Below are 72089 nucleotides of genomic sequence, written 5' to 3' on the forward strand. Positions count from 1 at the left end.
CTCCCATTGTTAGGATTGTTTCTGTTGTAGTTTTGGGATTTTTTTTTTCCTAGACAGCCAAATTGAAAGTATCTCTAGGTAAACATGTCCTTATTTATCCTGGACATATTTCTCCCATTGATTTCAGTGTGCTTGATTTCTATGCATTTATAATTGAGGCTAGATTATTTGAAGTTCTTGATGTGATATTTCATGTTTCCTATTTTGAATTATTTCCCTAAGCAGAGTATGTTTCTGCATATGGCTTGAGTGATTCCAATGAAAATACTGCAGTGGCGTGTCTTTCTCAGAGTATGGAGAAATATCCTACAATACCAAACCCCCTTCCTGTTATACAAAAGACACAAATTTGCGCTAAACAGTTTCCAAACAGGTATATTATTTTACTTTGGGTTTTAATATGAGGAATATGCAAATGTTATTTCTCAGATTGCACTGCAAAGAATAATTTACAGAATCATAAATGCCATTTCATTTCCAAATTATCCCTGTTTGGATAGTTTGACACCACCAAAATACTTTACAAAGAATGGGTATGAACAGCTCCTATGAAGCATGGATGAATAACGATCCCATTATCGTATTATTTGTATTTCTGATGTTAATTGTGACAGTCCTTAGTAATTAGAGTGGAATAAGGGTTAGCACCTGGAGTCACTATAATTGTTGTCAAGATGCTATTCCTGAGTAAAATACTTTCTTAAATACTCAGATTGTTACCCATATTCCAGGAGTTGGTCCTAATGCTTGATTTTTTAAAAGAAAAAAAGTAAAAAATGTGGTAAAATACAAATAATGCATAGGCCATAAAGGGCCTCAGTTTAAGGCTTTTACTCTTACCAAGTTTCCAGTAAATTGTACCCAAAGCAGTTCATGTTAAGCTATTAAAATAACATCTGAACAGTCTGTGATAAAACATTCAATAAACTAAAGTAGGATAGCAGTTCAAAAACTACCTGGCTAAGGCAACAATAAAGCTAATTTGCAATATTCATTATTGTCTAGTCAGTAGTTTACTGTTGGATAAATCAAAGGGAAAGAAGGAAGTGGGACACTGATAAGTCATCATTGTCAATTTCTTAAGTGTTTCAGCTGCTATAATAGTCTTTATTGTTATTTTCATCATTTTAGCTCTGATAGTAATGAAGATTCCAGATTGCCACCTTTATATTTGCTTTTTGAAGGCTACTACAAAAGCAGGTAAGGCTTCATTTCTTATTGAAAGGAATTAGTTTTACTGTAATATTATGTTCCTTATCTGAGCAAATTGTAGGCCACATATATTACCGACATACCTATTTTATAGCCCCAGAATATCACTGGTATGGGTGAGGATAATTTTTTGTCCCTTTTTAGGAGGAGGCAGTTGCTTTTTGGAGCAACTGGATGAATTCAGAGAACTGAAAAGATCTGTTCTTATCCTTAACATTTTCACTCTTCTTTGTTCCTCAAATGGGTCAGTTGCAAGCCTGCAAAGCTTAAGATCAAGAGGTGTAGTGGTTAAGCACCAAGCTAAACAACAGTTTGGCCAAAAGGCCAGCTGGGGACCTTGGGCCAGTCATTCTCTCTCAGTCCTAAGAGGCAGGCAATGGGAAACTACTTCTGAAACACCTTGCCAAGAAAATTTCAGGGACTTTGTCAGGACTCGGAGCTGACATAAAGGCATAGAAAAATCAATTGAAGTAGACAGTCTGTTTCTGGTATATATTGTTCTAAAAGCCAATATAAGGGGTAGTTTGTACACTTGGAATCAGATCATTTAAAAAATTAAAAACATAATCATTCTTTTCCATGGGCCCCAATGGAGTTGGTTTATTATTTTTTTTAAAAACCTATCATTTTAAATATATAAAAGGTATTTTATAGGTCATTGTACAGAACAAGAAATATGTAAGAACTGTTACCTAGACAAAGAAGCTGAGTAACAGAACAAAATAACAGAGTTGGATGGGACCTTAGAGGTCTTCTAGTCCAACCCCTGCTCAAAACAGGAAACCCTATGCCATTTCAGACAAATTGTTCTCTAATCCCTTCTTAAAAAACCTCCAATGTTGGAGTATCCACAACTTCTGAAGACTGAAAAGTTCTTAAGTCCTGCAAGATAATATTCATAAGCAGCTCAGGCAAGCATTTCTCTGGATCTTTGAGGTATAAAGAGGAGAGGTAAAGCATAATCTGACTTGCAAGATTCTCTTATTTTAACCAATCTAAATAAAGTATAGTACTGGTCTTCCTATAGAATTCATTTTCTGGTCTGATCTAATTAAATAGTTATTTTTTTATTTTATTTTAATCCCATTTATATCCCGCCCTTCTCCGAAGACTCAGGGCGGCTTACAATCTAAGCACAAATCAAATGTGCTTAGCAATAGCCTTCATTCTATGTATATGCCTGCTTATTAGGGCTTTCGCCCCCCCAAGCGGCATTATTACAAAGTCAGCTTATTGCCCCCAACAATCTGGGTCCTCAATTTACCTACCTCAGAAGGATGGAAGGCTGAGTCAACCTTGAGCCTGGTGGGATGCGAACCTGCAATAATTGCAGGCAGCTGGTGTTACTTAAGGAGGCATTAGCCCACTGCTCCACCAAGGCTCTTATGAGCCTTCTACTTTAAAAATGGCTCATATTATTTTATGTTATGGTAAATTGAAATTTATTATTTTAGTTTTCTTTCATGTATTGCAGTTAGTGATAAGCACATAATAAATAAAACTTATTACTACTACTGTAACCATTGAAGTCAGCATTTTTTAAACTATGGTCCAAAGACTCTGGAGGGTCCACAAAACTACTTGCCAGATATTGAAGATATTTGCAAAAAATTAAAACATTATTCTCATTTTTAGTTAAAAATAGTGTTTTTAATAAAAACGTGTTAATATCTGTTGAGTTTAACGTTGGTATTTTTACATGATTCAATAAACAAATGTTCTACAAATGCATGTTTTTTTAAATAAAACCATTGCAGCCAAACTTCTAGATATGAAAATATTTTGTTGAGAAAATATAGAAAACAAGTGGAAGACAAGTACATAAATAGGATTTCAAAACATGTCAATAGTCAGTTTAATTGAGCTATATTGCTACTTTTTCCTAAGCTCTTGGATTTCAGCATATGTTCAAGGTTCATTTAGTGTTGGAGAGAAAAAACTGTTGCTATCAAATTAAATAAAATGTATTTCAGATGTCATGGTCTGGCCAGTGGTGTGCTGGTAATGAACCAGCTTTCAAATAAATAAATGAATAGAAATCCAATGCCTCTGGGTTTCACCAACATTGCTGGCTCCACCGCTGCTACTATTCCTTGCCACTGGCCACAAAACAACTTACCTATTTAGCAATTCTGTCTATTGGTTCAAAAGTTCCAGAAAATTTAATGATCGGCAGTTGAACCCACCTTTCTAATAACTGTGGTTGGAAGATAAAAGTGCATCTTGGTATTCATCAGTTGTGTAATTGTACATTAAAGATTACACGAGAGTGGTACTTTGAAATAGCTCATTACGACTTATCCAATAGATGGCAGCACCTAACCGTGGCTAATGTAATTAAATTAGAGGTAATTAACTAATCAAGATCAAATTTGATTAGTATTTGGATGGAAAACCACCAGGAAATTCCAGAGCTGTAGATTAGACTGGAAAATGAAAACAAAAACAGAAGAAAGCAATGGCAAACTGGACTATTTGCCAAGAAAACTATATGGACTTGCCTATATAGTTATCAGAAATCTAGGTTACCTTATGGAAATCATCTCCAAAGACAAAATCTTATCTATTCAAGCTTCCCAGCATAGAGTTCCTTTACCAAATATTTTAGTTGGTATTTATTGTGCAATACCAAATATTAGGGAGATGGTCACAATTGAATTCAGAATAGCTTAAAGTGTCAGATATGGTAAAGAATAAATTTTATGTAATTGAATATGCTCATAATACAGTTTTCTCAAATACTTGGCTTGGTGCTTCTAGATATATTTCATTTCAATTTTCCTTAATCTTAGCCAGCATTGCCAGTTGCTTATGCACTCTGGGGGCCTTAGTTCAAATATTTAGATTAGTGTTTTCTCAACCTTAACAAGCATAAGCTACTGGCTGGGGAATTCTAGGAGTTCAAGTTCGCACATCTTAATGTTGCAAAGGTTGAGAACCACTGACTAGAAGATACAGGGCCATAGGCACTTTCCACATAACAAATTGTGAAAAATAAGTGATTAAAACAGATTTAATACATTCACGCCTGTGATCTATTATCATTCTTTGTAGGGGAGACATTGCTATGGAAAGCCCAAACAAAAAAGAGGTGCCTCGGATATCAGCACCTCTGAAGAACTCTGAACCACACGGTCAAGCTGGAGAGTTGGGTGTTGTGAGGTAAGGTGATTTGAAAAGGCAAATATAGCTAACTGTCTAGCAGGGGTGTTGAACTGCCGGCCGGCGGGCCGGTTTCATCATACCGAAGCCATGCCCACCCCATTGCCGACAATGCAAAAAGAGTCACAATACGTCACGACACATCACATAATGTGGCGAGTTTGACACATGTGCTCTAGTGTAATGCTGTAAGTTATTTTTTTTTACTGGGCTATTACTTAAATGCTCTCTTTTAATGTGGTTGAGATATAGTATAGTACCATAGCTGCTTGGTTTCAACAATTCAGTTTTCACGTTTCCCTTGTTATAAATTTAGGAGTTATTCTAATGATATAAATAAAAGCTTAAGATTTAAAAAAAATCTTAAAACTCCTTTACATACTTGACTGATTATATCTGATAATCTTTTGGAATACACTGCGCTGCATCTGAATAAAAATCACAAACATTCTTCATACAAACAAAGAACTGAGTAAATGTTACACTCTGATCTGGGAGTAAATCCCACTGACCAGGAAGCACTGAATGACTGGGATAGTGAGTCTTTTTCCTAAATTTAAATTTTGAGCTCCTGAAATAAAAGCAAGAATGGCAATGTAATCAATAAATGTCAAAGAAAATATTCTATCTAATGAAGTAAAAATACTAGTCAGCAATATTAAACCTTCAAAATAGTTTGTAGTATGTCAGCATTTGACTTTAAGAATACAGTACCATTTAAAATGTGGATGGTGATGGGTACTGAATCATGAGAAATATTTCTGTATACGACTAAATCAATATTTTAATTTCCTTGCACACCTCTGACTTCATACAGATAATTACTGGTAATTAAAATATGCTATTCAATACGTTCTTGCACATTTATAGGTTGAAAAAACACAATCGGTGTTCCAGATTGGCTTCATTTCCAGGAAGGCCCAAGTACAGGACTGGTAAAAGAGGCATTTCCTACTTCTGCCTTTATTTTAAAAAATAAAGCAAATTAGTATTCACTATATTTAATTGTATCACTGGTTCTTTTATATATACCCAAATCAGTGGGCTGCAAAATCCAAGAGGGCCAACAGAACCACAGATCCCTTGGCAACACACAAAGGCTAGTACTCACTGCTCACTATTCCATTTCCTACTTATACACTTCTACAAGGCTTGAAAGGGACAATAGCAGCACAGGTGTTAGCCATTCTGCAGGCAACCTGTCCTCTCACACATTGTGAAGTCTTCTTACTCTTTTTACATTCACTATTAAATATTACTCTCTAAAATATGGGCCAGGAATGGAATCCAGAATCGTTTCCCCTATACTGTAAAGTGTAGATCCTTTGGGAGAAAACATTCTGATGATCAAAGTAGGCTCATAGACATAGCTGTGCAGGGGTTAAGCACTGGTAAACCATTTCTCTATTGTGGCCAAAAGAATTGGAACATATAACTGGAATCTTCAGTTGACTATGACCCAAAGATTGTATTTCCACATGGTTTTTAGCCATGTATCATTAAATAAAAACAGTAGGCAATCAAGTAAAATCTTTTTTCTTCTCTTAGATTACCAATTTGCTGATCCTGTCAATGGAGCCCCATCTCAGTTCCTTCAGAGGCTTGCTGATTTAGCTGCTCTTGAATGCACAACAATTCATGAAGAGAGAACCATAAAAATAAGGAAGACCAAGAAACAAGAGGCATAGACCTCTATCATGCAAGGAGCAGGCTCCTTTGCAATTAGATGTTTGTTTGATTTCCTTTAACATATAGTGTTGATCAGTGAATCAAAGAAAAAAATGCTTAATAAATATTTTATCAATTATATATTGTCATTGTTCAAATCAATGTGGGTTGTTTAAAAACTGCTGTTACTCAAAATGGAGGTAAAAACCCAGCTTTCAACCTCTCATCTTTCAACCTTCTCTAACCTGCTACAAAGCGTTTTAAGATTTCAGACTCCCAGCAAGCATAACCATGACCTAGCCATACTATGCAAACCTAGTCATTGTGATTAGTAAGTTGTTTTTCATCTAAGTATGCAAATAAGTTTGTTTTATTTTGATTCTTGGAGACTGCCTACTGTTTCAGAAATATTTTGCCACTACCTCCTCTTCCTAGGGTTGAGTGATTGGCCAAGGTCAACTAGCCAGCTTTGTGTTTAAAGTGGAACTTAATATTCTGGCTTCTAACTTTATGCCCCAATCACTACAGCAAACTGATTTTCTCTATTAAATTATGACATTTTGGATAGCAAGATGGGCAGCACAGAAATATAATAAAACTATCTACATAGACCTTGCCTGCAATAATGCAAAGATCATAAACCTAATAATAAACCAGAATATGCTGAATACAAGAGGAATAGGAAATACTGATTGTCCATTTCCTGCAATTATTAGCTGCTTCAGATCTTTCAATCCTGGACGTATTTCTAAAGTTGTAGGCATTTTCTCCTTTCCCCACTATTCCATTGCTAATGGCTGCATTCATGCACACCATGGTTAAGCTTGCTAAGGCAGCCTCGGGATAGATATCATAATCTGCAATGTGGTTTAATTCTATTTTACCATGTTGTCTGAAATCAGCCATTTGTTTATTCAACAAGCCACTTAATATATGAATAGACCCATTGTGCTTACTTCATTAAGAATGCTAGGGTTTAAACTGACTAGTTAGCAACTCAAAAGTAACTATAGATTAGCACATTTATGAAAGCATAGCACCCAGGAATGGGCAATTGATTTTCCCAAAGGGCCCCATGAGAAATCATTGTGGACTACCAAACCAACAGGCTGAATTTAATTGTGCACAATTGTGGCATTACAATTATTTACTTATTTACATTTTATTTCTAATGTCTAATTTACCTCATGGGAGCCAGACAGGGACAGCCAAGGGGCTGGTATGCAGTCAATTTCATTTTAGTGTTCTGTATTTAAACACTTAATACAAAAGAAGAGACACTCCTTTCCATGCTCCAGTATGGAACTTTTTCCTTCTCTCATGTCCAAGTATTGGGGGGGAAATCCCGGTATTATTCTTAATACTTAATAGCCCAATGATTGACAAGCAGCTTAATCAGAATTTAATTATTATAGTATACCATGTTTTACTTTACTTTGACACAAGCTCCAGTTCTCTTTGTAGGCAACGCCATCTGGACGCCAAAAAGAAAAATAGCTAGATGCCAAACCCTGATTTAATTAGAAAAGAACTTCCTGACTAAAAAGGTGTACAGTGAGAAATTATTTATGGTACTACTATAGAGGCTATTCAGCAAAGTCAACCAAATAATATAAAGCATGTATGTTTTCCTTCCAGTAACTACATTACAGTTCCATTAGCTTATCCCACTGGTTTATTGAAAGAAACAGGACTAGGTATATGTGTTGGAAATGCACAGGCCATGAACGAGATCAATGACCATGTTATTTAACATAATGGCACACTACTTAGCTAAAACTCTTACTTTGGCAAAACAGATGTCAACTGTTAGATAATATAAGTCGTCACCTGTCTTTATGCACTGTACAGATACACCTTGTATCTGTACATTGAAGTTGTCTTACGACTCTTAGGTTATTTTATTAACTTTCACTTCATTATTGTACTATCTAATCATATTTAGTGGAATCAGAATATTCAGAAGCATTTCATATATCAGTAAAAGAATTTAACAGTGGAAGCAGTTTTCATAGTTCTCTTTATTAACAATGTGTAGAGCAGTCATCTTCTGAGCCTCTAGAAGAGAAGAGACATTAACACTTAAAAAGCAGAAAACAAATCACAATTCACTGAGAAAAAAAATGAATACAGGTAATGTATTAAAATTTCTGCAAATCACCAATGTACTATACTGCATTTACTTCCCTATTTCTGAATCAAGGACCAGAGAGGACCTTTTGAGTGGTACCTTCAGGGTTACATTCTACAAACCAGATGACAACTAAGAGCCTTGGTGGAGCAGTGGGCTAATGCCTCCTTAAGTAACACCAGCTGCCTGCAATTAGTGCAGGTTCGCGTCCCACCAGGCTCAAGGTTGACTCAGCCTTCCATCCTTCCACGGTAGGTAAAATGAGGACCCAGATTGTTGGGGGCAATAAGCTGACTTTGTAATAATGCCGCTTGGGGTGTGTGTGAAAGCCCTAATAAGCAGGCATATACATAGAATGAAGGCTACTGCTAAGCTTGTAAGCCGCCCTGAGTCTTCGGAGAAGGGCGGGATATAAATAGAATTAAAATAAAATAAATAAAATAAAACTAGATGAAGGATTGGCTACAGCCAGCACAAAAGCTAAATTTTATTTAAAATAAAATTAGAATACACTTGAGTGTAACTAAAAGTTTAATAATTTTATCTTATGCCTCAATAAAAATTTAATAAATTCTTCCCTCCCTTACAGTCCCATTTTTCACAAAGCATATATATACACAACTTGCATATTCTACACACCTATGAGACTGAGATAGCTGTTTGATATTAAACTGTTCTTTAACTTCTTTTAAGCAGAAAGACAATATTTAAAACACATTAAGGGAAAACAACCAATTCCTTTTCTGGTATTTAAAATGTACAATTCACAACATAACAATAATAAAAAAATGAAGGAATCAAAATTTGTATGTTGGAAATGTAATTAACTGTATCATACCATTAATTCATCCTCCTAATCATCCTGTTAATCTGGTCCTCTCTGTTTCCTGCATCACCACCTTCTACAAAATGAGTTGTTTTCTTCTTCATTCCACCCCTCGGAGAAGATAGCTTGAATGGCCAGAGAAAGTTGTTTGCAGCTTTGAAGTTTTTGCCAACAGTATAGATTTCATGGATCAAGTCTTCCATGCAAATAATGCCATATTTTTCTGAAAATTAAAATGAACATCAGAAAATATTCAGCCTGCAAAATGCTCTCACTTGCTCATGAAAGGCATATGTTAAACAAGCTGAGTCTGATTATTTCTACCATGGTCAAAATATTTCAACTTTTCCATTGTGGCAGGTTCAGACATAAAACAGTTAAAAGGAAATCTGTCAATCAAATCTACACTATCAGTAAAAGTGGGGTCCTGAGAACAAATGGAAGAACCAAGCAAAATAGGAACATTCCTGTCTCTGGTGGCCTTTAAAGAAGAAAGAATGTTCTGTTTTGCTTTTGTTGTGCCTTCTCCCTAATGGTAAGAGCAAAATAGTTTTCTTCCAGACAGCAAGAAGCCAAGCAAGCAAATCCCCAAAAGCTGTAACTGGGGAACCACAAAAAATACAGTACAGGTACTCAATTTACGACCACAATTGAGCCCAAAATTTATCTTGCTGAGACAGTTGTTAAGTGAATCACTGCAGCTGTTAAGTTTAATAACACAGTTGTTAAGTGAATCTGGCTTCCCCATTGACTCTGCTTGTCAGAAAGTCGCGAAAGGGGATCACATCACCCCAGGATACTGCAACCGTCCTAAATATAAGTCAGTTGCCAAGGTCTGAATTTTGATAATGTGACCATGGGGATGCTGCAACCACTGTAAGTGGAAAACAGTCATAAATCACCTTTTTGAAAGGATTGTGGATTTCCTTCACGGGGTAATCTAAAATGTTGGAAATTTGTTTGCCTTTGGTTTCTTATCTCAACTATTCCTTCCATTCATGGTATGCCTGTATGGATTCGATTGGAACTCAATCTGAGAAATTTCTTCTTCAAATGAACTGTCCCAATTCTTTTTTTCTCCTATTATTTAAGTCTAGTTTTGAGACTTTAATATACAGAGCAAAATGTTTAAATTGGCACACTTTTCTGGAAGGACTTAAAACTGCAATTCTACTTTTGAATCTCCCTGTGAGGTTGCAGCAGAAGTGCTTTAACCAGAAATCTAGAGACCCCGGTGTGGATGACAGGGAGCCCAGTTCACCACAGACCTGCCAGTGCATATGCAACTACACATACCAATATTTCAAGCCCAGCATGAAATATATCTTATCGATTATTTCAATCAGACCTATGCTATTTGAAGGATATAGCCTTTGCTTGCTCTTATATAAAAGTCCTGTACTCACTACAACAAAAAACAAGCCAGAGTCCCCAGGTGAACCAACATTCTAAGCACTTGACCCTTCGACAAACCATCTGCTCAGTACTTTTCTGACTATTTATATAACAAGGTCCTTCCATTCAGAGAACTTTAAAGTAGTGAAACATTAAATGCCCCAAGTATAAACAGTATAAAAAGTATACTGTAAAGCACACTCACTTAACTCAGAGCATTTCAAACGCATCTTACACGTTCATCAAAAAGATGTAAGATTCAAATTCAAAACATTTTGCATACAATAATTTATTCTGATTTAACATACATACATACACATATAAAATATGACATCTGTGATCTTGCAGCTTTTAAATACAAATATACCCAAATTATTGTTTGGATTAAAAAGGTATTTATAATTAAATATGTACTATTTTAAATCCTGCTGTATTAGAAAAGGCATATTTTAAACTTCTGGAATTGTTAACCTTTACTGTTATTCTACCTTTAATTTGATAAATTTCAAAGCTCAATGGGACTAATATTTATCAGTAGGTTTTCAAAACATAATTCTTGTAAGCATTATAAAAATTGTATTACTTAAAGGTTACAAGATGTTATATGAAACTAGATTTTAACATTGTCAGAAAATATAATTCCTAGTATTGAACTTTTCCAATGAAGTTAGATGTTTATAGGTTGAAACATTTTGACCTGATATAAATACTTTAAAACAAGATGATCTTGACATTCCAAAATCTTATTCTAGCTATTTTGAACATTATGTTGCTGTGTTCCTTATACTCCTATTTCACGAAACAATAAGTTACCAAGATTTGAAAAGACAGCTCAATATGAGCAACTATAAATTATACTGCAGAAGGATTGGGTGAATTTTTAAAAGAAAAGTAGTCTCTGCATATGCACACAAACACCCCAAAATACAACAGAGATTAAACATTCAAACCAGCACACCATGTTGTGTAGAGAAGTTATAATATGTAACTCAAAAGAAAATATACCTCAGGTTTACAGGTGTAGCTAAAATTCAAAACCATCATTATTTAAGCAGCAATGCGAAGTAAAATGTACTTACTCAGGCATTTCTTAATCAGAGCGTTGTCAGTCAAAGCTATACGCTGCTTGTTGATCTTCCCATAACCACGCTTATAGATCAGCTCGTGCACAGACTTTAAGTTGGGATATCTAGAAGATAAGAAATTGCTTTAGTGTAATTACAGACAGAACTTTATTTTGATCATTGACCAATAAAAATACAACCATTAAAATGAACACAAAATCATATTTTGCATATATTTGGTACTTACTCTTCTTACACACTAAATCCATTTGGGAAACAACATTATTAAAAAGTCTGCAGGTTGAAGCTTTTGAAAATGACATTTCCCCCAGTGCACTGAAATTAAAGGTATTGAGGAAAACCTTACATGAAATAATATTTGCTCAGAAAATTTAGACTGAAAAATGGAAAGGTCTGGGGGAGGAGGGGGACCCGTAATTGTTTTATATACTAATTATTTTTTTAAAAAAGTTCCTACTGAAAGCATGAAAAACAAGGTAGTTTCTAACTTTAAAGTGGCACATATAAACCATTAAGAATATAGGCACATAGCTATTAAAATATATTTAAATACCTGCTTGCCAATTATTTTCTAACAAAGTATCTTATTCACAGGCAGATTAAGAGGTTCCAGACTTCTATAGTCTGTGGTTATCACTGTCTATGTGTCAAACTCTTATTTTAAATCATAGCAAGGGCATTATGAACATCCACTTCTGTAGTCATTAAGGAATGAGCAGGCACACAAAAAGAAATTATACTCTATTTATGCTGGACCAAAACCATCATGGCAAGTTTCTGTAGCATTCTGTAGCATAAGAATGAGATACTATTTGTTGGTAATGCCACCAGTTTCTTGATTAAAAAAAGTTTTTTTCATCTTATAACACTTGTAGCAAGTATACGATCATGCTTCCTATAACCATATTTAGCAAACACCAGTCTTATACAGGCTGGTATAATAAAACCTGGGCTGTTTGAGGGCTGGGTTGCAAAATGTCTTCTAGATCAAAGACTGTACTTGGTCTCCCAATGGCAAATCAGCAAAGATACTACTGAAAAGTGAATGTGAGTACTAAAAAAAAGTAATTTCATTATTTTAATAAACATCTCCTTTAAAAAAAAATCAGACAAACAGCAATCACTAAACTTGATTCAACTTACCCCCAAGCAATGTAAGGTTCAACGATCCTCAGCATGTTAATGGATGCCTTGTTGAGTTTCACGAAAGTCCCATTAAAAATCTGCCGCAGACGAAGGAGCTGCAGTACCTTACGAACCTTGGGACTAACACCATTAATTCTAAACAGCAAAACAGAAACTCTTTTTAGCATATACATTCAAATGTACTTGCCCACTAATAAACTTGCATAGTATAAATTTATATATACCGTATATACTTGAGTATAAGCCGAATTTTTCAGCCCACTTTTTGGGCTGAAAAATTCCACTTCGGCTTATACTCCAGTCAACAAAAAAAACTTACCGAGGACTTGTGCGCGGCCGAGGCTTTGGTGCTTCCGGGATCGCGCGCACCTCTCCCAAGCCACCGCCGTCCGGAGACCTGCCGAAGTTTGGGGAGGTGCCCAAACCTCCCCAAACGTCGGCAGGTGTCCGTTCCTCCGCGCCCTGCCTGCCTGCTTCTTTCCGCTGTGGAAAGAAGCAGGCAGGCAGGGCGCGGAGGAACGGAGACCCGGCGACGTTTGGGGAGGTTTGGGGAGGCGCCCAAACCTCCCCAAACGTCGGCAGGTGTCCGTTCCTCCGCACCCTGCCTGCCTGCTTCTTTCCGCTGTGGAAAGAAGCAGGCAGGCAGGGCGCAGAGGAACGGAGACCCGGCGACGTTTGGGGAGGTTTGGGGAGGCGCCCAAACCTCCCCAAACGTCGGCAGGTCTCCGTTCCTCCGCGCCCTGCCTGCCTGCTTCTTTCCGCTGCGGAAAGAAGCAGGCAGGCAGGGCGCAGAGGTCCGGAGACCTGCCGACGTTTGGGGAGGTTTGGGGAGGTGCGCGCGCACCTCCCCAAACTTCGGCAGGTCTCCGGACGGCGGCGGCTTGGGAGAGGTGCGCGCGATCCTGGAAGCACCGAAGCAAGTCCTCGGTAAGCTCCGGGCGGTCACTTGCTTCGCGTCCCCTGAGGGAAGGGGGGGCGACTGGAGCGGGCGTGTTTCCTCGCCTGCTGGGCGCCGCGATTTGCCCGGGGAACGCGCGGGCCCCGAATGGCAGCGTGGAGCGAGGAAGCTGACAGCCAGGGCTTCCCCGAGAGCCGCGGCCACACAGGGTATTCCTGTGTATTCAGGCTTGCAAAATGGCGGATCGAGCCTCTGCTGGCGGCAGAGGCTTGCAGAACGGCGGATCGGCTTATACTCGAGTCAACAACTTTTTCCAGTTTTTGGGGGTGAAATTGGGGGTCTCGGCTTATACTCGAGTCGGCTTATACTCAAGTATATACGGTAATTGTTGCCCTACGTTAGTAATCTGTTCTTTAATTGATGTCTACAAGTCCATCTATTTCTTAGGAACACCAATATGCTTGTTTTTTCAACATTCCAGCCTACCTAAACGTATGACACTTTTTAGTGGTCTCTCATTTACTAGGTCCAATCCTGCTTAGCTTTTATGGTATCAATCAAGGTAGGCAAATGCTGTCATCTAGCTAGGAACTATGCAAAATTCTCTTCTACAAAATTTAAATACCTATACCCTAAAAATGCATTTTTTGATTAATCTAAACTAAGAAGCAATTGGAAATTAATTATGAAGGTATACAGATGATCAAACATAGCATACACTGATTACTTGACTATTGGTTGACAACTACAGGCACTAATTCATAGTTTGTAGAAAAATTAGACTAATCTCAGATCTGTCTTAAGAAATGCAAACATGTAGTTATCTACAGAATTCACTGATCTGTGCATGGAAACTTTCAGAGAATTATGAAACGTTTCATTCGCACTCTGGACAACACTTCCAAAGGCAGTTTCATGGTCTCCAGAAATAAATCCTAAGAACCAGAAACTGTTTTGAGATATCCTGAAAAAGGGGAGCTATTTCAGGTCTGATTACCCATAGAACACTTCAAACTGCTTCCAGTTTGGAGGATTTAGATCCAGCACCTGCAGAACTACCCTCTCAACAGCTTGGCTCAGAGGACACTTGGCAGGGTCTAGAGGGGGAACAGAAATTTCCAGAATTCTAAAGAAATTTCTATTTCTGCATCAGTGAGTTTTTCACATCCCTACTGACATATTATTCTATATCCTCTATACTTCTGCATGTGACACTCATTTTGTACCTAACATTTGTTAATTTACAATTTTTCACTAACAATCAGTAATACACCATCACTTTGTATGCAAGAAGTTGAATTTCCATTTTTAGCTTAAGTTAGAACAGGAAAAAAAATCTTACTTGACACCTTTCAGGCCAGTGTCAAAAATGATCTGACTCAGTGACTTCACAGAATAATCAGTACAATACTGGGATATTTAAAGCATTAAATTCTACTTTAAAACTGTCTTTAAAGCGTGTGTAAATTGAATACTGGGCAAGGTAAATGTGATAAAACAATCACAATCTCCTTAATAGGAAAATTTGATATCTAAATAAAACTGTCCAATTAGTATTGGTTAGAATTAACTGTTTAATAGTGGTTTTGTTTACCTTACCCTCTTATCCTGATTACAAATGCCAATTTGGGTTCAGCAGGTACATAGTAATTGCCAGCTTTGCGAGCCATACGTCCCATGCGAATCTCACGACGGTACATCTGCCTGTATTCTTTATGATAGGTCTGGGCTCTTTTATAAATGAGTTTTCGTTCCTCCTTTCGCAACTGCAATGAGAACATTATATTGAGAAATTTATTTTTTACTCCCCCCAGATCATCAGAGTGGCCAGTTATCCCCCATTTAATCTCACAACTACGTTGTCAGGTAAAATTAGATATCAAACCAAATAAATATGAATTTCAATTTACTCTAGTCATAACACTGCAACTGATTTTTTTTTACTCCACTTCAAAGACAACATAGTCCCAAGACAGAAAATTCATTTAAAAAAATATTTTCCTCATTTCTAATCAACTTGTGCTGACTCTCAATTTTTTAAAGTCATTTCAAAGTGAATGCTTACTTTCTTTTTAATCTTTAGCTTCTTTACCTTTTTCTTGCAGGGAAGGGCAAGTTCCCAAATTTTGGTAGATTCATGCTAAAGCAGGATAACAGAATTGGAAAAATCCTTGGAGCCCAACCCCCTGGCCAAGCATTATATATAAATGTAAATACCATTATATATAAATGTAAAGCAGATGAGGACAGACAAGGATTTTCAATGAGAGAACAGTGAAAGCAAGAACTATTTTAGCAAAGTACAGTTTAGGAATGGCTGCAAAACCCTGAGAAGTATAAAGTTTTCTAGCATATAACTTGCCAATCCATGTAAAATTAAAGATATGTTAAGAAAATTATATGCAAGATATATTAAGAAAAAATGGATCCAGGATAAGGCATTACTGATTAAGAAAAAAGTTAGAATAGAAGCTAGAATGATTTGGAAGTGAAGTAGTATGTGAATCCCAAATAAATTGGATTTATTTAATTCATTGAATGCAGTCCATTCCAGGGAAAAAAGCAGAACACTCAAGATAAAAGGCAGAATGTTTAGGATAAGCTGTTTTGTTTGAAATGGGAAAAGCTTGGGATTCTGTAGATGCCACACTAAAACTGCAAAACACTAAAAGAAAATTCAAAGTAAAGCTAAAAATAAATGCAGTTTTTGCCATTTCATAATTCATTACTCTTTTAAGATCAAATTGAAACATACCAAGGCAGCAATTTTAACATTTGACATTAATTAAAGTCACGTACTAATTTGCAATTTGATACAGATTTACTTGCTAGTAAGCCAAATGAATACAATGTGTCTATATTCTATGTAAATGAGCATAGAATTAGTTATTAAATCATGCTAGATTTATTTTTTTTACTGTACTCTTATGCAAACTGTCAGAGGAAGTGTCCCATGGGATAGTATTTACCTTCTTTTGGACCAACAGTCTCTTCAGGCGTTTGGCCTTTAAATCAGCAAAAGCCTTCCTTTTCTTTAAAAGGCTTTCTGGCACTGAAGGCAACTTCTTTTTTCCTCTAAATTATAAAGCAGCAAATTAACAAAAATTATATCAAAATATTTCAAACGAAAATTGTTTGATAACAAAATGTACCCAATTTAAAAAACCCTAGAACTTCAAGAAATATAAGCGCCTTAAATACACAAATACATTTGTTCCTAATTTGGTACATTTTTGCAGTTTTTATGGAATTTACTCTTAATTATCCAAACATACATCATCAACCATTCTTACCGGCGCCCGACCTTCATTCCTTCCATAGCGATCTGAAGACACTCTTATTTGAACAAACCGGCCTGGCCTGATGGGGGATGGGTTGGGTTTTTATGGTCATTTTTAATATCTGTATTTACTGTTTTTAGTCGGGCATATGTTTAATTTTCTTTTAACTTTTGTATTTTTGTATTTTTTATATATCTGCCCTGTTCACCGCCCTGAGTCCTTCGGGAGAAGGGCGGTATATAAATAAAATTATTATTATTATTATTATATTATTATTATTATTATTATTAATTATTAATTATTATTATTATTATTACATTATCAAAGGAAAAAACCACTTCCTTCAACTCATTCTGTTACTATTGGACGTTTCCCTTACTGAAATAATTCTAAAATTTATAGCGAAACCAGGGTTACTGATTGACAGTAGTTGGAAGACATTTATTTACAAAAATCATGGAAAAAGCAGGAAGAATTCCAAGGTGGTGGTTGTTGTTTTGCCATTTTCAGCGATGAATACCACGGAGTTCCGGATCCCTGATTTTAGGCGAAGGACCACATTCTGGCAATCTTATAACAGAAGCGTCTTCCATTCACCCACTTGTATGCGTGTACACTACCGAAAGGCAATAACTAGGCCTAGACTAAACCATTAATCAAACGAAGTAGCATAGTAGATCTGAGACTGCAAATGCCCTCCTCCCTTAGAGTTCTCTCGCTCTGAAGCACCCAACACGCAACGCGACTCATTACAGTAAGGGTTCCAGTTCTCAGCCGAATCTCCCTAATTAACCCTTCCAAACACCGGTTGCAATAGTTTAGGGCAAACCTTCCAAGTTATAAAGCCATGGTAAAACTTTTTTAAAAAGAAAGGCCCGCAAAAAAGGTCTTAATGCGGTGGATGGGAATGGATTGCCTCTCAAAAGGAATACTTACTCCTCGGCCGCCATGGTTTCTACCGGAAAAAGAAAGATGGGGAGCATGCGCAGAGTACATGAACTGTCGCTTGGCGGGCCAATAGAAGGGACCGCTGAATGAGAAGCCCCCGTTCCTGTTCAGCTGTCTAAATTAATGCCTGCACCAAGTAGTCCAGCTTGGTGGCCAGATTAGCGCTGAAAGGAACGCGGAAGCTGTTATGATTCCTTGAAATGGTGAAAGATTTTTTTATGCTTTCGTTTTTTATTGCCAACCAGGGTAGGCGATAAGAACGGGGCGGGGTGTGACATTTAAAGTACATTATTTTATCACTGTATTAAAGTAAGCTAATTTTGGGATTTTGTTGGTAATACTACTTGTTTTTAATCTCTTGATATCTCCTTTTCTAGACAATCGAACAGATGTCGTGTAGAAGCATATAAGTGACGTCTACATGAAATAGAATACAGTATGCCGTCCTTACTGTATATATGACCCAGGTTGGTTAAATGGGAGCTTTCTCCTAAGTGCCTTCTTCACTAGGCTACTATATGGAAATTGGAATACTTAATGGGGACTACATTACATTACACGGATTTATATTCTATTCTATTTACTCCGTGTAAATTTCAATGTGCGTGTAAGAAGAGCAGCACGTGACTGGGTTTGAAAGCTAAGCAGCCTAGTTTGTTTAGCAGCTGAAAAGTTTAGTAAAGGCAAACCTCTTTCATTTTACTGCCAAGAAAACTGCAGACTGTCCACCATGTCATCGGGAATCAAGCTCGACTTGAAAGAGGCTTTAGTTTACAGTAGATCCTATTCATTACGATTACAATGGGTAAACTGAATCCGAAGCATAGGAAAGCCTAAAAGATGAAAGAAAAGCCAAATGCTTATGTAAAAACTACATTCCCCAGCATACATTTCAACCCTAGGAGGGCAAAAGGGAAAAACTGGAGTTACAACATGCTACCGGAGCAAGTCTTTCTACACAGAGGCATGCAGGCAGGTGCATTCTGATGTTACATCATTGGCCGGCTAGGAATTTTGCTGTCTGTAGGTCACCTCAACTTCAGCCTTCCAAATCTAGCTGAATGACCGGTTTGACGTCACACACACAGAAATCCTTTCTGAATTTGATCCGTATGCTGAATTTCGTGTCCGTATGCTTTATCTTGGCCGTAAATTCCATTTGAAATCACTGCAGATGTCTAGGAAGTTTATGTGGGATAGGATTAAATCAACTTTAAATGTCTTCAACTATTTGGGTCCGCTTTGTGGATCGAATTAATCAGATCTCCGGTTATTGGGGATGGCGATGGGGGAAAAAATTGCACGTCGAGGTGGTCTTGCGGACCAAACGACGGAAGCGGTTTCTGGTAGAAAGCAACGCGCCTATCTTTTGCTTCAATTTGCAGAGTTTTCTCCACTTGTAAAGAAAATTAGGAGTTCCACTCAATAATGTTTCCGATTCACATTGTTTCCGGCAGGATTAGTCTGTTATAGCAAACAGCAGTACCTTAAAAAAAAACCACCCCTTTTGTTCTGAAATCAGATTAACACTGAGTTAAATTTATGCGATGTAACTTTTGTTCAAAGATGGTACAGAATTCTGAATGGGCTTAGAAACCACGCTAACCACCCTAAACTAACTCCTGGCTCCTCTTTTTGTATATTGTAAGTATTACGTGAATTTAGCCACGGGGACTTCTAACCCGGGGTGCCACCATGGTTCAGCGCTATACTCTACTCAGGTGTCTGTTGACTTAAATGGGATTCGCTGCCAAAGGACGCGCACTTAGGCTTGTTCTTCACAATCGCCCACTCCTGGGCCGAATCCGTGGACGCCGCGAAACAAAAGAAAAAACCGCGACCCTTTGTTTTTTTTTTCCGGTGGTAGCTGGGCGGCCTACCGAGGTGGGGAAGGTCCCACGCGTGGCGGGCTTGCCCGTTCGGTCTAGTTCGGGCCGTCCGCCAAATTGCGACGGTGGCGCTGTTGGGCGAAAACGCGTGGGGAGAAACGGTTCGGGTTGCAAAGTGGACGAGGAGGAGGAGGAGGAGGGGCCGGGCTGCGAAGCGCAGACGGAGGGGGGCGTTGGGGGGCGGGCTGGCGCTCTCGCGCCGGGGCTATATAGAGCCCCGAGCGGTGCGAACATGCTCACATAGCGGGCGCTGCGCGGAGCTCTGGCGTAGACGCGAGGTAAAGGTTGCAGGTAGGGCTGGGGAAAGGAGGCGTGGAAGAGCGGCAGTGGCGCTCGAAGCAGCCGCCTCTTGGCCCCGTTCGGTATTCTAGTGAAAGCAGGCAAGGTGGTCGCGCAGCACGCCCTTTTATAGGGGAGCCCAGCGGTGCCCGAGCGGGTGAGGCAGGACGCAGGGAAATCCTGGTCAGGAGCGCCGGCTGCTTTTCTCAGAACTTGTACTTTGCCGACTTCCCTAGTCGACTCGCCGGGTGTAGGTTGCAGGAGAGGCACGGTGGCCGTTAAGTAACAGGGCTTGTGCTCGCTGCACAAAACAACCGCTGAGTCAGAGGCGGGGTGGAGTTGGACTCTCTGGAGGTCCGTCCCGGCCAGCCAGGTGTCTTTAGAGAGTGTCCAAAGTCTCTGTGTGTGTTTGTGTGTGTGTGTGTGTGTGTGAGAGAGAGAGAGAGAGAGAGAGAGAGAGGGAGAGAGAGAGAGACTCTTGCCTGTCTCTCTGAAGAGTGGGAGCCACTCTACTGCTCGGGGCAAGGCGGGCGAGAACAGGGACGCTTCCTCATCTAAGCAGTCCCGCTGCTTTTGACTTGTTGCGCCGGTGCCCAAGACCGGTGCGGGGAACCCCGCGCGCTCACTTCCCTCGCTCGCGCCATCGCCAGAAAGCGGCTCCCCGCATCCCCCGAGGCTTCTCCGTCGAAAAAGCGGCTCGGCAGCCATGAACATCATCCTGGAATTCTTCGTGGTCACCTTCAAGGTCCTCTGGGCGTTCGTGGTGGCCGCCGCCAAATGGCTCGTGCGCCCCAAGGAGAAGAGCGTGGCGGGGCAGGTGTGCCTGATCACCGGAGCCGGTAGCGGGCTGGGTCGGCTCTTCGCTCTGGAGTTCGCCCGCCGCCGAGCACGCTTGGTCCTGTGGGACATCAACAAGCAGAGCAACGAGGAGACGGCGGGCATGGTGCGGCACATCTACCGGGAGATCTCGGAAGAAGCTGTGGTCGCGGCTCAGAAAGGTAACGGGGTTGGCGTTGGCGCGTGAAGCGGGCGCCAAATTCTCCCGAGTGGGAAAGAAGGCATCAAGTATGGCTTCCATCAAAGAAGGAAAATTGGACTGTGTGGGTATCACCACCTAGCCTGAGGTGCGCTGCAATGAGAAGGGGGGGGGGAAATTCGTATGATTGCCACAGTTGAAACTATTACTCTTGATAGTGCTTGGAATAGGCATTTCCTGTTTCACTGAGTTCAATGTACATCTAGATGACCCTTCAGAAGAATTGCTGCATTAAGCTTTCTTTACTTAGAATGAAAGTACTGATTGGTTCTGGCCCAGAGCTAAGGTAGGAATATCCAGGTGTTTTGCAGGAGGAGACATTTCCACAAGTCACAAGGAGGTCCATTGAGTTGCCTTGCTGCTTTGCAGCCTCTCCAGAGCGACTTGTCCTGCTCTTTTCTTAAGGGCAGCAGATTTGAAAATATTCAAAAGTTCTGGGTTTAGGAGTGGAGGATGGAGGAGAAGCACTGAAGAGTATCCTTGAAATTGGCTCTTGGGAAAATATTCTCCATTCCTGTCACCCAAGAAGTTTAGGAATTTGGGCATTTTTTCTTGTTCATCTGATTGAGGTTGATAGTATTGTATTACAATGTCTCTTAGCTATTTGCATTTACTTTTCTTTTTATTGTGTTTTAAATGTTTCATGATTGCTTGCATCCAGAGTCACTGGTTGGAGATGGGTGGTTGTACAAATTAAATAAATAAATTTCCATGTCATTCTACTCCACGACTTTGAATATATTGAAAAACACTGGATAAATAATCGAAAGTTTAACCGTTCAAAGCTTACAGAAAATGATAATGGTGACAATAGAATTTGTTTCTATCATAGTAGGAGTTAGGCTTTTGTAAATAAATTGTTATAATTTAAGAAATAGTTGCTATAATATAAAATAAGCAAAAAGGGCTCATGTCAAATGCTTTTCTTGACAGAAGGATATAGATATTGCTTGAAGTAATGACTGGCATAATAACAATGATATAAATAATTTTAAATAATGTTAAAACCTATTTGGTAGTATGCCTTAATTAGGACAGTAGCATTAACTGCCAGGTAAATAGCTCGAAAATTGCAGCCTGCAAAATAAATTAATGGTATTCAATAATGCTTGTTTCTGAACAAATATGGAAAAGGTAGGTCTACATGTCCCCACTGAGCTTGGGGCTGCTCAGCTTCATTTTTAAATCAGAATGGTGCAATCCTTGGTCGTGTTACCTTCCAATTGGCATCAGTAGATCACTGCTGAAGATTAGCTCTGTAGGGCTTGGTACTTCATTGTTTTGGTATGTAGTTGTCACACTTTATTTTTTGGAACAGGACTAACAAGAATCTTGTCAAACTGGGTAGATTAATAATTGCCTCTTATTTCCTGGTATGGAAACACTGAATATATATTTAATTAAATTCTTATTTGTCCCTCTCCTTTGCTTCTCTGGATTTCTGTAAGCAGCTGGGCATGGTGAAGAGGAAGTGCTACCTCCATACAACTTACAAGTTCATACATACACTTGTGATGTGAGCAACAGAGAGAATGTATACAAGACTGCTGAGAGAGTCTGCAAGGAGGTTGGTGAAGTCTCAGTCCTCGTGAACAATGCCGGTGTTGTTTCCGGGCACCATCTTCTGGAATGTCCTGATGAGCTTATTGAGAGGACCATGATGGTTAATTGCCATGCACATTTCTGGGTAAATATACTTATTTCTAGCCGAATGACAGTGAACTTTGATGTTCTGAAGATGAGCAAGGCTATTTATTTAGTTCATGATCATGTTTCCATTTTTACTTTGTCCTTTCTTTTAAAGTTGAATGAAGTTTAAAATTTGTAGCTTTTTTTTTTGCGTAAGACTGTAGCTTCAAGATAATTTTGCCCAGTGGTGGGATTCAAACATGTGAACAACCGGTTCTCTATGTGGATGCTGCTTCCGGAAGTCCATTCTGGGCGTGGGCAACAAAAAATTAGCTACCGGTTCTGCCGAAGTGGTACAAACTGGCTGAATCCCACCACTGGTTTTGCCCTAGACTGTTGTGCCATCTACCTTTTTGCTGATCTTTGTACTCAGTGAGCCTGATCCATAGAAACTATACTGCCGTGAAAATAGTAATTACACATGTTTGTCAAATTAACTTACAGGTTGCAGTAAGAGTTGGGAATGTTATAGATCTTCCAGTTCAGAGATATTACTATAGAAACATCAATAGATTTAAATAACATTCACTTGTGAGTTCTGTTAGTTCTCCTTTTGAATTATATTGTACAGCTGGCTCTTTAGAAGTTATAATATATTTAATGTGTTATGACAGTGAAGAAAGGCATATTTTTAAACATGCTTTACAGCCCATTTGATTTATCTAGTTGGAACTAGCTGTAAGAAACTATTGCCTCAAAAACAGGGAGCTTCACTACTTTGACTATGATCATGGCTCACCAGAATATTTTGTCATTTGAGTAGTAGCAGCTATCTGAAATCACAAGCAGAAGTACATTTTAGCCTTGTTTTCAATCACTGGGCTGATAAATGTTCTGTGCTGTATTCATAGTCTACTTTCTGCTCTGTTGCTACTTGAAGTAGACTTTGAATGATTGTGGCTTTCATCACTTGTACTGGCATCCCCAGAGGGGCTTACTTCCCAGGTAAGTCTACAGCCGATTGAATCTAAAGAGCACTTGAGTAATAGAAATGGTTCCTTGGCCCCCTTTGCTTTCTTGGCAGTCTTAAATCCTCTAATGTTGAGAATGCTACTTTTATGGTTTCTATTACTGACTGTAAACAAGTATTTCATTAAATATGATTTTTTAAATGATTCACACACCATTGTATAGTAGTCACCATCCCAGCACCTGCAATGTTGATATAGCTTGTAGCTTTTTGCTATTGAGAATCTTAAATACATGCTGAATGTATCTTAAGAGAGAAGAGCAGACAAGTAGTTCATGATCCTTCTGTCAAGCACACTCTTTAGATCTACACGGTATACTGCTAAGTGAATTGATCTGAGACCCCATTTCAGCACATACCAGTTGCATAATTCAAAGAAGTTTGCCTTTAATATTTTACAAAAGGAAAGTACTATACTTAGAAACTTTTTCTGCTAGAAGGATAAACATCTAGCTGATACTCAAAAAAGTAGAAAAAGTGCTAACCACTAATTTGGTTAGTGGCATAATATAAAAATGAGAGGCTTTGGTAGTATTGTCATTCATTAAATTCCTGAATTATCTTGTTCTTCATTTCAGCAACTAAATCATTTATTTACAAAATTGTGTGGTTTAAGGAATCGTTTTTAAATCCCCAACTAATAGAACATTTAGTTGTAATCCTATAAGTATTTATTAACAAATAAGCTCCATTGTGGTCAACAGAATTTGAGTAAAGTATGTAGGATTATTGTAGCAACTTTTATCTATTCTTATTTCTGACTTTTTCTCTGTGCTCTGGACCAATAGTGTTTTATTTGAAGCAGACAGACCCAATAAAACACTAAAAATGCTCCTTGTTATACAACTTTATATAGTTTTAGTTAGCAGCCACAACCTTTCTAGTTCCATGTACATGATTTCTGTAGTTCATGAAAATGTCTTTAGGAAGAAATTACTTTCTTATGTGATACTTAGGCATCTCTTGTTTTCCAATCCAAACTACCAGGAGTACAAAAATAATTAAAACAAAAAGAGTCTGAGCTATTGACATCTGCTACTGATGATCATAAATACACATATCATTTAGTATGTTACTATAGGAAATCTTTATTGTGTACTGGTGACAACAATTGGTCTTCTACAATCTTGAATTCCATTGCTGATTAAGCTACAATCTTTATTCTTAAGAAGTTGGGTGATAGGCTCTGCCTTCATTCCTCTGTACTACCTAGTGGAAAAGAGGTTTTGTGCAAATTTCTTCCCTTATTCTGCATAAGACCCCCCAGAATTACTATCATATGAGTTTCACTGCTTTTTCTGTTGACGGATGGCTTTCTTCCACAAGGAAGACACAATGGGACACAATCCTTAGTGTCATTTTTAGATGCAGTGCCAGTTGATGAATGGTGGGTCTACTTCTGTGCAAAAGTTTAAATAGTTGGCTTTTTTTAACAAGTGCTTTTAAGTATGCCCTCAAGTATCTTTTAGACAGTTGTTCTCATCTGTGCGTTTTAAAAGTGGCTGAAAGTAGGTGTATCTGAGTTGTTTCAATATGTTTTTTCATCATCATCGATTTTAACTCCAATTTTTATATGTAAAGCCCAGCAAGCTTGTTCACAGATACTTATCTTTATTATACTGTATGTATAGTTTTTGAGCACTTAATATCCAACCTTCTCATCAGATGCATTATTTGATCTTTTATTAAGCTTGAATTAAACTAAGTCAATTAGTGCTATACATCAAGTCTAAGACTTGAGGTATGCTTATTGAATAAAAATGGAAAGTCATGAAAGCTGATGGTTATTAAAAACTCTCAAGTTGATAGAAGTTGAAGTCTTTTGATATTCCATTGTGTGCTTCGATTACTTTGTGCTCGGTGCTTTAGATCAGCAATAAATAGTTGGAATGTAAAGCCCAAGTACTGATACTGAGATCTAATTATATATTGCACATCAATCGTTTTGAAAAACCCTTTTTTCTGATTTTTTTCTTTTGATCAGTCTCTATTTACAAAGAATTAGATTCAGTTGACATAAGTAGTATTTACTGATCTCACTTTTGTGATACTACCTTTCAACTCAACAATGGTATACAGATGAAACTATCTTAAGGTAAAAGAAATGAAACTTTCTATCTCCCTTTTATCTATTGGGGTTGTCTGTGGCCCTCCAAATTCTTGAGCACATCTTTCCCTCAAAATTCTTTCTTTGGAGATGCTAGAATTGAATGTATATATTTTCATATATCTACAATACAAAGATAACTTAATATTGTCAGTTGGCACCAATTTATTTATTTTTAAAATTTGTAAAGCTTCCCAGTGTTATAACAACTCTAGGCAGCATGCAGTATTAAAAAGAGTTTAGAACAATTTTAAAATGACAAGGAAAACAACATTCTCTTGCACAATGTACTCACCCATGGGAAAAATCATGTTTCAACCACCCATTTGAAGAAGGTCAATAGGTAGGGGCAATAGGAATCTTAAGGAAAATACAAAGGTATAATATATTTCCATATCACTAGTAGGGAAAGTGGACTTTCTGACTTTTTCTTACTTTTGGAACAGTCTTCTATTGGAAACTTCATCTGCCTTTTATAAGATCTGTATCTGATGACAGTCAAATATACAGAAAACTCTGAAATTGCAACTAATGAGCTGACAGACTTGAATGTTGGGCACTATCTAACAAAATGAAATTCAATGGTGAAAAAAGTAAGGTTCTACATTTAGGCAAGAAAAACCAAACGTACAAGTATAGTATAGGTGGTACCTTGCTGAATACTAGTAACTGTGAGAGGGATATCAGAGCCCTAGTTGACAATCACTTAAATATGAGCCAACAGTGTGCTGCAGCTGCCAAAAAAGCCAACACAGTGCTAGGCTGCATTAACAGAGGGATAGAATCAAGATCACGTGAAATGTTAATACCACTTTACAATGCCTTGGTAAGGCCCCACTTGAAATAATGCATCCAGTTTTGGTCACCATGATCTAAAAAAGATGTTGAGACTCTAGAAAGAGTACAGAGAAGAGCGACAAAGATTATTAGGGGACTGGAGGCTAAAACATATAAAGAATGGTTGCTGGAATTGGGTATGTCTAGTTTAATGAAGAGAAGCACGAGGGATGACTTGATAGCAGTGTTCCAATATCTCAGGGACTGCCACAAAGAAGAGGGAGTCAAGCTATTCTCTAAAGCATCCGAAGGCAGGACAAGAAGCAACGGATGGAAACTAACCAAAGACAGAAGCAACCTAGAACTAAGGAGAAATTTCCTGATAGTTAGAACAATTAACCAATGGAACAACCTGTCTCCAGAAGCTGTGAATGCTCCAACACTGGAAGTTTTTAAGAAGAGACTGGACAGCCTTTTGTCTGAAATGGTATAGAGTTTCCTGCCTGAGTAGGGGGTTGGACTAGATGACCTCCAAGGTCCCTTCCAACATCATCATCATCATTATTATTATTTTCCAAAAATGGGATTATACGCTAGTGTTCTCCATTTGGTGACCCCAAAATGCATTCAGATTGCAATTTCCAGAATTTCCTACCAATTCTATTTTTACCTATATCTCCAAAGTTTTTTTAACTCTTACTAATTTTTCTTCTCTGCTTATCTATTTTAGGCTTTGACTAAAATATATTTTTGTTATTGTTTCCAATGTTTTCTTTTGCTTTATTTTAAAATATTTCTATTGCATTCTTCTGCAGTGCTTAATAAGGTGTAAGTACTTTCAGATTCCTTGTAATGAAAAGTAATGTAGAAATTATATAAAAATTAGCAGAAAGAACTAACATTGTGTTCTATCTATTTTTTAAGGAATGAATTATTTTATAGTACTCTTTTTATTTCCTTATTATAGTAGGATATGGGCATATCCTGCTTGTTCCCAGAATCAAATTAATACAGGAGTGATACATATTACACAAGGAAGTACATGACATAATACATCTGGGAGCAATACTTTTCTTCTGGGGGTGGGGTTGTAAGAAACTTATTTTGTCACTACTTCATTATGGCAAAGATGAGACATTTTGTTGTCACTACTTGTCTGATATATTTAACTTAATCCACCCATTATAACCTAAGTCATTTCTTGGTCTGGTGTATACTTGCATACACCGATTCACTTTCCAAACTGTTCTCTTAAACATAATGGAGTTTTCTTCTGAAAAAAGTATAGAATGGTGTGGTAAAAAGGCAAATATTTTGTAAACAATTTTTTTCCTAATTGTTTATTGAAAGGAAAATAGGCTGTCTTATGCAAATATCGCTTATCTTAAATTGTGTTTCTAATCATAAAAAACTTAATTTGTTCTGGCAACACTGATTTGTAAGCTATCAATATTGCATATTTACATTGACTGATGAATCATTTAAAGTGTATTTCTAAGGAAAGCCTAATTATTTTTGTTTGAACTTCTTTCTGAGAGAAACCTCTTATCTTCTTGCTGTATTTATCATTTTCTACAGAATTACAGATCCTATGTATCTTTTTCCTCCAATTTGTGGAAAAAGATTTTTGCAGTAAATGCCCATTGTATGAGAACAAAGCTTATATGGTGGTTGGTTGGTTTGTCTAGAGCAGGGGTGTCAAACTCGCATGGTCACGTGATGTATTGCGACATATTGTGATTTTTTTTGTCATTGCTGGCAATGGGGTGGGCGTGGTTTCACTATGGTGCATCTGGCCCACGGGCCGGCAGTTTGACACCCCTGGTCTAGAGAGTAGGTTTCTCAAATTTCCTTTCCTAGGGCCATCTCCAATTGAATATTTCTGAAGCAGAATGGAAAATAATACTGGGAGCTGCAGTGGGGATTCCATTCTCTTCTATTTACAGGAAGCCTCTGGAATATTTCCCTCCATAAACAGAAAGATCTTTTGTCCATGTGGAAGGACAATTCAGGTTTAAAATATTGATTTCATTTCAACTTCTAGATCAATATTATACTTTATTAGCATTGTGTAAGTGATGTATCTCATACTTAGATATATTGAAGTAATTCCTTGGATGTTTCCTGCCTTAGTAGAGCTACAGGTGACTCTCTTCCTTTCACTGTTCTCCATTTCACAGAGGCCCCATGCTGGATGACGCCAGAGATACAACTGGTCCAGCATTTCTGCCTCTCTTGGGATCAGCTTATAAAAATTCCAGAAGCAGGACATGAACACAATAGTGTGCTTACATTTCGCAATAATTGGTATTTAAACTGAGTTGGGTGGTAAATGGCAAGGTTTAAGTATTTGCATTATTTATTGATTTTTAACCAAATGGCAACAAGCTTTGGTGCTAATTAAACAGGGGTGAAGAATTTTCACAACTAGAAATTGAATGTGTTAGTAGGTGAGACTTAGGATTTAGGTGCTAGGAAACTTCTAGTGTGTAATGAACAACTAAAAGACAAAAGGTGACTCCTTTTGCTGGAACTCTTGGTAGTTTAGATTCTGCACCTAAAAATAAGCTTTTGATGTTTTCTTTGTTATTCCTTAGTAAAGTCTCTACCAACTTTGTTTTCCTTCCTTTAACATCTTGAATTAAAGTGTGTGAGAAATGTAGAGACAAAGATTGCTAAACTTTTAATTTCTTAACCCATTTCCCATTTTGACATTTGTTTTCTTAGCTCATTTTCCATTTTGGCTTATTTGTTTTCTTGATGGTAAGTAATCTGTGTAGATTGATTATGTGTCATTGCAATCACATAGATTTTTCTCCAGAACAAAATGGGTGTGTATAATCAACTTTAAGGATTTTATTCTTTGACTGGAACTCTTAGAAGCTGTTGGAAACCAAAGATTCTCAGATACCATTTAAGAGAATTGTGGAGTCAAGAGACTCATAATATTTTTCTGCACCCTGTCCTTTTTCATTTGATTTTGTGCTTATTAGATTATTTTATATGTTTATATATTTATATTTGACCGATACTTTGGTTTTTTATTTACCCTGACAGCTGAAATGAAAATTAGTTTGACCAAGGCCTGATTACTAGACTGGCTAGCAAAGTGTTGCTCTAAAGCTCATGGTTTTACTAATGCATTTGCTCTCCCCCCCACCATTTTAACATTTCATATTATCCAGTATACAGTCAATGACATAAAAATACCACTGTGCCACTGACTAATATAAGTCCTTGTAGTTTGCTAAAAACAATTGTACTGAATGTAAATGAAAGTAAATTTTGTGATGCTGTCCCCCAATACCAGTGTCCTAATACAGAATTATAATTCCTTATCGTTACTACCATTTATATTCTTCCTCTTCTTAGCAATAGGATCTGAGTTTTCTTGACCCACAACTTGGCACTTTTTTCGGTTAGACACGGTATACAGAATTCTATCCTACAGCCAAAAGTAATTTCTATGCAGGTATCAAGGGAATTCCTTGTATGGCTGTAAATGTAGTTGAGCCAGTTCCTTTGCATCTTGTGCACAGAATATGGTTAACAGTTGTTCTCCTGGTTGCTTCATTAAATAGGTACTGGTATTAGTAGGAACCATACTAGTTACATCATATTATAGACTAAAACTTGGTTTCGGACCATGTTTTATTGTTTTATTTATGTTTTCATATTTCTTAGTTGAAATTTTAGTTCTGTGCTTGTATGACATTGTTTTATCTTTTCACCTAGCTTTCTTGATGTTTTTAAAACTACAACTAAAGTAATAAAGGAGGGGGATATTTGAAACTAAGTTTTCCATGCTTAGAAATATCTTAGTCCCTATCTCATAAAACAATATACTTGCTTAGTTTCATTATGCTAGTTTTATCAGGCATTTGGTTCAGAAACTTTATAAGACTATTTAGTGGAAATAATTAACAACTTTTTTTAAAAAAAGTAAGTTTAGGGATGGCAAATTATCCTGATGTTTCATTATACTAGTTTTATCAGGCATTTGGTTCAGAAACTTTATAAGACTATTTAGTGGAAAAAATTAACAACTTTTTTTTTAAAAAAAGTAAGTTTAGGGATGGCAAATTATCCTGATGTTATGGGATAATAACATGTAGTAATGAGGCTAGGTATGTTTTTTAAAAGATTTTTGTGATTATAGCTAATTCACAGCTTCCCTCTAAATCTAGATTGGTACTTTTTCATATATTAGCTGCATTTCTTCTCCATATTAGTCAAAGACTCAATCAGGAGCAGGCTAAAAATAAATTTGATGAAGTGGTTAAAGTTAGAAACCAAAAGCCTATGAATTCTAGTTCTCCCTTATGCATGAAAGGCGACTGAGTGGCTGTTGGTGAGTCTCCTAATCCAACCCTGCTCACAGGTTTCTTGTAAAGTAATTAGAAGGCAGGAACATACATATACTACCCTGAGCCATACAAAAATAAAAATAGGATATAAATCTTAATATAACTCTTGTTTATGTTTCTCTATTCATATTGGAAATTGAAGAATATAGTGTTAGAAAAAATTTGGTCTTAAAAGCCAAAATTGCTGAATTTTATTCATTTATTTGCTATTTATCAATTAAATAACATCTTTTGTTAATGGAATACTCTATATTTATAACTGGATTATAAAAAGTGTTGTAATGCAATTCTTTCTCAACGTATTTTTTTTATTTTCCAAACTCTCACATATTTAAATAGGTATTAAATCAAGAGTTACTTAAAGAGATATTAAATCAAACTAGTAGTCCATTGGACTGCAAGGCGATCAAACCGGTCAGTCCTAGTGGAGATCAACCCTGACTGCTCTTTAGAAGGCCAGATCCTGAAGCTAAAACTCAAATACTTTGGCCACCTAATGAGAAGGAAGGACTCACTGGAGAAGAGCCTAATGCTGGGAAAGATCGAGGGCAATAGAAGAAGGGGACGACAGAGAATGAGGTGGCTGGATGGAGTCACTGAAGCAGTAGGCGTGAGCTTAAATGGACTCCAGAAGATGGTAGAGGACAGGAAGGCCTGGAGGAATGTTGTCCATAGGGTCGCGATGGGTCGGACACGACTTCGCAGCTAACAACAACAACAACAACAACAAAGTCCATTTAGCTCATTATGATTGACATTGACTGGCAGCAACTGTCCAAATCTACTTAAATATTCCAGAAATTGAACTTGAGATTTTCTGCAAGTAAATGGCAGTGTGGTCCTGTTGTCTTATTGTATGAAAGAGCTCAATATTTTACAAGCAACTAGGCAATCATTGGCCTACAATAAATTGTATTTAATCATGATTTAACAATCTTGACTTTGGTGATTAAATGAAGTAGACCCTCTTTTTTTCAAGACACATATTTGCAGATGCCTTCTGCTGTAAGAGGACTGACAAGCTCAAAATAAGAAACTCTATACTAAATTTATGAATTCAGAGCTGTGTATAGAAATTTGTTTTAGGCACCAAATCTGAGTTTTCAATATAGTTTTGTAGCTGCTGAGAAATCATTTTAAAAGACATGAATTTTTTTTGTAAAAGTTCTTAAAGGAGAGTCTATACATTTTATCAGCTGCTACAACTGCTTATGTTGACCAGTTGGGCGTTCAGCATTTTCCAATCACAACTCTTTGAAAGGAACCGGGGCAAACACAGGCATAGAACAAAAGAAGGATTTACTACTTACCTTCTTTCTAGTTTCAGATTATTAACAAAATGAATACTCCAGATATTACTGAGAAAAGTGATATCATATTTTATTTCCATAATATATACTTTAATCACACAATTTAGGTCTTGAGCACGTAACATATAAAGGAAGTGCTACATTTATATTTTAAATAATTGAAGTTAAATGGGGTGAGAATGAAAAAGCTAAATTTGATTTTACGGCATTGACATTTAATTAAAATTAATTATAGTTAATACATATTGTCAAACTGTTTTGATTCTGTCAAATCATGTGCTTATTTTTCCTTCTCTTACATTAAAAATTGCAAGTTGGTAACAACCTTGTGTATGTACCTTAGATTTTGCATTTCTAATTAAGATGACTATCTGTTCTGCAATAAGTTTTTAGAATGTTTTCAAAAACTCCAAAGGAAAATGGAGTCGACAGATCAAACAAGCAAGATTAATTCTGAAATAAATATTTTATCAGTAGAAGCAAAAACCTTTAATCTTCTGTCACCCAATAACTGCACATAAAAATGCTTTATTTGTGTGGTGTTCAGAGCTCAGAGTTAATAACTTCAAGCAAATCTCTAGTTCAAGGAACGTGTAAAAATTGTTGACTCATTTCTGATTGAAAAACAGAGTTGACATAAAAATGAAATTAGACTGAGTTAGTTGTTAGTAAAATTATTTAAGCCAACAGTTATTTAGAGAGCAAATTCATATGGCAGATGATTTAAGTTAGGGAGAACAAGGGAGAAGAATCCACATGTATGTAGAATTGATATATAGCAGTTCAAAACTGAGCCTTTATTTTGGCTTACAGATACAATCAATTTGGCAGAAATGCAATTCTAGCACATTATCTCTTACTGCAAGCACATGGCAGCTGCACCTTATAAATGTTTTACTATTTCAAATAGATTTCTGCATGGGGAAACTCATAAAGGTCCACAGAGACATATCTTGGTTTTTGTGGGATGAGATTTTAAAAGAAACCTTGTGGAGAGTATTTTTTTGTTGTTGGTGGGTGGTGGTGATGTTCTGGCCTTGTATGCTAGTAAGAGGGAACTGGCTAAATGTTGCTCTGAGGGACTGCAATAATGATAAATTTTGAAATACAAACAATAAGACAATCTTAAGGGGGAAAGTTCTGCATTGTAGTATAGTTTTTCATTCATACAGTAATGTGTATTTATGGATATGGTCACTGATAGCTAGCAGAAGAGATCTTCTGAAGTTATCTTAGTGGCCTATGGCCATTTTAGAGAATGTTCCTCCCTTTGAACATGCCCTCTGTCTGAAAGGCTGATCCATGGCAAACCTCATTTTAAAGTAATTATTAAAAAGAAACAAGGATCTGGAAGCTGTCATCACTGTTGACTCAGCACATGTTACAGGCCTTTGATTACCAACCTCGCTATGATGATAGCATTTTTATCTGAACTGTAGTAATTGTTTTTACATATGCATCAGGACATTTTAAGCAAAGCTAGCCTTTATCTATTTAATTTGATGACATGCATGTTTATCTTTAAGAGATTAAAGTGCATTTTCTGTCAAGGATCCTGACAATTTACCTATGATGTTTATTCAATATTTGTTGAGTAATCCACAGTTGGATATATTCTCCCCTCCCCCAGCTGCCAAATCAAACCAACTATTGTACATTATAGTTACACATAGTGCCTTAAATATAGGCTTGGTTTTACTTATAGTCCTATAGAAGCGTAACTTAATACAATAACTGCATATTTTCAGTAGACAATTAATTAGAACTACATGTACTATCCTATGTAATTTTATATAGTGCACTTTTATAAATTCATTTTTACTTTTTGCTTCAACAATTTTACATAAATTAACATTTTTAGTTATTTTTGCTTAAATTTCCATCTTGATCCTGAAATGAAATAAGCAGGTTTCAGATTGGAGGACTGCTTAAGTTTGACAGTTTTGGCTGTCTTACCTTTGGGCCAGCTCATTAAAGATTAAAACATTATTTCTTTTGTTCTTTGCAGACCACTAAAGCATTCCTTCCCAAAATGCTGGAACTGAACCACGGACATATTGTCACTGTTGCAAGCTCTCTTGGCCTCTTTAGTACTGCTGGAGTAGAGGTTTGTACAAATTTCTTAAACCATGTTTCTTGCATGTTGAAAGAGTTTGTGTGCAAGGTAATATGTGCAGCACTTGGACAAAACAATTCAACTTTTAAGGAATCCATCAGTCAAGAGTAACTAATCTAGTATCTTTGGAAAACAAAATCACCAGTGAACTAAAAGCATTGCAATGAGATTACCACTAGCGTTTTCAGATCTTTTATAGAAAAGTTTGTTGTAAAGCTATCATTGTAGAAGAAAAATAGTCCTTAATTGATGAAATCTCAATGACATGAGAGTTAAATTTAGTATCTCACAGTATTATTAGGGCATGCTATAAAGCAGCTTTTTACTGACCAAACCAACACAAAATTGTTCCTATTAAATGGCAGCAAATCTCTAGAGGCTTCATTTAGTGGTGGGAGATGCTAAGAAATGAACCTGGGACCTCTGTCACTCAGCCTTATGTCATTTGAGGAATTTAGATGTTGGATAGAGCATTCCTGGTTCAAAAGACATTGCCAGAGACATGCTTAGATTCAAAGTGAATCAGAATTGGTAACTTGGTAGAACTATAATTGGTAACTGGTAAAAATAGAGCCATATTTCCTTCCTCCTTCCTTTCTTTTTTCCCTCCTTCTCTCTTTTCTTCCTTCTTTCCTGAATAGTGATGCTTTTTGTTTTAAATTGTTTTTTATTGTTGATTGATTGTTTCTAATATAATTAAGGTTACATTTTTTTCTGGCTATTGATAGGCGATAGCAGGAAGATGCTGAGATAATGTGATTTGTTGGCAAGTCTATTCACTGTATTGTCTCTAGCATTACCAGCATATTTTCTCTGCATCTCTTTGTTGCTTATGGTGCTTAAAACATCTGATCAATAGGAGGATATTTCTTACTTTAACAGTGAAAGCAGCTAGAGTCACAACAGGAGGAACATTGTGGGACAGCCTTCTGTCAGGGATGCTTCAAACTGGATTCCTCCTATGAGCATGGGGGTTGGACTTAGTAGCCTAAGTGCAACTCTGTGGTTCTGTATTTGCCCAGGACATTTGTAAATTATTCTTCTATTATGACAAAAGCAGGTTTCCAATATCAGCTATGTGTTTTCCTTCTTACTACTGAAGATAGGACTAATAATTAATCCTAATTAATAATAAAATAGGAAGCAATAATTTTAGTTAGGCCCATTAAAAGGGATAAATTAATAAATTTTAGTTCATTAATCTGAGGTATGTCTGACCTTTGTTGTAGTTTCCTTCCTTCCCCTGCACCTTCTTTCTTTCTCAGTACCCTTGATCGAATGCTTCCTAAGTTTTAAATTAAACTTTATACTATGGATTAAGATTCTGATTTGTCCTGATACTGCTCAGACTTAGCTACTAATGTGCAAAAGTCCAAACCTTCCAGTTTCTGGAATCAAAGCCATTGAGCAAACCTAAGAAAAAAATATGCTATTTAGTGGCCGTTTTTCCAAATTGCTTGAGGTAGCTCTTCTTTCTTTAAAAGAAAACAATGGCTGAATTGAGACATGGGTGTTTTTTTTAATGCTGCTTGAAAGACAGAGGGCTTTTTATTTCTTCAAAAAGCAACATCAAAGAATGTTATTTAAGTTTAATTTTTCAAAAAGACATTTTTATTTAATAAAGGACGATCGGTTTAAGTCTATTTTTTTTAAATTGTGTAACTTGTTCCATGTTTGTTTTTTATATCACCAATTTAGGATTATTGTGCCAGTAAATTTGGAGTTGTGGGGTTTCATGAGTCCCTGAGCCATGAACTAAAGGCAGCTGAAAAAGATGGTATTAAAACAACACTGGTTTGTCCTTACCTCGTAGATACAGGAATGTTCAGAGGCTGCAGAATTAGGTAAGTAGGCATATTTCCTATGTTATGGGAAAACATGGTCTATTATATTTGAAAATATATTGGATTGGATTCTAATGTGGTAATGTTTAAAATAGTTCATTAGACTCCCATAGCTAGTTTAAGACCTATGGTTCTGCTGTGATTGTAAGATACTATTTTTTAGTGCAGTGTAAATGCCTCTTAAATTAAATACATTTGTTAATATTTATATAATATATATTAAATCTTTTAGATTAAAGAGCATTCATTGTTATAACTCACAGTTAAGTCTGAAGTTTGTAATCATGATTTGTGGCCCTGGTTATGGCTCATGTCCTAAACAATTAAAATTCTAGTAAGATTCTAGTTTTGTAATTTTTGTCTAGGTAATTTAATTTGGCTTCATTATTGGTATTTGTACTATGCTACTGAGTTTCCAACTACAATGGATGGTACTCTTAAATTTTATACTACCTATATTATTTGTCCTAGTTTCTGAAGGTGCATACATTGTGGGAAGGATGATTTGTATTAAGCAAGGACCTCAATCTCACCCTACTAAATCAATAAAACAAAACTGTTTGACATTGTCTTCTGTTTTCATGTAATTTTTATCTGATAAATTTTTAAAATGTGGTTTGTTATTTTTATTTTTTCAGAAAAGAAATAGAGCCATTCCTTCCACCTTTGAAACCAGATTACTGTGTAAAGCAAGCTATGAGAGCTATACTGACTGACCAACCTATGATTTGCACACCTCGTTTGATGTATATGGTTACCTTCATGAAAAGGTCATTATTTAGATCTACTCAGTAAAATATACATCTTCCAGAACTAAATGGGCAGTCAGACTTTGGGATAGATGTCCAGCTCTTCTAATTAACTCAAGTAGTATTGCTTGTCAAAGAAAATGTGATAGCACAGAATGGCCCAGGAATTACAATTATTCATAATTTATGGGATTGATACAACCAGCTCTCCAACATGGCATAAAGCAGTGTTCTTTCTATAAAAGAGAATATTTGTAGCTCAGGGTTGAAATGAGAGTTCCTTGGTGCTCTCTGAACTTGGCTGTTTTCTTACAGATGTTTCATTACCTAAACTACGTAACATCATCAGTGCTAGACTAGCACTGATGATATTACCTAGTTTGGGTAATGAAATGTCTACGAGAAAACAACCAAACTCAGAGAACACTAGGGATCCCTCTCTTCATTCTTTCTGTCTGTGCTAGTACTGTTTCCCTTCATTGGCAAAATGTATGAAGCAGAAGTCCTTCACATCTACTATTGGAGAGTTTTTGGGTAGTAGCAGGCATTGCCTGCAGATGCTTTTAGGGGCAAAGCAAGTTTCTACCACTGGACTACGACAATAGCCCATCAATATGGGGACATCACTAGGGCAACTGTATTTCTTTTGAAGGAACAGAAACACAAAATAGACTTCGCAGGTAGCATACCAAAAAGGAAAGTATCCAAAAAAATTTAGTTTGGAGAATAACAAGGACACATATTCTGGCTTTACTGGCTTAAGCGGCATGAATTCTGCACAATTATACTTTTACGTTCCATAGAAATCAATGATAATACCTAACTAAACCATTTCCAATCTATTGCTGATGAGCCCTGAAAAGTTCACAGCATTAATTTCATTTATTTAATTATTTGTACCTCACCTGGAAGCTAAAACATATAAAGAATGGTTTGCTGGAATTGGGTATGTCTAGTTTAACGAAGAGAAGGGCGAGGGGTGACATGATAGCAGTGTTCCAATATCTCAGGGGCTGCCACAAAGAAGAGGGAGCCAACCTAGTCTCCAAAGCACCTGAAGGCAGGACAAGAAGCAACGGATGGAAACTAACCAAAGAGAGAAGCAACCTAGAACTAAGGAGAAATTTCCTGACTGTTAGAACAATTAATCAGTGGTACAATTTGCCTCCAGAAGTTGTGAATGCTCCAACACTGGAAGTTTTTAAGGGACAACCATTTGTCTGAAATGGTACAGGGTTTCCTGCCTAAGCAGGGAGTTGGACTAGAAGACTTCCAAGGTCCCTTCCAACTCTTATTCTGTTACCTTTATTATTTTTATAAATAACTTAAGATGGTGAATATGTCCAACACACCTTCCTCTTCCTGTTTACTCCACAACAAGAATCCTGTGAGATGAACAGGGCCGGGCTTAGATCTCAAAGATCTAAACTTTGTTATCAGTCATAAAAGTGAATAGATTGCCAGATACTCAGATCGGTGTAACCATGTGGGGGACAGATAGCCGGAAGTGTATTTATAAACCTTAAAGCACCCTTTCTGAGATGGGGTAACTTTGAATATTCATCAAATAACTGGTTGTAAGTTGAGAATTACCCATAACAATACTGGTCTGCTCACAAATGTCTTTGGGAGGAATCATAAAAGTGAAATTAAAAAACAGTGCATCTCCTTAATCAAAGGCATCTGGACTGTTACATTCTATGATATTTTCCCTGTTTTGATTTTATGGATTATTTATTTCTTGGAAAACCACCTTCCTTTGCAAGGAACTTCACAAATCTGTATAAAGTCTTATAAAATTCCTCAAGGGCTCATACCATTTCCAATTGTTAAAAGTCTCTAGATACAATGAAAATAGAAACAGTAACACATGAAAACAAAAGCAAAGTACCAAGGAAAGAATTAGGCATAGTGCAAATATTTTGAAATAAAAAAATGCTAACAAATATTTCAGTGTGAGGCCCCTTTTGAATATGGAATCTAGTCAAATGGTCCTTCTGGTCTTTTGGCCTTGATCTCTGAGTATTATTAGTTGTTTTTTTACCTAAAAATGAGTAAGACTTAAGAAAGGAAATACATACTGGTTTTAAAATAGGTAACAGTTTGATGAATTGTCATTGCTGATAAAATTATTGTATTGTTCTACAGAGGCATTGTCAATAGGTCATTAGTTAAAATAGTCAAAAGTGTGTGCAGCCAAGACTAAGCCACCCTGGGAAGCATTCTTTAGTGAAAAATAGGGTGGGGTTTGTGCTTCAGAGGAAGCCCTTCAATTGTCCATAAAACACATTATAGTCTTGTACAGAATAGTTTTATTAACATCCAGAGCCTGTAGCTGTTTGGAACAATGTTAGAATTTGCACCAGTAAAGCTTTTAACTCATTATATTACTTTTGACACATTTAATAATAATGGATACTTTCATTATTTTAGCCTTAGGAATTATTTATACTTTGTTTCTGATTTGTTGATTTTGTAGAATAGAAGCAATAATTGTAGAAACTTAAAAAACTGCTATCCTTAGCCTATCATATTGAGGGAATCTGCTCTAGATAGTATTTTAATTTTCTTACATTTGATATTGCAGTTTTGAAAAGCAAATAATAACCATCTTTATTGCTATATTTACAATCCTGTTCATATTTTTCCTTGTTTTAGTATCCTACCTTTTGAAGCAGTTGTGTGCATGTACCGGTTTTTGGGAGCAGACAAGTGTATGTATCCTTTCATTGCTCAACGAAAACAGGCCACAAATAACAACGAAGCAAAGAATGAAATATAACACTTTATAAAGGACTGTTATTTGTAACAGAATTATTATCAAATGCTAGAACTGTATTCTGGAGGGCACTTGCATTTAGCAGGAGCAACTGTTAACATTTTATCATGACATTCTCTTGGATCCTATACTTGGATAGAGAACAGGAAAAACTTTTTTTTTTTACATATTGTATGTAGAGTAATCAGAATTCCTCAGAACCGTGACAGGCAAATTTATAAAAAGTAGTGATCACCCTTATTCTTTTGAAACTTTGTTAGATGTACAGTAATATGCTACTCTTTTTATAGAAACTTTGTATGATTTCTCTTGAGATGGTCATGCAATTAGACAATTCAATTGTTTCATCAATTGTTCATTTTCTTGTGATGTTTTCATGGTTGTCATTTACAATATGTAATGTAGCAGGGCAGTGCTTCAAAACCTCACTCAGTCTGTGTGGGATAATACATTTGAATTACTTTTTGTTTTTCAACGTTGCATATTTTGAATCTAAATATGTCTTCATTAACGGGAAGTTTGAATTGCTTCCAGAATTGAAGTCATAACCCATACCATTTCTTTCTGTTATTAGATAAGAATATATGGCTTGCATTTAAAACCAACCACTATAAAAGCCAACTTTGATGGAATTGGATACAATTAGTCTTTCTAGACTACATAGTGAAATCCATTTACCTGTCATTGATTATTGTCCAATAACCCATGTTTTCACTTAAAATTCAAAAGCAAATTGAGTTAAGAAAAAAATAAATCTTGGTCCTCCTGCCAATTGTCACATTAAAGAGTTACACAAATAAAATGTAATATTATTAGATGCAACTTGAACATTAGCAAGACTGTAAAATGTTTTTGTTAATTGCATTATAGAGCAGAAAACATTTTTTACCTTTTTTGTAAGAACAATTTTGTGCCTTGAATTTGGTAAACTGTATTAGTAGAATATTGTAAAGGTGAACTTCTACCTCTATATCTAAATGTATATCATTCATTTGTAAATTTGTTATAAAATTGTGACCTTTTTTTAGAATGTCATGTTAAATACTGACCAACTTTTGTGGTTATTAAAATTAGCCACCTTGTTTAAGATATAACTTGTTTTAAATGCTGTCCAGCTTTAGGGTACTTTTTTATATTAATTACATTCCAGTTCAACACAGGAGAATATGTGTTTTTATATTTTGTTCCTATGGTAATAATGGTATCAAGAAATACGGTTGTAGTTGATGACTTGGCTTAATCAATATTCATATTTTCACCGTAGTGGGACCTTTAAAGGAGCAGTGCATTTTTTTCCAGAAGGCATTCTTTATGGGAGGATAGCTTTAGTATGTACTACAATGAATATGGATTCCATTGCATATATATGCCACAACATTTAGATCAAAGTTTTAAAAACAAAAAGCAGCTGTAGCAAACTACTGAAATGCTTATCTTTATCTTACACTATTCCAGACAAAAGGAGACAATGCTGTATATTTTAAACACTTCTTCTGGCCACTATAAAGCACTATATTCTACTATCCAATAAATAACCATAATTAATTAAGACATGTATGATAGGAATTATTTTTTCCAGCTTTGGTTTGAGTGTGGCTATTCAGTTCCAGCTCTGTCACTGGAAGTTTTCTGATAATCTTGCCTGTTCTACAACATGATTTTTGTCATGTCAAAATACATGAATAAACTACTGATATAGTAGAATTATTCTGATGTGGTTTGCCTTATCTCTGCTAGGACATGCAAGAGAGATATTATATGAAGCCATAGTCTGATTAATCATAATTTGATAAAACCTGTTGACTAGATTTGCAAATGCATTAAAATTAGAGATGGGCAACTTGTAACCCTAGCTGTATAACTGGCTCTTGAAGACTTGTTTTTTCCCTAATAGCTGCAAGAGTCATTTCCAATTAACTTTGATGAATTTCAGTTTATACTATTTTGAAATGGAAACCACATGGAAGCTGTAGCTCAAGTCTAAAATGCACTTAAATTCTTATCTTATTCAAGTACCTTAGATGCTTATGGTCCTGCCTACTGCACTCCACTCCCTTAAAACATTAAGAGCAGCATCCTGGCCAAAACCATAACCACTATCTCCATGACAGTATTAGTACCTTGCTTACATAAAGGTTCTCTAGAGCAAGTTTTCTATTGTCCCAACAGATTTTTATACCATTCTCCATGCTTTTTTTTCACACATACATCACATCTAGGTAAGTCTCTTCCCAGATACATCTTTTGATAGTTATGACTGACAAATTGTTTTCTAGAATTCCAAAAGTTTTAAAAAGAAATATCAGATTTTTTACACATATTTATGCTTTTAAAGAATTAAAAACAATATTTAAAAATAACCTTTATAACCCAGAAAGATCATGGATCATTAAAAACTGATTGTATTTTAAAATTGCCCATATAATAAAAGCATTCTCAGGCAGGACATGTTCGACTTGTGCTTTTCCCAGTTCTATGTTAGACACCAGCTGTGTTTACAAAATGTATTTAACCAGATCAGTTAAAGACCTAGCAACTACAGGTGCATAGCATCTAAAGTTTGATTTGCAGTAGACTTTTTAAAAACAAAATATATTTTGATTTTCATTTGTTCATGCTAGTTCTTCTGTAATAATGGTGTAAAATGGTGATCATTTGTTCCACTAGATTTGTCTTTCCACAAAAGATTGCTTTTTTATTTATTTATTTTGCAGAAAAAGGTTGGAGTTTGAGCCAATTATGGAATTTCCAATTTTGGAATTTGTAGACAGTATCACCTATTTATTATTAAGCTTCCATGCCACCCAACCTCCCCCCCCCCCCAAATTGGGTTGCTCCCAACAATAAAAGATAATACAATATTACATTTAAAAGGAAGGGGGGAAAGACTAAAACTGGCAAGAATGAAAGATACAAGGGATCCCACTGTCACTTACCAAAGGCCTGGATGAAGAGCCAGGTTTTCATGGCCCTTCTGAGTAACAGCAGGGGCCCTCTGGATCTCAGAGAACCTCATTCCAAGGGATAGTCATTGTTACAGAGGGTACCACTTTGGGGATCCTGATAGATTGCATTGTTTAATTGAAGGAGCCCAGAATTTGCCAACCCTGCAAGGGTTGCCAGTTGGCTGGTCATATACACCTAACATACAGCACATATCTGTCACAGTGAATGAAAATAGTCATAGACCGTTTTGCAGAATTCATAGCAACTGATAAGTCTAAAGGAGAAGATGTTTGGCCAGTAACCAGATAGCTAACAGGTGTAATTAAGCCCAATATCAATCTTTGGAACTAAAATTGCAATATTTAAAGACAGGCCTGCCAAGTCTTTCACTTATGCTCTCAACCCTAACACAGAAAGTCTACTTATTCCTTTGACTTTTATCCCAAACACACCTATCAAACAAAGTCCATTCAGAGGAGGTTTTTTTTTAAATTATTATTACAACACTGAATTAAATAATAAACTGAAAAGGACATGAATCTTCCCAACATCCCTCTGATACCATATCCTAATTCTCACACCATAAGATTATTTTCCACATTTGCTGATCTGCCAAAACCATCCTTATTGATGTGTCTTTATAATCGACTTGAAGCAAGAAAGTTTGGCCTGTTCTTCAAAAGTACTGGTACATTCTTTTCATTGCAGAAGGAGAATGCGTGTAATGGAATACCATCCAAATAGACTATGCAGCATTTCTGGAAATACTTTTTTTACACAGCTTCCAATTGAAATGTGTAGATATCTGTTCATGATGGCTGATTGTCCCTTCTATCTGTGATTGGTTGATTGGTGACCAAAGCTGAATCAAAAGAATGTATTAGGCAATTCCTTGAAGTCACAAAAGAGAGACCTGCAGCTGCATTGAAAAGCAGGTCTATTTCTCTAACATGCATTGAAAAATTATAAATGAGAAATGTACCTGAAAAAAGATTAATGTTACCATAATATTAAGAAATAGATAAAAGGAAATAGTCAAATGCATTTAACACTTTTCAGGGATGCGGATATACTATTACATAAGTCAGTGATCACACTATACATTTTTCATATTTATACTTAGTGTTAACTGCATGCACTGAATCTGCCAGATAACTGAATTAATAACTCCCTCCAAGATTTTAATTTGCCATATAGCTTAAGATGGAGAATATTATGCTAAATCTTTGGAGCATTTTATTCAAACTGTAGACCACTGTGATTCAGAATGAAAATCAAGGTATGTGGCTGCCCAGACTAAAATGGTGTCTAAACACTGTAACATTACCACAAATTGATATAATTCTACTCTTGGTGCCTAGTTGACAATGAAACTATTTGATATTTCCTCATCTCCTCCTGATGAATCATAATGTGTGTTTGTAGAAATTTCTTTACATTGGTCAAGGACAATTATAAGTAAAGTTTGAGAAGAATTGTTTACCCCAAAAGGCTGACAGATGGAGAAGAATTTCTAAATATGTCTTTGTAAATACTTAACGGTAAGTTAAGATTTAAATGACTGAGACTGAATACTGAATATTCATGCCAACTACACTTAAATCAGTATACCTTATTTTGAGGATATCCTAGAGGATTGTGCTGTTTACCTTTGGGCCTTCCTATTCTGCTCTGAAATTTTTATTTTCTATAGATAGGAGACCTTTAAATAGGTTGACATTTAATCTTGAGTCTAAAACATAACAAAATATTTTAAAAAGCTGTAAATATGAGATATCAGAGCCCTATTAAAGATCACTAAAAGTTCCATGACAGCTATAATAGTACTTTCTGGTTACTCTTCAGCTAAACTTTTCTGGAAATCCTATAGTTCTGTTGCCACGTTCCATTCCAAACTTTTACTTTAAAGGAATATGGGGAAGGTGAGGGGGGATTTCTCCAACTTTGTTCTTACCTCAGCTTCCTTTAATAATATTTGTATCTAAATTTAGTGACAGTTTCAGGATAGAAAGAATTTAATCAGAAGATAATATGTTCAGTTTCTTTATCACAAGATGAACCTGTATCAAATTTATAGTTAATTAAATAAAACTATTGTTTCAGTTTGGAGGCTTGTAAAAGGAAAATGGTAATGAGCATTGCACACTTTCTATGATTATAAGCTCCCTTTTTACAACCCTGTAGTTCATATTTGGAGTAGAGTCAGGGTAACTGGATGGAGCTGAGCATTTACTGGCCGGATGCCCTTCCTGAGGTTTTCCCGTGGACCAAAGGGGGAATGGTTTTGTGTGCTGCCTGCATCCCACAGATGGGGCTTTGCTTCTTTGTGCAGACCGGTTGCTGGCATGCTGTGGCCTGGTACTGGTCCACAGACCAGGGGTTGGGGACCCCTGTACTAAAAGACCTCCAAGATCCCTTCCAAGTCTGTTTTTATGTTATCAATGGAAATCTCAAACTTTTTAAAACTTGGATTGCATTTGCTAATTCATATATTTAATTTAAACCCTGTTTAGATCCTGTTATGAAATAAGCTGATTTAATTTTTAATTTAATTGTACAATGGAACATTAGTAATATGTGAGACTTGTTTTTTAAAACATGGGAGATTCACTTGTGTATTTTTTTCTATTTCTCCTTTCCACTTGTGTTTATTTTCATGTAAAATAATAAAAGGTTTAACATCAGTGACACTACTGAGTACTCATGATTGCCAGATCTTTTTAAAATTATCCTTAAACTGAATACTTATAAAGAATATAAAAAGTAATGATGGTATATATTCAAGCTTATCTTTTTTTATATATTTCTTACTAAATGAGCTACTAAATACAGTAGAGATAAGCCCCATGCAAAACAACTGATTGAAACAACAAATAATGAATAATAAATCCCTCAGAGCACAGAACATTCAAATGGACAAGTATTGACCAATGAATCTGAAAACCAGGCTGCCCTGACTGAAAAAAAAGCCTCTGTTCTGGTTACCAGGCACCATATAGTTAGGTTTTGGATATCTGGAGAAGGATCTTGCCATAAGATAGAAGTGAAAAGGAAGGATCGAAGTAAGCATGCCCTGAAACACTAGTTCCATACAATATAGGGCTTTATAATACAAGCTGAGCACTACAAATTGGGCTAGGAGTACAGTTAAAGCTGGTGAAATATTTCAGAAGAGTACAAAGTGTTCAAATTTGGAAACAGCCCTTGCTAAATCTTTCAGAACTACGTGCGCTATAGCAGCCACTTACTGAGTGAAAATGTCTCATTAAAAAAGTTAGAAAAGAGGATAAAAGAAACTTAAAGTAAATATATAAAGTATATAAATATACTTTAAATTTAAAATATATTTAAAATAGATGTAAAGCATATGGATGTCAAGCAGGTTATAAATATGTTATATAGTTTTTTTTAAAAAATCTATCATATATTATCTTTCAAATATGACCACAATATGGATGCACCAGAGATTTGTATAAGGGCATTACAATGTGGACAGCCTCATTTCCCTTTCCTAAGGATCCCTAAAATAACATTTGCTTTCTGACACCTTTTCTGAGTGATCCATTACAATCCCTGTGAACTTTTTTCCAGTTAGTTATAGTTAACCCAGGCTCCACCTGTATATATAAAGTTAGACAGTTTTCTCCAATGTGTACCACTCACACCTACCTAAACTCAATTGTATTTGCCCTTTGCTTGTACTTGTGTGCGTTTGTGGCTTTCAAATTAGTCTTGACATCTGGTGACTTCCTGGATAAATGTGCACTTTTGATGGCAATATCTTGGTAGTGATTTGTCAGTGCCTCTTTCCTGGGGCTGAGAGAAATTAACTGGACCAAAGACACCCAACTGGCTTCATGTCCAAGGCAGGAATCATTCTATCCTGGTTTCTAGCCTAGTGTCTTTAAATTGGATCTGTTGGTTGTTGGAAAGCATTCTAGAATAAGATCCTTCTGGATAATTTCAGTCAGTTTTGGACTTTACAATCCTGAATAGTTTAGTTACATCCATCAAATTTCCAGTTCACTGATTATTTCAAAATCAAGGCAATTTAGTAAGGTTCCTGTCCCTGTGTATCCCCCATTGAGAAAAAAAATCCCTCTGTTGTTTTTAATATCGTATGCTTTCTATTTTTAATCAGGTGTTCTGTACCAGCCTACTACCGGCCCTGCAGAAAAGGCAGGGACAACCCCTTTACAAAAAGGCAAGAGGCTGGAACTAAGCCTGCCAAATTTATTGACATAAAACAGAGCAAAACCAAACACGAACCATGAAACAGGAGCTATTCAAACGGTTGCCTTCAGCAAACCAGCCCTCCCACACATTCCCCTTTTAAACAGTTCAAGGTGTGGCTTCTCTCTGCCTCATTCCGAGGTGCCCCATTGCCTTCCTCTGTTTACTCCTGATTGACTGCCTCCTGCGTTGGGCATTCTTGAACAGGGCCAGCTGTGGGTCATCTTCATCCACGCTGTCAGGCTCACACAGCTGGGTCTGCGTCATAACCAGATGGGAGGGGCCTGGCTGAGGGCTCTGCGAAGCCTCAGGGCTATCCTCTGCAGGCTCTCCAACACCCCCTCCTCCTCCTCTGAATCGTCCAACCCAACTGCCGAACCCACAGGCTGACCCTGTATCACAACATCAGGTAACAATCTATAAAAGAACAAATCCTCTAATCCAGGGGTCCCCAACCTCCAGACTATGGACCAGCACCGGTCCACAGCATGCCAGCAACCAGGCCGCACAAACAAGCAAAGTCCCATCTGCAGGATGCAGGCAATACACAAAACCACACCCCCTTTGGTCCGCAGAAAAACCTTTCTCCATGGCACCAGGCCCTGCTGCCCAAAAGGTTGGCGACCTCTGAATCCATAATTCTTAATTTTATGCAAGACCCTTTTCTTAGGAACTTTATTGAAGGCTTTTTGAAAATACAAGACTACAGTAACTGAAAGCTCTCTTCTGTCCATATGCCTAATGAAATTCAAAAAACTTGCTAAGGCAGAATTTATCTTTGCAGAAATCATGTTGATTTTCTTTTAACATTGTTTTTTCTTCTTAATGCTTAATGCTTAATCCACCAATTTTCTAGAAATGATTTTCTAATCTTCAAATTCCTGGACCAATTCTAGATCTTTTTTAGAAACCGGTACAACAAAAACTACCATCTACCCCAATTTTAAAGGCTTTTTTGTTTGTTTGTTTTGCTTTCAGGCAGTAGTATCAACCTCTACAACAGGCATGTCAAACTGCCGGCCCGTGGGCCAGATGCATCACAACGAAACCACGACCTCCCCATTGCCAGCAATGGGAAAAAGTCGCGATACGTCGCGCAATGTCACATGACATCGTGAGTTTGACATGCCTGCTCTACAAGAATTGTCAAAAGCAGTTGCATGATAACTTGTTCATACAAACAAAGGGAGAGAGTTTTTATCATGTTTCCATGATTGTCATTTTGACTTTTTGATACTACCCACCCCCTGTAGGACACTGCTGCTGGAAAATTAGCAATTTCACAATTGAACTCTTTGAGAACTCTTGGGTGGATGTCTTCAAATCTCAATATTAGTTATAATTAGAACATTAGTAAATATCTTTTTTCTTCTGTTATGATTTAACTTTCTAAAGCCGAAAGAACAGTTTTATTTGGTGATTGACTCCATGCCCTGTATTCCATTAAAACAGCCAAACTTTGGGTGAATCAGCAGTTCTCCCATAATTCACACATCATCACATTTCCTAAAAAACTGGGATTGCCGGTTTCCTATTTTACTTGATTTTACCTGATCTGACCAATTAAATAGCACAATATTGTTAAAAGTTCTAGGGAGTCTAAGCTCCAGGCCTTAAGATAATTTAGGGGGACCTTTTTGGGTGGAGAAATGATGTATAAATAAAATTCAATACAGTTAGTTACTGTATATTACTAAATATGCCCTTTCACATAAAATCTAGAAGACAGTCTAGTATGCTGAACACTCTTGAACTAAACAAGTTGAAGGACAGAGATATATTGGAATAACACAAATTAAATCTGCACCAGGCCTGAGAAAATGAGCAAATGCTAAAAACCCTTTGGGAAATTTTGATAGCAGCTGATGCTTCCTGTTGCTGCATGTATGTGTGCGGGTGTGTGTTTCTTTCCTGGTTTACTGTCCAAGAGGAATAATTTCATCAGATTAGCACAAAATACAAATGTTCACATGGCTTCTTTCCACATGAGAGCCCTTTGCCTCCCATGCCTATGAGTGTAATCCTATTTAGAATATATTTAGTCCAGGTTCTGCTCACCAACAGTTGATTTTTTCGGTATGCTGCTTTACTTGCCTGTAATTCAGAAGACAGTAGTTAGTAATTAATAGTGCCATGCTAAGTGAATTGTAAGGGACGCGGTGGCTCAGTGGGTTAGGACACTGAGCTTGTCGATCAGAAGGTCGGCAGTTTGGCGGGTCGAATCCCGAGTGCCGCGTAGCAGAGTGAGCACCTGTTACTCGTCCCAGCTTCTGCCAACCTAGCAGTTCGAAAGCACGAAAAAATGCAAGTAGAAAAATAGGGACCACTACGGTGGGAAGGTAACAGCGTTCCGTGCGCCTTTGGTGTCTAGTCATGCCGGCCACATGACCACGGAGACGTCCTCGGACAAGCGCTGGCTCTTCGGCTTTGAAACGGAGATGAGCACCGGCCCCTAGAGTCGGAAACGACTAGCACGCATGTGCGGGGGAACCTTTACCTTTACCTTAAGTGAATTGTCCACTTCCCTTTTAAGACTAGCTGTATTTGGTGACTATTGTCATACTTGATAACAATACATTCCATAGTTTAACTATGAATTTCCCCAGGTTTAGTTTCAATGCAGGATCTTAAATTCTAAATATTTAATATTTAATTGTTTTTTAACTTTTGTATTTCATTTTTATATTTATTGCCCTGAGTCCTTCGGGAGAAGGGCAGTATAAAAATTTAATAAATAAATAAATAAATTAAGTTAGAATAACTAGAATGGGAGGAACTTATATTTAGATTATCACAGTCACAGTCCAACCTATATCAACATATGGCATAGAGCGTAAGTCATTCATGTTCTATGAACATGTTAAAGCGCTTCCAGCAACTGAGACATCTCCGAGTTTTTCTCTAGGTTCAGGAAAAAGAAAAAAAAATGCATAAAGCGTCAGGCTAGAAAGCAGGCGATGGCGATCTCAAGTCCTGCCTTAGTCATGAAAGCCAGCTAGGTAATGCTGGGCCGGCCACCGGGTTCCTGTTGTAGAGAAAACAGGAGGAGGAAGGCCTGCTGGATGTGGTTGCTGCCTTGAGCTTTGTAAAAAATAACAAAGGCAGGATACAAATAAATAAAAATAAAAAGAGAGAGATCCTGGTTAAATGAAAATTACCCTTAAAGATAGGCAAAGTTCAACATAGTTAAGAGGCTGTTTTAAAAATACAGTAATTGATCAAACAAGTTTTGTCTGTAGATTGACTGGTGTTCATATTATGAATCAGGCAGTAGTTATATTCTGCATTGGCCTACCATTTTTCTCCAAGGTCTTATTAATTCAGACTGGAATCAAATTAAAAACAAATAGATGTAATTAATAAGAAAAAAAATCTAAACCATTTTTCCATCTTTTAAATGTTTCTGACTTTTTTATTAGTTTAGGTTCAGTTTATACAAAGTGACACATTTATATCGAGAGTTTTCTTTGAGTTTCCTAGCAAAGCATTCATCACAATGAAGGGTCCTGGAGTTATACATAGAAAACTTCAAAATTAAGGACTAGTAGTCCCTTCCTTTTATGTGTAGTCTGTTGCAAGATAATGTCATTAGTGGGCAGGGCTAAAATAAATGAAGTAAGGTCAAAAAGTGGGTGGAAATATGCACATTGGTAATATCTAATCCAGGGGTGTCAAACTCAATTTCATTGAGGGCCACATCAGCATTGTGGCTGCCCTTGGGGGGGCAGGTGGGTATGGCCAGGGTGGGCATGGCCTACTGGGTGGGCGTGGCTAGAGTGTGTATGGCCTACTTGGTGGGCATGGCCAGCTCTACATCATCGGCATCAAGGGTGCCTATGGGGGCCTGGTCAGGAGTGGGACAGATCTGGGGGTCTCTGGCAGAAGGAGGGTCTCTGGGCCAGGGCCAAGGCAGTGGGGGCCATTCCCTCACTGTTTCCAGGATGGCTTCAGGGGCCACATGAAACCACTTTGTGGGCTGGATCCGGCCCCCGGGCCTTGTGTTTGACATGTCTGATCTTTTTCTTTCCATGGAGAATATTATGTGGAAGAGACAAATCACAGTGATTGTGAATGTAGACTGAAGGGCACTTCTAACTGTAATTTGTAAAGCTAAGTGTTGCATCAGCATAGTTGACAATGTGGCAAATAATAGTTTGCCTACATTATGGACTCTACGTCTAGTGTTGAGTATTTAACAAAGTTATCAATTGCCAAAGGAAATAGTGGAGATGTGTTCAGATGATGTGTAAATTGCCATCTCTCACACCAGCAATTATTTAGATTTATGCACTGAAGAGGAATAGGAGGTGGGATATGATGGCCTAAATCAAGGCTTTTCAGCCTTTTCACCAATTGTACCACTTTTAGGATATGGCAATATTCGAGTACCACCTAGCAATGTGTTAAAAACTTGACCAGAAAAAAGGGAAAATGTGATAAAGTACAGGTAGTCCTCAACTTACAATAATTTGCTTAGTGACTGTTGAAAGTTACAATGGCACTGAAGTGACATGACCATTTTTCACACTTATGACCATTGCAGCATCCCCAGGGTCATGTGATTTATATTTGGATGCTTGGCAACTGATTCTTATTTATAATGGTCACAGTGTCCCAGGGTCATGTGGTCCCCTTTCGCAACCTTTAGACAAGCAAAGTCAAAGGCAGTGCTAAGACAGGACTTCAGACCCTCCCTCCTTTTTGTTCCAATCTCCCTCCCCCTTCCTTCCCGTTTCCCTCCATCCCTACTTCCCTGCCTCCCTCTTTGTCATTCCCATCTCCTTCCTTCTGAAGGAAGAATTTGAAACAAAAACCCTCCCATATTTTCCCTCTTCCATATATTTAACAAACAAGGAAAAGCCTCCAGAGACAGAAAAGACAAGACACTGAGGGAACTAGCTTAAAAAGCTGCATTCCCCTTTAAGAATTAGGTACTGGTTAGAAAGGAAAGTTAAGGAGCTGGCCGCTGGCACTTAAGAAAATTAAAATGTAGCAAGTACTGGCTGCCAGCTAAGGCAGACTCCCCAAATGGCTCCATTCATAAGTAAAGGAATGCTACAAGCAAAATCCATTCAGGACAAAAATATTTCAAAATCCCTTGCAGCAAAACTTACAGCTAACAATAGCAGAGCAATAGAATTAGAACCAGTAACTCTTCACCCCAAAATCCAACACGAGCCATCAGCCACAATAGAAATTGCCAAACACTCCTTAAGAACACAAAGCCCATATTGCACAAATCCCAGAACTTCAAAGTCACAAAATCACATAAGAATCCTTCCAATCTCCCAGTTTGTTGTTCAGCTGAACCAGAACTGAACTGCTGAAAAGGCACTTCGCTTCTGTCTCGAGCAGCCAGCTTCCTCTTGCTTATTTCAACCGCGGCACTGCATTTTTTTTCTCTTAAAGGTATAGCCTCCTGGCTGGAAAGCAACCCTCTGGCTTTTTCTTCCAACTCTTCCTTCCTTTCCATTTCCCTTCCTTCCTCCTGCTCTCTACCTCCCTCTTTCTCATTGCCATCTCCTTCCTCCCTCCTTCCCTCCCTCCATGCCTCACCTCCAGCCGATGCTGCCTTTCTTCATTCCTCATGGAGGGCAACTCCTCCCCTGCTGCATTTCTTGCCTTTTTGTTGCTGCCACCTGTGTGCGCGCCCAGCATGGATGGCTGCCATAGAAGTTGTAGATCGGCTCCCAGCTGGCCTGTTTGATCTCCTCTCCATTCCCCACCTCCTCCTTCTTTTCCCTTCAGTGTAGCTCCAGCTGACTCATCTTCCCAAGGCTGCGTCTTTTTTTTCTCTCCCGCCTAAACTGCCTCCTTTTATAGCCTCTCCTGTCTCTGCTCGTCTCCTCCTCCTTTCTGTTTCTGGTGAGCCGGAAGTGCTAATCCTGGGCCCTTTGCCTTGCCCCATCTGCCCTGCAACTCCTGAGGACTCTCTCATGGCAAGTCCTGCGCTGGGCCGCTTTGGCTCGTTCCCTCCCCCGCTACACTTGGCTAAGCTGGGCATGGCCACATACCACTTGCCAGGTGCCAATGTACCACTGGTGGTACGCATACCACTGGTTGAAAAGCCCTGGCCTAAATAACCCATTTCAGTTCAGGTTATTTGATTGTCTATGGACATTGGACAGTTGGTCATCACCTCTGCCTTACAGAGAAAGGCCATGTGTTAATCTCTGTGGGTCTGTGATCAGTCAGAATGATGCTATCCACTTTTTATGGGGACAATATTATCCATCTAGTACATTACAACATTATTTCCAAATAGAGTATGTCGTGGCTTTCCCTCAAAATAGCTCCCATTTAAGATTTAAGAACAGGATATTATTTAAGATATCTGTTTTGGGGGAAAAAGAGACAACCTATCATAAATTAAACCTCCTTGCTTCCTCTTGTTCAACATTCCTTCTTTTCACAGTTATATGCCGTTTATCACAGAAGGGCATGAAATCCATACCTAACACAATTATTCTTCTGTACATATGACTGACCAACCTAAAATAAGTAATACTGAGGTAGGTGAGCTTGAGATTTTGTAACATCCTGTGTTATAAAATCTACAGTACATGTAACGGTAGTGCAATAAATGAGAGAGGAAAAAGTATTACTTCTACAAGGACTATGATGTTACTGCTGTGCATAGAGAGCCATACTATTTTTTCCCTATGTGAATTTGTTGGTATCCAAATAGGATCTGGAGAAAGATAGAGATGAAAATAGAAGTATGAGTGAATTCCTAGCAATCATTGTATAATTTTGTAAGCATATAGCAAGAACACTTTTGTGTTTCTGTCAGATTACTGGTAGCTCTGATAGTTACAGATGATTTTTATTCAACCCTCGGGTCACATTTAAATGTGCATAAAGCTAATAACTATTTATATTTCTTGAGCAGGAATTGTAATGGTATTGAACAAGCTTTTCTAAGGAAGAAAAATCAGTGGCAGCATAGGAAATAGAGGGACACGGAGCTGAGTTCTCACTGTTCCACTAGAGTTAAGATTTATATGTTAAAAAGCAGTCTGTTAATTATCAAAGTACTTCCACTGAAGAACATTTAACAACATAACTATTCAACTACAAATTTACAAGAAAATGGAGAATTTCCCTCCACTTGACAGGATTATAGTAAAAACAATGCTATTTGATTGGTTGCTGATGAATCAGAAAAGAAAAGCCAGCATATTGTCTTTTGGCAGGATAGTTCGAATAGACCTTGGCCTCTGTTCTGAATAAGCAATGACTCTATCTTCCAACTACAATGTGTGTGGGTGTTTGTGTGCTGTTAAGGAGGGAAAAAATACTTCAGCTGGGTTTTTCTTTCACATTACAGAAAATGATGCAAAACTATGAATGAGCAGCAAAGTGATAATACAAATACTGGAATTTTTCCCGCCTACTAGACAGTCTGGTATTTTGTGAAGTAATATATCAGTTTCTTTATCACTGCATACAGTGACAAAAATTCCTCAGTATGTAAGAAAAAAATTCTTAATAAAGTCTCACTATAGAGTTTGTTCCCATGTGGTGCTTAGCATTATGACAGGATGCCAAATTTAAGATAAGCTCCATAGACAAAGAGATTTATCTTCAATGAACACTCCAAGCTGGAATGCGAAATAGGGGGGGGAACATTTATAGAACTCAGTAACACATTTTACCTCCAGCCAATTGCTCAGGGAATTTCCCCAGGTTTTCCTCTCAGAGGAAATGTGTTAAGGAATCTGGGTAAGGGAATTATTTAAGGATGGTAAAAGGAGGATGAGTTGAAGAAGTGTTTATGGCTATAATAAATGGAGATTTCCAAAGGCTGTTTTCCACATGATTGTTTTGCAATTATTACTTTATCTGATATGGGGATATATGTAACTGTGAAGAAAATATGCCTGTAGAAATATATTGTCATGATATCATTTTCCCCTAACACAGGTATTAACTTTCAATTGCAAAAAAAAATCCATCATAAAGATGTTTTCAGGTGTAATAATGAGATTTGTCAATAATAATAATAATAATAATAATAATAATAATAATAATAATAAGAAGAAGAAGAAGAAGAATGTGAATGCTTTTCATTACAAGGAATCATGAATTAGTTTTTTAAAGTTTTCTAAATCATTCTGAAAAGTAAAGGTAAAGGTAAAGGTAAAGGTTCCCCCGCACATGCGTGCTAGTCGTTTCCGACTCTAGGGGCCGGTGCTCATCTCCGTTTCAAAGCCGAAGAGCCAGCGCTTGTCCGAGGACGTCTCCGTGGTCATGTGGCCGGCATGACTAGACGCCAAAGGCGCACGGAACGCTGTTACCTTCCCACTGTAGTGGTCCCTATTTTTCTACTTGCATTTTTACGTGCTTTCGAACTGCTAGGTTGGCAGAAGCTGGGACGAGTAACAGGCGCTCACTCTGTTACGCGGCACTCGGGATTTGACCCGCCAAACTGCCGACCTTCTGATCGACAAGCTCAGCGTCCTAACCCACTGAGCCACCGTGTCCCTTAAGTACTGAAAAGTACTTACACCTTATTAAGCACTGCAGAAGGATGTAATAGAAATATTTTAAAATAAAGCAAAAGAAAAAATGGAAATAACAAAAATATATTTTAGTCAAAGCCTATTATAGATAAGCGTATTGCCTTTTGGTACTGTCCATAGGGTTTTCATGGCAAAGATACTGGAGTGGGTTGCCATTTCCTTCTCCAGTGGATCACGTTTTGTCAGAACTCTCTGCTATGACCTGTCCGTCTTGGGTGGCCCTGCACGGCATAGCTCATAGCTTCATTGAATTACGCAAGCCCCTTCGCCACGACAAGGCAGTAATCCATGAAGGGGAATACGCTTATCTATAATAGGCTGGATCATGGAAAAAGCTAGAGAGTTCCAGAAAAACATCTACTTCTGCTTCATTGACTATGCTAAAGCCTTTGATTGTGTGGATCATAACAAACTGTGGCAAGTTCTTAAAGAGATGGGAGTACCAGAACATCTTATTTGTCTCTTGAGAAACCTATATGCGGGCCAAGAAGCAACAGTGAGAACTGGACACGGAACCACTGATTGGTTCAAAATTGGGAAAGGAGTCCGGCAAGGCTGTATACTGTCGCCTTGCCTATTTAACTTATATGCAGAGCACATCATGAGAAAGGCAGGGCTAGATGAATCAAAAGTTGGAATTAAGATTGCTGGAAGAAATATCAACAACCTAAGATATGCAGATGATACCACTCTAATGGCAGAAAGTGAAGAGGAACTGAAGAGTCTCTTGTTGCGAGTGAAGAAGGAGAGTGCAAAAGTTGGGTTGAAACTAAACATTAAGAAAACTAAGATCATGGCATCCGGCCCTCTCAATTCCTGGCAAATAGATGGGGAAGAAATGGAGGTAGTGACAGATTTTATTTTCCTGGGCTCCAAGATCACTACAGATGGGGACTGTAGTCAAGAAATTAAAAGACGCTTGCTCCTCGGGAGGAAAGCCATGGCAAATCTAGACAGCACACTAAAAAGCAGAGACATCACCCTGTCAACAAAAGTGCGTATAGTCAAGGCTATGGTCTTCCCAGTTGCAATGTATGGCAGTGAAAGTTGGACCATAAGAAAGGCTGAGCGCAAAAGAATTGAGGCCTTTGAACTCTGGTGCTGGAGAAGACTCCTGCGAGTCCCTTGGACTGCAAGGCGATCAAACCGGTCAGTCCTAGAGGAGATCAACCCTGACTGCTCTTTAGAAGGCCAGATCCTGAAGCTAAAACTCAAATACTTTGGCCACCTAATGAGGAGGAAGGACTCACTGGAGAAGAGCCTAATGCTGGGAAAGATTGAGGGCAATAGAAGAAGGGGACGACAGAGAATGAGGTGGCTGGATGGAGTCACTGAAGCAGTAGGCGTGAGCTTAACTGGACTCCAGAAGATGGTAGAGGACAGGAAGGCCTGGAGGAACATTGTCCATAGGGTCGCGATGGGTCGGACACGACTTCGCAACTAACAACAACAACAACAACATTATAGATAAGCAGACAAGAAAAATTAATAAGAGTTAAAAAAACTTTGGAGATATAGGTAAAGATAGAATTGGTAGGAAATTCTGGAAATTGCTATCTAAATGCATTCTGGGGGCACCAAATGGAGAACACTAGTGTATAGTTCCATTTCTGGAAAATGATGATGATGATGATGATGATGATGATGATGATGATGATGGAAGGGACTTTGGAGGTCATCTAGTCCAACCCCCTGCCTGGGCAGGAAATCCTATACCATTTCAGACAAATGGCTGTCCAGTCTCTTCTTAAAAACTTCCAGTGTTGGAGCATTCACCACTTCTGGAAGCAGGTTGTTCCACTGATTAATTGTTCTGTCAGGAAGTTTATCCTTAGTTCTAGGTTGCTTCTCTCCTTGACTAGTTTCCATCTGTTGCTTCTTGTCCTGCTTTCAGCTGCTTTGGGAAATAGCTTGACTTCCTCTTCTTTGTGGCAGCCCCTGAGATATTGGAACACTGCTATCATGCCCCCCGCTCATCCTTCTCTTCATTAAACTAGACATATCGAATTCCAGCAACCGTTCCTCATATGTTTTAGCCTCCAGACCTCTAATCATCTTTGTTGCTCTTCTCTGCACTCTTTCTAGAGTCTCAACATCTTTTTTAGATCATGGTGACCAAAACTGGATGCAGTATTCCAAGTGTGGCCTTACCAAGGCATTGTAAAGTGGTATTAATACTTCATATGATCTGGGTTCTATCCCTCTGTTAATGCAGCCTAACACTTGTTGGCTTTTTTGGCAGCTGCAGCACACTGCTGGCTCACATCTATTAGGACTCCGAGATCCCTCTCACAGTTACTACTATTGAGCAAAGTACCACCTATACTATACCTGTACATTTGGTTTTTCTTGCCTAAATGTAGAACTTTATTTTTTTCACCACTGAATTTCATTTTGTTAGATAGTGCCCAGTTTTCCAGTTTGTTCAGATCCTCCTGTATCTTAAGCTTATCTTCTGGAGTGTTGGCTATTCCTGCCAGCTTGGTGTTGTCTGCAAATTTGATGAGTTCCCCATCTATCCGCTTGTCCAAATTCTTGATGAAGATGTTGAAGAGCACTGGGCCTAGAACAGAGTCTGGGGCACCCCACTACACACTTCCCTCCATGTAGATGTGGTTCCATTGAGGACCACATGCTGAGTACAGCCGATCAGCCAGCTATGAATCCATCTGGTGGTGATGCTGTCTAACCCACATTTTTCTATCTTATCAAGTAGTGGTTTGTGTTCTACTTTATCAAATGCCTTACTGAAGTCCAAGTAAATTATATCCACAGCATTCCCCTGGTCCACTAATTTTGTCACTTGGTCAAAGAATGCAATAAGATTTGTCTGGCATGATCTGTTTTTGACAAACCCATGTTGGCTTTTAGTAATTACTTTGTTTGCCTTTAGGTGTTCGCTGATTTGTTGTTTGATTATCTTTTCCAGAATCTTCCTAGGTATTGGGGTCAGGCTGACAGGTCTGTAGTTTCCTGGATCTATTTTTTTCCTTTTTTTGAAGATGGGAACTACATCAGCTCTTTTCCAGTCCTCTGGTAGTTCTCCAGTGCTCTAGGATCTTTGAAAAATATAGTTCAGTGGTTCTGAGATCACAGTTCCTTGAGAACCTTGGGGTGTAATGCATCTGGTCCTGGTGATTTGAACTCATCTAGCCTGGATAGGTGTTCACCTACCATTTTCTTGCATATCTTAATGTGTTTCTAATCTATTTTTATGGTACTGTTTTTGATAGGTTGGACTGTTTTTTTCCCTTTGTGTAAAGACAGAGGCAAAAAATGAGTTAAATAGTTCTGCTATCTCCCTGTTGCTTGTCACCTTCTTGCCACTTTCCCCCACTAATGGACCAATCATTTCCTTAACTTTTTTCTTGTTTTTTTACATGTTGAAAGAAGCTTTTTTTTGTTATTTTTGACTTTGGTCACAAGCCTTAGTTCGTTTGGAGCCTTAGCTTTCTTCACTTCATCTTTGCAGACTCGGACTATTTGCCGATATTCTGCTTTAGTTATGTGCCCCTCTTTCCACTTTTTATACCTGTCCTTTTTATCTTTCAATTTATCAGAGAGTTCTTTTTGCAGCCGTGCTAGTTTCTTTTGAGAGCTGTTATTTTTCCTCTTTGTTGGTATTGTGCTATACTGGGCTTTTATTATCTCACTTTTCAAAATTTCCCAAGCTTCTTGAGTTGTTTTCCCCTTGAGGATTCTCATCCATGGAATCCTTCTCTAAGTTTATTGAAATTAGCTCTCTTAAAATCCAAGACTCTAGTTTGACTGTTCTATTGCTTGTGCTTCCATAATATTGAATTCCAATATTGCATGATCACTTCCCCCGAAGGTTCCTGTGGCTTCAACACTTTTTATCATTTCATCTCTGTTACTGAGAATTAGATCCAATATGGCTAATCCCCTAGTTCCCTTCTCTACTTTTTGGGAGACAAAGTTGTCTGCTAGGTTTGTCAGGAATTTGTTTGATCTTCCACCTGGTGCAGAGTTAGTTTCCCAGTTGATGTCAGGGTAATTAAAGTCCCCCATTACTACTGAATGTTAGTATTCATGCTAGGCTTGGCATTAAATCTTAATACTGCAGATACCCAGTCCTTTATTTAGGAAATTGTTGACCGCAGAAGCTTCACAAATACAACTACATGAATTGCTGTATTTTGCCAAGAAAGATGGCTTATGTACACAGAAGATCTATCTACTGGAAAACATGGTAACCAAACTCACTGGAGACATCTGCTCATTGTTTACATATCAATTCTTTCTGGTCCACAAATCTGCACCCCCAAATTTCTAGCTTCAACCCTTACAAATAGGGGTATTAAATTTGAGGTTTAATTTTAATGTAGTACTTTTTCTTATATTTATACACTAAAACCATAAAATGGTAATGCTGTTAAAATTTCAGTTCATTATATAAACAGGAACACATAATTTATGCTAACTTTAGAGAAAAGGAAATATAGTTAAATATAATTTACCTATCACATTCACTATCTTTTTCCATACCTTTCTATATTACAAACCATCCAACATATCCTAAACTTCTTAATTTTTATTTACTTTTTGTTGCCCTTTGTCTTATAAACTTCACTTTTCTCTTTTTTGAGAATCTTACGAACTCCATCCAAAACTAAAACTTTTTCACCCACCCTCTTCCTTTCAACCTATTCACTTTTCTTTCATATGTTTATCACATGATTCTCAAAGTACTTCTTTTGTACTAATCATTCACTTTTTTATTTAGTGCATAGTCAATCAGCACCTTTCAATCAATTTCTTTTTGTTTCATAATACGCACTTCCACTCCCAATGCATTCAGGCTTTATGTTTCCCAATATACAATATGAATGAATAAGATTTCTGAACAGTACAATATCAATGATGGAATTAAGCAGTTCTAATCAACATTAATCAATTGATATCTTACCCTAACCCCAGTGCTTTTTTTCTAAAAAAAAAAAAAAAAAGAAGGTGCCGGAACTCTCATCTTGGCGGACACAGGAGGTGAGGGGGCAGGGGGGCGGCGGTGCTGCTGCGGTCACGGGTGCAAGGGGTGTTGGTGGCGGGCTGCCCCGCGGGGCCGGAGCCGGCACAGCCGGTGCTGTGGGAGCAACAGGGCCCGCTCTATATGGCAGGGCTGCACGGGGCAGGCGGCGGAGGCAGGGTGGGCCAGGTGATGCCGGGTGGCCACTCAGGCATGAAGGGCGAGGCGATGGTGGCACAGGTCCAGCACCAGGTAGGCCACCAGCCTGGCTGACACGGGTGAGCACAAGGAAGGAGTGCACATGGACTCCGCAGAACCCACCTCCCACTCCTTGTCCTCTCTTAGTTACCTAGTTGAGATGGCATAGTTGGGCAGCAGGGAGGGATGCAAAGGTCCTGCCAACTCGCCTTCGCTGCAAACAACTTGCCGGTGCAACATTTGCTGGCCAGGTCTTTTGGCATGCTCAGCAGCAATTCCTATTGGCTTTTGAAAGCCAATAGGCTTTCAAAAGCCAATAGAGGGAGTAGCATAGCTTGTGCAAAAGCTTTTTTGTGTGTGTGCAAAACAGGGTGCCGGAACACCATTCTGAGTGTTCTATGAGAAAAAAACCCCCTGCTTTTATGTTTTAATCTTATGATTTCAAAAATATTGTAAGTTGCCTCAAACCTCACCATGTGGATTGCATACAAATATTATATAATCAGTAAATAAAGGTAGAACATATGTTAAATATACATCAAATGATAATATGCTTCCCTACAAAGTCAATTCTTGCTCAATGACAGACCAAGGAGTTAATTCAGAAAGGCAAGAGGAAAATCTAGAAGAGGTTTGTGCAACTTGTAGAAGGGAAAGGCCCACAATGATAAATTAAAAATCTTTGTGGTCTGCAAAGGAATGCTGGTGGGCTAATCAGTGATTTGGTGACTAGAGAAGCATCTACAGTGCTGGAGTTCGTGGTCATGGTAAGCCATGGAGGCACTAGGCAACATGACTTTCAGGGCAGTGGTGGTGATTTTATTACTTTTTTTTAAAAAAAAAAGTCTGTGCTCTGTCCAAGGGTGCTTGGTAGGCTGCATGTACAGGCCTGGTCTAGAATTTATTTTCGAGCATTCAACTATCTAGAGCAGGCATGTCAAACTCATTTTGTTTGAGGCAACTTCTTATAAAAGAATTGCCATTAATTTGTTTTAATAAAATAATTTAAATCAATTTTTCACTTGATTTCAAATTAAATGAATTAAATTGGTTGACAATGAGATTTTTTTTAAAGTACAATTGCCAAATGCAATAAACTGGTTTTAGGTATATGTGTGCACTAATTATTTCAACACCAATACATTTTAACAACATATTCCATTTGTAAATGAATGCAAATGCAAATTATACATTTTTTTGTGCAAAAATAAAACAAAATAACAGATTTAAGAGCTGTTATCATTAGTTATCCTTAGATAAAAAATAATTCCATCATCCAAAACTTTGTTATACTGTATTTAACGAACAGATGCTTTGGGATTAAAAAAAAAGACTGACTACATTTAATTGTGTATCACCATGGCATTAAAACAAAATTCGAACAGTGTATGAAAAATAAAGGTTCCCTAAACATCTGCTGGCTATATCTATACATTTTGCTTGATAGCACTCTATTGCCTTCTTTTTAGCCTTTTTTTCAAATTCCCAGCTTAAAAAAGGCAAGGCACCGGGAGCTGAAAGTTACAGAGATTGTTTAAACAGGTTGCTAAGCCGGAACGCTGTTCTGAGTGTTCTATGGGAAAAAAGTCCTGGATATATCACATATAATTTAAGATTGTAATTAGTTGTGTGTGCACGTTCAGCAAGTGTGATGTATTTGTGCTGGCATTTCTAGTCCTTTCCAACCAAATCCAGAAAAATTTGTAACAAACATTGGAATTCTCAAGGCCATGTTTGGTATTTTCCAGCAATCTGTTACTGGAAGGAAAAATCAATCCCTGCTGCATTACTAATCCCAGAGAAGCATTTGCATGTATTTTTTTTATTATTTTAATCCCATTTATATCCCACCCTTCTCCGAAGACTCAGGGCGGCTTACAATCTAAGCACAAATCAAATGTGCTTAGCAGGTATCCTTAGGGTGCCATAGTTATGGATGAGAAATATTGGTTGCAAAGTTGGCATTTCTGGATGTAATACAGATATTTTTGACTTATTTTTGTTTCTTTGCATGTTTGATATTTTTAAAAAGACATATGCTACTGACTACGCTTATGCATATATGTAACTTCTTTTGCTAGAATACATGACCACTGCTTTTCCAGAATGTGAAAAGTGAAAGATTATGACTAAACAAAATGTTAATGTACAGATAATACCACCAGAAATTATTTTAGCCTTTTTAATAAATGTTGTTATTGATGTTAAGCTCACCATGGAAAACATCATATATTGTTATGTATATACTAGGTTAATTATTTAAAAGCTGAAGTGCAACATAACTAGATTCTAAATAATCTATTTTTCAAAACACACAACAGTCCAAACAGTAAAAGTAAAGTCCAAATTAAGAATATTTCATTCTTAAGAATTGTTTAATTTAAAGTGGTTTAGTTGTAATAGATGGTTAGAGTCAAAATAGTTTTCAAGAGTATGTACAAAAGATACTATTTTTTTCTAGCATCAGCTAAATTAGACATATTACATTGAGAAAAATGTTTCTCATTTCTTTCCTGTTACCTTTATTGATTTCATTGCAGAGATGTTAACATACGAAATAGATTATTTTGTTATCTAATTTTACCTTCCAAAAGACAGAAGCAGATGAAAAATATGAGGTTCTTTCCTGATGGCTTTTTTGAATTAGCTCTTTTAGATTCTAGACCTTGAGTATTGTTTAATATTGTGTATTTTAGAAGTGATTATTTGTTAGATGTGCCACTTATTATTTCACTTTTTAAAAAAAGAAAAACTTCAGTTATCCTTGCTCTTTTTGTTCTTTCTCATTAATTCTGTTAGTTCCTTACTCTCTTAATGTAAGAATATAAGGATTGTGCTGATAAAGACTAGAGGGCAATCTAATCAAGTATTCTATTCCTACAGTGGTTCTTAATGGTGACTCATGGGAAGCCCACAAGCAGAACATGATGGCAAAGTGCTTCTTCACAATAATGAGCTTTCAGAGACAAATTGTCTTTGACGCTGGAAGCAACAAATAGCCATCATAACCAGTAGCTGTTAAAAGATCCCCCCCACCATTAATTTATCTCAGTTGATGGCTATCAAAGGCATTCGAAATGGTAGCCAGCTAGTTGTCTACAGGAAGCACATGAACAAAACAAGAATGCAACTGTAGTCTCCAAGGAATTTGTGTCTTTAATTCTAGAGCCTGTGAAAATAAAACATTAATTTTATTAATAAAATATAGCACTTGGACTGCATACTTGCATTCTTGCATGTCTTTTTACAAAAGATGGTCAATAATCCAGGGTTCATGAAATATTCTCCTTTCTAAAATATTTATCTGTAAGGCAATTAACTTGTATTCTTGAGCAAAGAAATTCTGTACTGGTTTGACCTCTTTGGCTAATGATTGTGGTTTGTTAAATTCCCATATTTATGACTAAGAGTTATAACTATGATCAAATTCCACTCAATTTCCATTGAATTGGTTACCAAAACCTAAAATGACAAAAGAAGTTCTTTGAGTGTAAAGGAAGAAACTTTCTGTTGTATGGCTGTGTGATAAAAGATTAAAATCATTTTCAAATATAATATTTTCAGGAATTTAGAGTTAGAAGAAAGGAAGGAAGACAACAGGAAGTATCTCTTTCCAAGTAAAAGGAAGCCAGATGTCATTTGTTTGTTGAACGAAATATGGGAACTTGGACCACAGAGCATGACGCTGAAACTCCATAAGAAAAACAAACATGATAATTTAAAATAATTAGATTGCAGTTACTGTAAAAGCACTCTGTGGAATGAGGTCTTTTTTTGGAAAGGAATAGAAAAATAAGGAAATATAGAGAAAACAAATTGAAACAAGAGATACCGAAATATATACACAAATGTCTTTTGATAAATTAATAGCTCTTGAGTTCTTTCCCAATCCTTCCTCCCCCCACAACACTATCTATCCTACCAATGATTTATCTTTCTCCAATACACATTACTTTTACTCCAAATTCTTCCATTATTAAATGCTGACTCTTCCTACCTCTTTTCCCAAATGCTCCATTTGATTTCTGGCTTACTATTAAAAGCATTCTACAGCATCCAGAAGCCAACATTGTGTGAAAGACACTACATTTTGCTGATGCTGAGAAGTAGGAAGGCCTGATCCAGCTGTAGCTTTATTACCATGAAGGGTTTTCTTTAAATAACTTGTAAATTAGTAATTGTAACTGACCACAGACTTAGTCTGATCATCAACTAAGAATCTTCCTAAAAGCTCTACAATGCCAATATGGGGTTATCCAACCCCATATTTTCCCAGGGGGGAGGGAAAGTATGAGGTGGGAAAGTATGAGGTAACCTAAAGTAGCAAAAGTCATCCTTGCGCTTTTATCTATCTTGTCCTTTCCCCAAGGAAGATAGAGGACATCTGACATTTTCTATGAAGAAAAATCTGGCTCCCTGGTTTTCTTTGCATAAACAAAGGCATTCCATTGAGATTGCCCCACATAGAGCTTTAGGGGGCACCCAGCACACTTTGGACTTGAACTAAGTGGTGACACAGAAGATGAGGATGATAATGATGATGACGATGATTTTTGCAGAGGAGGCAGAGGATAACATTCCTCACTAAGGATCAACCAAATCTTATCCAACAGAGCATGAGCAGAACTAGATCGTCACTCTGTTTAGATTCAGATCCCGATCCTTATTGCAGATCATGTTTAAGAATATTCCTGAAAACCTCAGCAATGTCTCCCACTGTCTATAGCAATGATTCTCAACTTGAACAACTTTAGGTTGTGCTTACAGGATCTGTGAATTGAAGCACAGATACCTTAAAGGTACTGAGGTGGAGATACACTGCTAAATAGGGTTCTGTTCCATTAAGCAGGCTGTTTAAATGTGCTATCCAGTTAAAGGGCTGCCTAATCCAAGTGATCAGGCAGCTGGACAATAATTTTATTTATTTTTTATTTTTATTACATTTATATCCCGCCCTTCTCCGAAGACTCAGGGTGGCTTACAAGCTTAGCAGTAGCCTTCATTCTATGTATATGCCTGCTTGTTAGGGCTTTCACACACCCCCAAGCGGCATTATTACAAAGTCAGCTTAATTGCCCCCAACAATCTGGGTCCTCATTTTACCTACCTCGGAAGGATGGAAGGCTGAGTCAACCTTGAGCCTGGTGGGATGCGAACCTGCACTAATTGCAGGCAGCTGGTGTTACTTAAGGAGGCATTAGCCCACTGCTCCACCAAGGCCCACTAATAAGATAATAATAATAATAATAATAATAATAATAATAATAATAATAATAATAATAATAATAATAATAATAATAGACACAGAGATTATTATATTCATTTCATGGATAGAAGATTGGATTTACATTTAAATTTCCACAATTATTTCCAAATTTATACCTGTGCATTACACTTACATTGATATATTCCATGTATAGAGTATACATTACATTATATGCAATATATACTTTGTGCAATGTTTGGGTTCTCCCTTGTCTTCTTTATTGAATGAGATTTAGGATGATTTTGACTTCAGCTTATGCCAATTAGCCCTATTCTATCTTGAGAGCCAGTGGAGGGCAGAACCAAAGAGGTTTGCTAAGGATGCAGCTACAGAATAACTAGGAAAAGTTGCCATAGACCCTGTAAAACGGAGAGAGGGGGCAACCCAGCTAGCAACAGTGACTGATACAGTCTTGTCATTTCTGTTTCTTCCTTGTGTAATGCCCTGTAATATATTCTGGATGTTTCATTTTCTCATTTTATTTTTCTATAATTTTCCCTACACTATATTTTAAGGGCACTGGAATATGTCTAGAAGATAAGGAACTGAATGAATGGTGTGGAGGTAGGAAATCGTCCTATAAGGAATGGTTGAAATAGCTGTGCAAGTTTAGTTTGGGGAAAAATTAAGGGTGCATTCTTTATCTGAAGGGTTAGCAGGGAGAAAACAAAAGAAGTGTATTCCCACTGCAATGATTAGAAATTATAGAAGATGTACTTTAATTACATTTGAATAGCCATACTGGTATATTCAAATTCATTTCTTTTTGTTGTTGTTACTGTTGTTGTTGTTTGGTATGATTAATATCATATATTGTTTTTTAACTTTTTTATTGGATTGTTGTTTTTAATTGTTGTAAAATACCCAGAGCCACTTAGGTGAGATGGCAACCATATAAACCAGATAAATAAATGTTCCACCTTTCTGCCCATAGAACACTCAAACCTGCTACTATAAAAATGAAATAAAAAAGCAATTAAAATTGTTCTTAAAGCTTAAGGCAGTCCTCGACTTATGACCACAATTGGGATGGAAATCCAGATGTTGCAATCATAAATCAAGGCACCTATGTGAATGGACTCATTTTGGATCTCCTATCAGGGTTAAAATGGCTCAAAATGATGCCATGGTTAGATAACAAAGTGAGATTTCTTTGGCTGCCTTGAGCCTTTGCGATTACATCTTTAACACATCAATAACTTACCCTCAGGTTATTGAGGCTTGCAGGGGCATGACTAATCGGCAGATGAAAGTGTCTTTCTGGGGATTAGCTCTAATGAAAAGAAAAAGGATAGTTATTTTGTTTGGTTGAAATCTTCCATAAATCAGAGCAAATACTGACAAAGCAGGTTCATACAGGAAGAATGAAGCTTTTGTAGGTGAAAGGAAAGCTTCATATAAATCACAAGCTGAAGTAGCATTTGTGAGAGAGCCTATGGGAACAAAACCATTTAATGTCAGGTGTTAAAAAAGAATGTTTGGTTATTCTTAAAGCATCTCCTTTCTAAAATAATAAAACATAGATAAATTGGGCATCATTATTGCTCTTTCTCTCTCCTTCTCAATCCCTCCCCTCTGCCAGAATTACCACCCAGATTTTGCAGTAGACAATAATAGCCTCAGCTTTCTGCACAGGGGTTGCAAGCTGGTGGTATATACCAGCACGAGAAGGGTTCCACAAACACCCAACCCCAATGTCTGACAGGATAGTCATATTTTCAAATCTACCCCAAAACCTACATGGGAGCTACATGGATTTTTGAGGGGTTATCATTTCAAAGAACAAAAGAATCACAAAGAAGCTCTCCTTCCCAAACCCAATCTGCATTGTTTGATTGAAGGAATTCAAAGCACATCGACTTAGCCTGATCTCACCAAGACAGAAAGAATAGGAGAGAGGTTGTCCCTCAACTATCTGAACTATGTCACAAAGTACTTTCTAGTAATAACTAATACTTGAATTGTACCTGGAAGCTCAGCAGCACTCAATGCAGCTCATGGGCAGTAGTATCATATGGGCATATAGAGGCAGACCCAATACTGTCTACAATACTGCATTCTGGACTAATTGTAGCCTCTAAATGATTTTCAAGGGCAGCCCCATATAGAACACTGCAATAATTCAACTGTAAGGTAACTAAGGCATAAGTGACTATCTAAGGCAGGTGTGTCAAACTGCTGGCCCATGGGCCGGTTGCATCATGCGGAGGCCACACCCACCCCAGCTGATACATCGCGGCATGTCACGTGATGCAGCAAGTTTGACATCCATGATCTAAGGGTTTTCACAATCCAGGAACAGGTACACAATTCAGGAACAGGCACAACTGGCACGCTACCTAAAGCAGCACCAAGGCCCACCTGGCCACAACTACTACCTGCTCTTTGCAAGTCCAAGACTCCAAACATCTAACTCTATTTAACTTCTAAGCTTAGAGAAGTTCAGCCAGGGGGACTCACCTACTGAGATTCTCAATATTGAGTTATAAAATTGCTATATTTCTTGTTTTAAACTATGGCTGACTAATTCCATATATTACTCTTTTACCGATCATATTAACTATTGATCAATATTACTCATTTATTATTATTGTTAATGTTTTTGTTGCACAGGAATATGGCCCTTTGACCAGTATATTGAATTCAGAGCTCTGAATTTATTCTTTTAATATATAAATTGACCAATAACATTGCAACTTTTAGAACTGATGGTGTATGACTAATAAGTTCGTGCCTTTTTCAAAATACCCACCTGCTAAATATTGATTTGGTTTTGTGTGTCTTTGAGAAATTAATTTTAAGCCATCACTCTGTGCAATTTTGGTCATACTTCTTCAAAAGAATATTGTAGAGCTGAAAAAAATACAAGAAGGGTTAATCAAAATAATCAGGCATTATAATGAAAAAATATACAAAATCTAAGGCTTTTTAGATTAGACAAGAGGCTGATAGAAGTATAGAAAGTTTTTTCAAACGTCTCTAGCAATATTTTACTCACATTGAAGTAAAATGCAGAGATATTTAGGATGTGAGTAATTCAGTTAGTTTTAAAAGTGAATCAGACAAATTCATGGAAAAGAAGGCTATCTATAGCGCCTTGTTTCGATGGTTATGTTCTGATTCACAGGCAGCATACATTAAAAATCAGATGCATCAGGGAGGAGTTTGTGTCCCTTTGTCCTATTTTAGATATCCTTAGAAGGAAGAGATGTCTACTCTGGGATGTAGAATACTGGACCAAATCACTCACTAGAGCATTGATTATTTCTTTTTTAAGCAAGTAATGTTTTTATGTCTATAAAGTAAACAAAAGCTTACAGAATGTTTTTGTATCTGTTGGAAACACTAGTGATTGTCTATTAAAAGTAAGAGAATGGTCAAGTTGTTCTCCCCATTCCTTAGTGTTTCCATTCAGGGGTAAAATGTCAAGATGGCTGCTTCAATCACAAAATTGCCACCTTAATTTTTTAACCCACTCAAAGATGTTCCTGATTTTCATGAATCTCAAATGATAGTGAAGCTAATTTCCTCTTGTAAGTGGCTCAGAGATGTATCTTATGCCAAAAAAGTTTCCAAGGGTGTATTGTGAATACATTTTGGTTAATTATACAGAGCTGCTAACAATCAAAGGATTTTGTTTTAATGTGTCCATGTTTTTCTTAATATTTACATATTGTCATGTATAAAATATTTGATGAAAAAGATGAGCTAACTGTTTTAAAACCAGTTCTTTCCATGTGGTATGAATAACTGAATTCTTAATAGAGCATAACACAAATCACAAATAAACAATTCAAAGATTTTAACAAAGCAGCCAAAAGAAATTATTATATTATATATTCTTAACACCTTCTACATTTTAAAAATATGTTTTTGCAAGTTTATGCTTTGGTTTTAAATTACTTTGGTTTAAAAATTTGAGTCAGCAAGAAAGAATTCTACAACAAAGGGGATTTCTGGAGATGCACTGCCATAGCAAAGGCTGAAACAAGCTGCAGTCCTGTGGGAGAAATGCACATTCAGCATCCTGTCAGTGTGCTTTGCCATTGACTTTCTGGTTGCTAAGCAACCATCTTAGACAAGCTATTGCCCCTTCTGTCCTAAGGATGGGCTTCCTAAATTTGTTTAGTTGGCCACTGTGAGAAATGGAAGCTTAGACAACATCCATCTTCAAGTAGAGTTTTTGTATCCAATTTGTGGATCCATGGATAGTGTTCTCACATTGATCTTGGTTTATAAAGAACTTGGCTTTGTTGTTTCTTTCTCCAACTAAGAAGTATTGCCCTGTCAGGCTGCATTTATCCCACTTGCCCACATCTATTTTTCTCCTGGTCATCTAACCCTGGAACAGAAGAAACTTTCATGCATGTGTGCTCTACCCAGTTAGTGGCATCTAAGTTAGTGGCATGTACCTTTTTAGTCTGGGCTTAGTACGTAAGCTCAGAACAAGTAATTCAAAAAATATAGACTATAAATTAGTATTACACAAAATATTATAATAATTAGCATGAGACATTTGCTAATACTATCTTTAGTATAAATCCATAGTGATGAATGAGAAATATGTAAAAATGTTTTGTTCAGAAAGTTTATAATTTGGGATATATATTAAAATGATCCAAGCCCCCACAAACTGATTGAAAAGATGAAAAATCGTTATATCTGTTGTACTCACTGCAATGGATTAAACACATATAACCTTTGGGATAATACAATTCTCTTTTGGGAAGAAGACTGGAGCAAAATAGGCACTGATGAATTCCATTTTCTTCTTCTTATTGCGCTCCTAGGAAGAGACTTATGACTTCATTTTTTTCTCCTTTTACAACTTACATAGTCAGGAAGTCCTTCTTGTTTCTTTTAGCTTCCCTTGAGTCCTCTAGGTGCTTTGACCCAAGTTACCTTTTACATATTATTACTTATTTGTACAATTCCTTGGTGATTATGCCTATTTCCCCTATCCTATACATGTCCCTTTTAATTCTTAGTTCATTCAAAATGGAAGGAAAGAAGGAAGGAAGGAAGGACAAAGAACAACAAAGAGTCTAAGTACAAAAGTGAGTGACTACAAACAACTAGGCAATAAAGTTAAGAAGCTAGGAGCACAAGTAGTGTTCTCATCAGCACTCCCAACAAAAGGCAAATACCCATTGAGGGGAAAAAGAATTCTAGAAATAAACTAATGGCTAAAGGCTTGGTGTTGCCAAAAAACTTTGGTTTCCTGGATCAGGGACTGCATTTCCTTCGTGAAGGACTACTGGCAAGGGATGGGCTGCACCTCACAAAAACAGGGAAAATGTACTTGGAAAAAGACTGGCCCAATTCATCAGGAGAGCTTTAAACTAAAATTGAGGGGGAAGGTTGACCAATCTTCAGAATCTTTAGAACCCCAAACCAATCATAAATCCCAATAAAACAAATCAAACAATAAGGTGGGCAGACATGAAAAAAAGAAAAACTCAAACAACATTCAGGAGGTGCAGGAAACATAACCATGCACAGGCACAAAAGCCCTAAATGCTTATACACAAATGCTCAAACCTCGGGGAACAAACAGGGCGAACTAGAAGCAATAGTACACAAGGGAGGGTATGTTATAGTTGGTATTACAGAAACCTGGTGGGACAAAAACTATTAATGGAATGGACTGATGGATGGATGCAAATTGTTCAAAAGAAACAAGTCTACAAAAAGAGGAGGGGGAGTTGCACTATATGTAAGAGAACACCACATATCTACAGAAACACACATGATCAAAGATGAAATCTCTCTAGAATGCATATGGGTTAATATAAAAGAGAGAAAAAAGTGACATTACCATAGGTGTATATTACAGACCACCCAACCTGTCAGAAGAAATAGATGAACTCTTTGCCAACCAGTTAATAAATGTATGTAGAAAGCATACCACAATAGTAATGGGAGACTTCAACTATCCAGATATCAACTGGGAGACAAACTCTGCAGCAAATGGCAGATCAAACAGATTCCTAACCAATCTAGCCAACAACTTTGTCATCCAAAAGGTGGAGGAGGGAACTAGATGTAAAGCCATACTGGATTTAATTCTAACTAATAGAGAAGAAGTGATAGAGGGAGTTAAAGTTGCTGGAACCTTGGGCAAAAATGACCATGTCATACTGGAATTAAATATAACACAAACACTAGCAACAGAAAACAATTCAACTAGTGTCTTGAACTTCAAAAGAGCTGACTTTAACAAACTCAGAGAGAACCTAGGAAAGTTTCCATGGATGAAAATCCTAAAGCAGA

At 37.3% G+C, this 72089-nt stretch overlaps 3 protein-coding genes across 3 annotated transcripts; 2 read left to right on the forward strand and 1 right to left on the reverse strand.

Moving 5' to 3' along the window:
* Window positions 1–229: 229 nt before the first annotated feature.
* Window positions 230–7808, forward strand: LOC308666441 (uncharacterized protein). The gene is made up of 4 exons (XM_081325289.1): window positions 230–373; window positions 1132–1200; window positions 4267–4374; window positions 5245–7808. The coding sequence occupies exons 1-4, from the start codon at window positions 294–296 to the stop codon at window positions 5351–5353; spliced, it is 366 nt and encodes a 121-aa protein (XP_081181415.1). The 5' UTR covers window positions 230–293; the 3' UTR covers window positions 5354–7808.
* Window positions 7809–8045: 237 nt separating this feature from the next.
* RPL7 (ribosomal protein L7) lies at window positions 8046–17800 on the reverse strand (the record flags this gene model as incomplete). Its single annotated transcript, XM_081325288.1, is given in 8 exon segments — window positions 8046–8100; window positions 9012–9222; window positions 11474–11583; window positions 12623–12760; window positions 15123–15289; window positions 16493–16598; window positions 17741–17769; window positions 17771–17800. Coding segments are annotated over 7 exon segments (789 nt in total). The 3' UTR covers window positions 8046–8100; window positions 9012–9013.
* Window positions 17801–20609: 2809 nt separating this feature from the next.
* On the forward strand, window positions 20610–41719 carry RDH10 (retinol dehydrogenase 10). Its single transcript, XM_081324866.1, has 6 exons — window positions 20610–20918; window positions 22408–22643; window positions 34185–34283; window positions 35991–36136; window positions 36775–36906; window positions 39544–41719. The coding sequence occupies exons 1-6, from the start codon at window positions 20627–20629 to the stop codon at window positions 39665–39667; spliced, it is 1029 nt and encodes a 342-aa protein (XP_081180992.1). The 5' UTR covers window positions 20610–20626; the 3' UTR covers window positions 39668–41719.
* Window positions 41720–72089: the final 30370 nt, after the last annotated feature.

Source organism: Vipera berus (assembly GCF_964194415.1).
Source record: "Vipera berus genome assembly, chromosome: 3".
NCBI lineage: Eukaryota > Metazoa > Chordata > Lepidosauria > Squamata > Viperidae > Vipera > Vipera berus.

Coding starts and splice junctions, on each gene's coding strand:
- LOC308666441 (XM_081325289.1), top strand. CDS start 294: ATGGAGAAATATCCTACAATACCAAACCCCCTTCCTGTTATACAAAAG. Junction 374..1,131: donor GCTAAACAGTTTCCAAACAG/GTATATTATTTT, acceptor TCATCATTTTAG/CTCTGATAGTAATGAAGATT. Junction 4,375..5,244: donor GGAGAGTTGGGTGTTGTGAG/GTAAGGTGATTT, acceptor GCACATTTATAG/GTTGAAAAAACACAATCGGT.
- RDH10 (XM_081324866.1), top strand. CDS start 20,627: ATGAACATCATCCTGGAATTCTTCGTGGTCACCTTCAAGGTCCTCTGG. Junction 20,919..22,407: donor TGTGGTCGCGGCTCAGAAAG/GTAACGGGGTTG, acceptor TTCTGTAAGCAG/CTGGGCATGGTGAAGAGGAA. Junction 34,284..35,990: donor TTAGTACTGCTGGAGTAGAG/GTTTGTACAAAT, acceptor TCACCAATTTAG/GATTATTGTGCCAGTAAATT.